The sequence below is a fragment of the Prionailurus bengalensis genome, chromosome B1 (genome assembly GCF_016509475.1).
Source record: "Prionailurus bengalensis isolate Pbe53 chromosome B1, Fcat_Pben_1.1_paternal_pri, whole genome shotgun sequence".
NCBI classification, from domain to species: domain Eukaryota; kingdom Metazoa; phylum Chordata; class Mammalia; order Carnivora; family Felidae; genus Prionailurus; species Prionailurus bengalensis.
In genome coordinates, this window is record NC_057344.1 from 75,062,147 (window position 1) to 75,133,918 (window position 71,772).

The 71,772-nt window shown below is 43.9% G+C and overlaps 1 protein-coding gene across 3 annotated transcripts; it reads left to right on the forward strand.

Annotated features, from left to right (window-relative positions):
• The first annotated feature begins 1,018 nt into the window (after positions 1-1,018).
• On the forward strand, positions 1,019-47,074 carry TMEM154 (transmembrane protein 154). Of its 3 annotated transcripts, none has more exons than XM_043567460.1 (7): positions 1,019-1,224; positions 22,308-22,568; positions 22,660-22,698; positions 28,660-28,687; positions 29,935-30,020; positions 32,577-32,634; positions 42,080-44,493. In XM_043567460.1, the coding sequence occupies exons 1-7, from the start codon at positions 1,137-1,139 to the stop codon at positions 42,093-42,095; spliced, it is 576 nt and encodes a 191-aa protein (XP_043423395.1). In that variant the 5' UTR covers positions 1,019-1,136; the 3' UTR covers positions 42,096-44,493. The 3 variants fall into 3 exon arrangements, with proteins under 3 accessions (XP_043423395.1, XP_043423404.1, XP_043423386.1); XM_043567469.1 differs by lacking the exon at positions 42,080-44,493 and adding an exon at positions 46,114-47,074 and having other exon boundaries at positions 1,039-1,224; XM_043567451.1 differs by having other exon boundaries at positions 1,039-1,224; positions 42,123-44,493.
• The last annotated feature ends 24,698 nt before the right edge of the window (positions 47,075-71,772 follow it).

A 71,772-nucleotide genomic window follows, 5' to 3' on the forward strand; every position in this document is an offset into this window, starting at 1 on the left:
GGTTGCCTGGGGTTAGGGTGGAAGGAGGGATGAGTCGGTGGAGCATGGAGAATTTTTAGGGCAGGGAAATGATTCTGGAGGATACGATCATGGTAGGTTTATGTCCTCACACGTTTGCCGAACCCATAGAATGTGCAACACATGAGAGAATGTAAACTATGGATTTGGGGCGATTACGATGTATCAGTGCAGGTTCATTCGTTGTGACAACTGTACCACTTTAGGAGGATGTTGATCATGGGGGAGGCTGGGCATGTGTGGGGGTTGGGGCTATATGGGAACTTTCTGTACCTTCCTCTTAATTATGCTGTGAACCTCAAACTGCTCTAAAAAAAATTAAGGCTTTATAAAGAAAAAAATATAAAAATAAAAACAAACAGTAAAAATCATTTCTCTCTAGGGAAGCAGAGCACATCCAGGCATGTGGATAGCATTGTCCTTTCTCTTCCTAGGAGTGAGGCGGCACTCAGGGCCCCGCAATGGTGATGTGCTTGGCTGCAGAGAGGTGGCCCGGTCATTTTCTGATGATACAGGTACGTACGTCCGCTCTCTGGGCCTGAGCTGTCCAACACAGCAGCTACACGAGTTATTTTAATGTAAATTAATAAAAAGAAAACTACAAATTCATTTTGCACTGGTCTCATCTCAAGTGCCCAATAGCCTATGTAGCCAATGGCTACTGCACTGGACAGTGCAGATTTGGGACATTTCCAGCATCTCAGAAAGTTCTACTGAATACTGCCGCTCTAAACTCTGGGCAGCCCCAGATTCTCACCTGGGGATTGAGTAAAATCACAAATGGAGAATGCTTGTGGTCCGGGACCCTCAGTCCCAGATCCCAAAAGCCATCTGAGCAATCGACACTGTTCTCTAAGAGACAATTACAAAAGATGGGGGCCCGTGGCAGGGCCGGGACTGAAAAGGGCTTGAGAGGTGTTACTGACTGAATCAGTGCTTGCAGAGCAACTTCTCTTTTGCAATCCTTGCTGGTCTGACAGGCTCCTGCAGAATTACATCACTTCCTAAAAAACAGGCAAGCACCTCTCCTTCAAGTCAGCACCAACCCAAACAAGCAGGAAACAGGAAATGTTCAGGTTTCAGGGAGGCTGAAGCCCAGCGCAGCCCAGCACAGCATCATGCCGGGGCGAGCTGACAGGAAGGCTTCCGGGGCTGCCCTCGTCTTTGCCCTGGTGATCGTGCTCCTTCCCACCAGCCAGGCTCTGGGTAAGCTACCTCCCGGCTTTCCACCCCGGGAAAGGAGGATTACGAGGCTTGTTTAGTGCCCCGGGCTACAGAACTCTGCCGCGGAGGGGGAACACCCAGAAAATCTAGTCCTTTCTGTGAAAGAAGGAGAGAAAATCAGAATTGTAGTTTGGGGGGGTGGAGTTGGGGGCGGCTTGGCTGGCTTTCCCCGCAGCTGGCCAATCCTGCCCCAGTTCACTCACGTGGGGTCCCTGTAATTTACCAGCTCTAACGGGCATATTAAGAAAACCATAAACTTTTTGGCAGTTCGTGCAAAAGAACATTTCGGTCAGCTGAAACAGAGAAATAATGAATTTACTTTTAATAAGGTGGGCTGAGAAATCTGCTAGTCCTAAAACCTCTTGTGAAAAACTTGGGTATGGAAATATACGGCTAGAAATTATACCAAAGAAAAACAGTAAGTTAAAAAAAAAAAAAAAGTAAACAAAATTATCTGAGGAGTTACCAGGCATCCATTCCAACTTATCAAGAGAAGTCTTTCATCTGTTTTTCTTTGATCTTGTTACGTTGGGGGATATTTTCTTTGCATTGATTGTTACTACTGAAACTTTGTTTTTTTTTAATTTAATCTCTTTAAATCTTTAGATTAAATCTTTTTAAAATCAGAGTGTGTGTGTGTGTGTGAGAGAGAGAGAGAGAGAGAGAGAGAGGCAGAGCATGAGGGGGGGAAGGGCAGAGAGAGAGGGAGACACAGAATCCGAAGCAGGCTCCAGGCTCTGAGCTGTCAGCACAGAGCCCCATGTGGGGCTCAAACTCATGAACCGTGAGATCACGACCTGTGCCGAAGTCGGACGCTTAACCGACTGAGCCATCCAGGCGTACCATGAAACTTTATTTTGAAAAGTGATGTGATTGTAGCCAATCAAAGGTATCGGAAAAGACAAAATGTTAAATCTCAGTATTTTGAGCTAAGAGCAGCAATTGGTTTATACCCTTGACAGTTGCTACAACAAAAGCACGATCAGCCTCAATTGCCTCTTACAGTTTTGTTGACTTGCCCTCGGGTAAATAAACTCATTGCCAATAGTTTATGTCAAGGGATACTACCTGCTTCTAGCGTATAGCAGTATTTCAAGCAAAAGGAAGTTCTCAAGCTACAATTCTTTAAATAGGATGGGGGTGGTGGTGAGCATCAGGCCCTGACCTAGCAGATGTGGCAATTTCCTGGAGATTCACAGTCAACACCCCACCACACCATCCCACCAATTTCGCTTGCCCTGGGTGCTCTCCATGTGGTCTTGCCAGGCATCCGAGGTGGCAAATGAAAAGTGAAAGGCAAACCATTCCAACCAGAAAGATGTTTGGTTAAAATGGGAGGTAGTGTTTAAGATGAGCCGGGGGAGTGTGGGGGTGGGGGAGACAATGTGTTATCTTAGGCACGGTTTGGGGGCTGGGAGCGAGCACCAAGGTGACACAGCTCAAGTTGCATTTGGTGGCACAGGGGAGGTCGGAAGGCCAAGCTCCGTTGCCCCGCAGCTCTTCTGACTGAGGCTCCCCTGTTCTCTCCTCTTCCCCGGGTGGAGAGCCCTCTGGGCCAGACTCCTGTCCCCGCGGGGCGTCCCTTCACACCCCAGGAGGCAGAGCCCAGCCATCCCACTGCCACCTGTTGTGAGTCTTAGAGGTACCACCCGTGCCTCAAAGACGCGCTGAGAGTAATATTTAAGCTTGCCTGAATATTTTCTTGACATTTCTGAGTCCAAGCGTCTGCCATGTGGGAGACGCGAAAGGATCATCTGAAGACCCAGTAAAAGTTTTCTTTCTAAAACCCACATCTGATCAGTGGCTCTTCCACATGAAGACCTTTGGTTGCTCCTCATTGATGCCCCTTAGACTCTTACTTCAACCTCCTTTCCATGGCATCTCCTCCCACGTGCCCTCCCACTGCCCAGCCACAGTCACACCGAATGGAGCATGTGCCCCAGTCCTGTGTGGCTCATGCTAAAAGTGAATGACAAGTTCTCTTTTTTCTACTTAATGAACTCCTAAAGACCCAGACTGAGAGTTAATGCTTCCTTGATGTCTCCTTTCACTGCCCCTTGCCTGGCTTTACCTGTATTATGCCCACATAAAACTAAACTTCTATAAACATAGCTAATCACATTAAATCCTAATTGTGTATATGTCCGTATCTCCCACCGGCCTGTGAGCTCCTCCAGGGAAAATCCTCTGTAGCTCATCTTTGCCTTCCTCGAACCCTGTTCCAGCGATATAATGGATCTGAGGCTGATCACTAAAAGCTGATGAGCTCCTGAAAACAAGTATCGTTAGAATGTCAGGGAAGTCAGAGGTGAAAAGCTGCATTTCAGCCAAGTGCAGGGTTTATGTGGATAATCATCCAAGACACTTACTGGGCCCTGTCTGGATTTCCAAAGTCAGAAAATGCAAAAATGCCCACCTGCAAAAAGCTGTATAATCGAAGTCAAGGGGAAGTCTCTTACAAAGACTGATTATATATTTTTAAATTAACGAATGCATATCATTGTGAGCCCATGGGGCCTAAGACTTCAGGATGTGAGTTGGTTTATAGGCGTCACACTTGTATTTCCTTGGATTCTTCAAAAAGTATCTTGGAGATGTTTGGTAGTAGAATCCAATCTACTGAACAGCCTGACTCTCTTCCTTGCAAACATATTCCAGGATACAGCTCAAATCAAGCCAACCACAAACAGGCAACATAATCTCATACCTGCAGTTACCTGGACCTGTGTCAATACCTCTGAGTCAGTGTCTTTTCTCTCTATAGAGAGAGCCTGATGCAGACTTGATTATTATCCCAAGTGAAATAATCTGCTTAGAAATCACCAGGAGAGAAATGAGAAAACAGCTTTTCTGGGATTTTGACCAAACAGATGAGCCTAGTAGAAGAAAAGTTGTGGATTTAAGTATCTTGGCCAGGGTTGGATGCTAAGAAAATGCAGACTCAATGTCAAGGCAACATTGTGTCCAATGAGTGAGGGAGTCATTTCCACCTGGTTTCTTGCCCTGTGCCCTGTCCATGTCAGCTTGACAGTATCAGAAAGCCCAAAGCAACTTCCCAGACACCAAAAACATGGGATTTATTATCTGCTTTGGGCATAATGGTTTGTAGAAAGGAGGGCTAAGGGCATGACACAGAGAACAAGGAGGCTGTAACTGTTTTACAGGGTTAAACACTGGGTTTGACATGGACGACTGGGAGATTTTCTATGCTGTTTCAGGAGAGCGTTAGCTAAACCTTGGGAAGAAAGAATTAAATAAAATACTAGTTACATAAATGGAGTTGCACTTCTCACACGGATCTGATTTCAACGAATGTGACTGGCATCTGCTATTGCCTGGGACAGTTCCACTTTCAAGTGGCAATAATGATGATAGCAAACACATATAGTATTCATTGTATGCCAGGCGCTGTTCTAAATTATTTATACTAACTCATTTGATTTTCCTAACAACCTTAAACATATGTCCCTCTTTTACGTATGAGAAAATGGAGTCACTGAGAGGGTAAGTGACTTGCCTTAGGTCACAGTTAAATAGTAAGGTAAGATTCAGTCTCAGGAATCCATGCTCTACCATATGTTGTGATACCTCTGGATTTTTAGGTTCTGCCAGGATATGTGGCTAGTTTCAGGTTTAGAAAAATATATCTCTGGTGTCCTTCTAACTGTAGATGCATTCTTAGTTGGAGTCTAACGTTACTGCATATTAATAAAGGAGCTGTATCTGGTTGGGTCGGAGACTGGTCTACAGGAAAAGGGATGGAGGGAGTTGGGTTGAACTTTGGCCTTTAGAGGGGGAAGGAAAGGCTGCAAGGTGTAGAGTGAGCAACAGAGAATCAGGGGATTAGCCTAGTTAAGACCAGAAGCCGGAAAAGTGGAATGATGAAGTCATTGGGTAAGCGGCTTCGGGGTGTGGGAACCAGGGTCAGTCGCTGTGGGAGAGCGCTACTGAGAACTGACCCCAAGGACCAAGCAGCCTTCAGGGACCAAAAAACAAAAACAAAAACAAAAACAAAAACAAAAACAAAAACAAAAACAAAAACCAGGCAGAAAGGGATTGATTGAGGCTTAAAGTCCCTTTGTGTCCAAAAGCCTGATCTAAGAAACCAGAAGAGGGCTGGATTTTGGCGGGGATGGGCCCAATTCTGCAAAGAAACAATACAACCTGCGATTTGCCTACCTGTGTATAGTTTGCACCATCCTCAAATGTTGGCAAAGATGTGGAGAAACAGGAACTCTTCACCACCGGTGGGAGGGTTAGTGCAATCACCCAGTCCATCCTGCTGCTTAACCCATTCATTGGGCTCTTAATTTCAGTTATATTTTTTATTCTAGAAAAAATTTTTTCGTGTCCAGAAAAAAATATGTCTTGCTTTTATTTTTCCTTAAAAAAATTTGTTAATGTTTATTGATTTTTGAGGGAGAGAGAGACAGAGCATGAGTGGGGGAGAGGCAGAGAGGGAGACACAGAATCTGCAGCAGGCTCCAGGCTCTGAGCTGGCAGCACAGAGCCCGACTCAGGGCTCGAACTCACAAACTGTAAGATCATGACCTGAGCTGAAGTCGGACCCTTAACTGACTGAGCCACCCAGGCGCCCCTGCTTTTATTTTTTCTTGTGTTATTTATTCCTTCTATGTCTTTGTTTTAAACATAGTATTACCTAATAGTTTTATCTGAAGTTTATACAGATCTAAGCCTGTTGCTCATCTCAGTTGATTCCCATTCATGATGGAAATCCTGGGGGCACGAGGCACCTGGGTGGCTCAGTCACTTGAGCGTCTGACTTGGGCTCAGGTCATGATCTCGCAGTTTGTGAGTTTGAGCCCCTCGTTGGGCTCTGCGCTGACAGCTCGGAGCCTGCTTCCGATTCTGTGTCTCCCTCTCTCTGTGCCCCTCCCCTGCTCATGCCCTGTCTCTCTCTCTGTGCCAAAAACAAATAAACATTAAAAAAAAAACTAAAAAAAAAAAGAGAAATCTTGGGGGCACTGAGGATACAGTCTGGCACACAGAGGAAGACTCACCCCACTTAACAGAAATCCAACTTTTTTTTTATTCCATCACCAACGTATTGTAAATACTTTACCAATACAACCTAGTCCTGTCACCACAGAATAGTGTTTGGAAGAAATGGAGGCAGGGATGTGCTAGGCTTGGAGAGTCAGAGGTTAGACCTCAGGCTTAACCCCCAGCATTGGCGTGGAGAGGGGGAGGCTGAGCAGGCCTCAGGGGTCAGACTCCAAGAGTTACAAGAGGAGGTGCCCAAACATCATTAAAGGCGCCGGCCAACAAACCAGAGTCTGCTGTGGAGGCAATTTGACGCCAGAAACAGATGACCAAAGATGCCAAAGCTATTGCCAACGAGAAAGAAGTAGACAAAATCAAATTGAAATCGGAAGAGGGGCCAGGTCCACAGTGTCAGGATGAGGGTGAGGTCAGCCTGGCTGTGGAACACTGGTCTTTGACTTAAAACTTTGTGCTAATCACTGCTCCTTCCCTTCTTTCCTTTTCCTTAAGTTTATTTAATTTTGAAAGAGATAAAGAGAGCATGAAAGTGGGGGAGGGACAGAGAGAGAGAGAGAGGAGAGAGACAGAATCCCAAGCAGGCTCCTCACTGTCAGCGCAGAGCCTGATGTGGGGCTCAAACACATGAACCATGAGATCCTGACCTGAGCCCGACTCAAGAGTCAGTCACTTAACTAACTGAGCCACCTAGGCGCCCCATCCTTTTTTTAAAACCATGGCCTGGTGTTTCAGCTTTAACTTTTTTTTTTTTTTTAAGTTTATTTATTTCGGGAGAGAGAGAGAGAGAGAGAGAGAGAGAATGTGAGAGAGGCAGAGAAGGCCAAACGGGCTCTGTGATGTCAGCATAGAGCCTGATGCAGGGCTTGATCTCACAAACTGTTAAGATTATGACCTGAGCCGAAACCAAGAGTGAGATGCTTAACCCAGGCGCCTAGGCACCCCAGCCTTAAGTTTTGAGCCAAGAGATGGACAGAAGTCCCCTGAAAGAATTATATAACCTCTCATATCCCTATGGCCCCAAACCTTTGTTCTAGGAAATCCCCATAGGTCCCCATATTCGTCTCCAAATTTAAATTTCCTATATCATCTTTTTCTTTTTCTCTTTCCTTTTCTTTTTTGTTTTTTGAAATATTTTCTGGACCCTGGGGATTTCCTTGCTTTTTTGAGGTTTCTTTATACATTTAAAAAGTTGCTTCTGATATTTCATTCAGTATTTCTAGGTGTGGCATATTGGGAAAATTTTTCAGGTTACCAACCTTACCAAAATACTGGAAAAGGAAATTTTTCTACACAACCAGTCTGGAGGACAATTTGGAAATATTTAGTCAGCTAAAAATGTTTGTAGCCTACAACCTCAACAATTTAATCTCAGGTATATATACCAGCTCAAAAACAAATGTGTGGCAAAACGTCATGGCCAAGAACGCTGACCGTAGCACTGTTTGTAAAGATGGAGAAAATAGAAACCACTGAAGCGTTCATGAACAGAAGAATATGTGAAACTTAATATAGTCCCAAAATGAGGTGCCATATAGCTGGTAACATTAATGAACTAAAGCCAAATGTATGAAAATGAATTAGTCTCAACTGTAACGTTAGCCAAAAAACCCAATTGAAGATTATTTTGCACAGAATGATTACATTGGCTTAACGTTTTAAAAACACTCCAGGGGCGCCTGGGTGGCTCAGTCAGCTGAGCATTCAGACTCCTGATTTCGGCTCAGGTCATGATCTCGCGGTCGTAGGATCAAGCCCTGCACGAGGCTTCGCGCTGGGCTTGGAGCCTGCTTAAGATTCTCTCCCTCTGCCCTTCCCCTGCACACACATGCGTGCTCATGCATGCTTTCTCCCACAAAAGTAAGTACATAAAAACACTCCGAATTATGCTTATATTGCTGAGGGACATAGGCATATTTTAAAAGTTGGGACTGGTACACGTTAACTTTAGGGAAGCAATTACCGTTGGAAAGGGAGGGAGGGGAATGAGATCAGGGAGGGGTACAGGGAGGGCTTCAACTGTATCTATGATGTTGTGTTTCTTTCAGAAAAACATGGTAGTCCTGGGGTCAGCAAATGAAAACCCACGGGCCAAACTCAGCAAGCGTCCCGTTTTTTTCTGACCCGTAAGCTAGGAATGGTTTTCATATATTTCAATGGTTAAACAAAAGCTTATACAATAGCCTGTATTTTGCTTTGTGGGCCACAAGATCTAAAGCATTCATTCTCTGCTCTTTAAGGAAAAGTCTGCCAATCGGTCCTCTAGTCGATATAGAAAATTGTGAGATAATTAGTGGTGGGCACCCAGTTATCTGTTACAGTATTCTCTATTCTTTCAGGTAGGTATACTTTTATAATGAAAAATAATGAGAGTGCCTCTGAGTTTTTCTTGAGCTTTCTGCCATCGTCCCTTTCCATAATTCCCAGTCTCTTCGAAAGAAGTCAACACACCTTCGTCTGGACCCACTGCAATCTGGCTGCTGTGTCAAAGACAGCATTCCGAATGCTCTACCTGGGTCATCAGTGTCTTCTAAGAGCTAACCCCAAGGGACCCATTTCTGTCCCTATTGCACGTTTTCCTCCGTATCACTTAACATAATTAACCAATGATTGAAATTCTCCTCTTCCTTGGGTTTTGCAATGCCTTTTTCTCCTCGATCTCCTAGCACATTGAATGCTCCTTTCCAGTTTTTGTTTAGGAGTCTTTCTCTTCCACCTGCTCATTTCATAGCATGTCTATCTTTTATTTCTTATTCCTTATATCATTCCTGGGCCATGGTATCCATGTTCATGGCTTTCGCCTTACTTCTTGGCTGATGATTCAAAACAAAACAAAACAAAACAAAACAAAACAACCTCCCACTAGGCCTATCTGCCCAGCTTTACACCTGCATTCTCGTCCTCAGTTTTTCTTGGACAGTGTCACATGGGCCTTAGGCTCAGCATGTCCAGAACGGAACTCCCTCTCAGCTCCCTGCTAGTTTAAGCCCTTGTTAGCTCTCGCCTATTCTAGTTCATTAACTTCTTAACCTGTCTCTTGTGTTTAGTCTCCTCTTCCACCCTATTTCACATGGCTTCCAGAGCAATAGCTCTATAACAAAAAGCGATCATTTCTTCCTGTATCTACCCCTTCAGTGAGGTTTCATTTCCTTTGAGTAGATTCCAAATCCCTTGCCATTATTACAAGGCCCCTTATGAGTTGTCCTGAGTTCCTTTCTTGCTTAACCCTTGACACTCCCCACCACACGCCTGATGGTGCAACTGCTTGAATGTGCCAACACTGTTGGGTCACTGAGCCTTCCCGTGTGCGTCAACTGTGATGCCTTTCCCTGACACCTTTGCCTGATAAACTCCTGAGATTCAATTTAATGACCTTCTCCTCTGTGAATATTTCCTGAGTCTTCCACCCCCAGATGAACAAATACCTTCCTCTCCCATAGTCTCATGGTATTCTGTATACAATCATGGCTTTTGTTAAACTGTATTATAGGTATTGATTTATGTGCCATTGTCCCTACTTACCAGTGTCTTCCCTGGGAAGCATAGACCTGGTCTCATTCACCTTTATATCCCAGGACCTAGAATAGTGCCTGGTACATAATAGGCACACTACTGACTGACTGACTGGGGAATGAATGACATAAAATTTATCCAAGATTTACATATATTCATGACAAAGTCATAATCATTTAAATAATAAAATGAAACTATGGTAATACCTGGATAAATATGATTTTTTACTTACCCCACTTTTTTTTTTTTATTCCAAAATGTTAACTATCCCATATCTTTTCATGTATAAGTAGTTTACTTCTGTCTTCTCAGACCAAAACAGGCAACAATTACTGCTTCCCTTCTTGGAGAGAATACTATGTAACCACATCTATTGAGTAGTATTGAGAAAGTATTCTTATCTGTCTTCCTCTCAAAATAGGGATGGGGGGGCGCCTGGGTGACTTAGTCGGTTGAGCATCCGACTTCAGCTCAGGTCATGATCTCATGGTCCGTGAGTTCCAGCCTCGCGTGGGGCTCTGTGTGAACAGTTCAGAGCCTGGAACCTGCTTCAGGTTCCGTGTCTCCCTCTCTCTACCCCTCCCCTGCTCACGCCCTGTCTCTCTCACTCTTTCTGTCTCTCTTTCAAAAAGAAATAAAAACATTTAAAAAAATAGGGATGGAGTTTAGACCCAGAAAATAGGTATCGAGCAGCCTGACGATTTGCAGAAAGACCAGGTAGTTACAAGCCTTTGGGGGAGGCTTTTGAAAGGAACACAAAAGGAATATAAGTTCCATGGATAATACATTTCAAGCCAGTAAAAGAGGATTTGAAAACTCAAAAAAGAAATAAAATTTCTGTAACATAAAATAAATAGAAACATCTGCCTCGGGGGACGAGGACAGCACAGAACATTTCCTCCTTAATTAAATATGGTGAAAGGAAAGCTCCCTATCAGGGCAGAGTCTAGTTGGTGGTGTTGGGCTCCTTTACCTTGAAATAAAACCAATAAATCTAGTCTGTTTTAGGAATTTAAATTTTTTTCTATGTTTTTTTTTGCTGTACATGAACTAAAACCATCTTTATTATTTCCTACTTCCCCACCCCGTTGTGGTTTTCAGAAATAAGAGTCCAGTAGTTAGGAGGGTTTCCTGGCATCTGGTTTTTTTTCTTCCACCGACAAAAATATTTCTTTCTTTTTTTTTTTTTAATTTTTTTTTTCAACGTTTATTTATTTTTGGGACAGAGAGAGACAGAGCATGAATGGGGGAGGGGCAGAGAGAGAGGGAGACAGAATCGGAAACAGGCTCCAGGCTCTGAGCCATCAGCCCAGAGCCTGACGCGGGGCTTGAACTCACGGACCGCGAGATCGTGACCTGAGCTGAAGTCAGACGCTTAACTGACTGTGCCACCCAGGCACCCCAAAAATATTTCTTAATTAAAAATACATTTATTCTTTTCTGAACATTATGCTTGTTTATTTATTCATGATTAAGACTACTATATTTAGCAAATAAAAATATAGGACACTCAGTTAAATGTAAATTTCAAATAAACACTTTTTTTTTTTTTTTAGTGTAAGTACATCTCATGCAATTCAGTGTAAGTATAGGCCACACAAATATTGCATGGGACACATTTGTACTAAACAAATTATTTGTTGTTTATCTGATATTCAAATTCAAGTGGGCGTCCTGTACTTTATCTAGCAACCCTATGACTATCTTTTGTCAAGCAAAGACCATCCCTACATTGGTCTGTCACTAAAACCACAGACCTTTGGTTACGTAGCCAGTTAATAAATATTAGAAAAAAATTAGGCTGAGTCCTAGATCAGTTATTCAAATAAAAGTAAAGGAACCATGCTGAAAACAAAGCAAAACACAACACCCTAATGATTACATAGAACCAGGAATCCGAGAGTGGATCACCTTTAGAGAATCTACTCATGCAACCCATCACATTAAAAACTAGAAGGAAAAAAAAAATCGTGGGATTATATTAACAAATGCAGAAGGGGCGCCTCGGTGGCTGAGTCGGTTGAACGCCAATTTTGGCTCAGGTCATGAACTCACGAACCGTGAGTTTGAGCCCCGCGACAGGCTCTGTGCTGACAGCTCAGAGTCTGGAAACTGCTTCAGATTCTGTGTCTCCCTCTCTGTCTGGCCCTCCCCCACTCACGTTCTGTCTCTCTCGAAAATAAACATTAAAAAATTTCAAAACAAAACAAAACAAATGCAGAAAAGAGGCTGGCAAGAGAGTGGAACTGAATTGCATCCCGAGCTCAAGCAGCAACACTGAATTTTCAGTGCTTGAGGCCTGTTAGGTTGTCCAGGAGGGAGGGGCAGGATAGAATCCCTTTCAAGGTAAAATAGGACCAGAAGCAGGCCGGCCTCAGACACCAGCCTCAGACACCTGGACTCAGAAAGTCCCATCCACGATTTGTTCCACTCAGACACCACTTCAGAGACCCGAGGAAATTGCCTCCTTCCTCGGCCTCCTGTAAGAATCCGTCAAACAATAGAACAATCTCTTGCTGTCTGCTCCCTCATACTGGTTATACCAGTTTCTCCCCTTTCTCAGGCTGCTCCTGGTGAAGACACATCAGCCCCTGAGATACTAGCCCACATCTCCTTTCCCTTCGCTCCTGTCCTCCTTGTCTCCTATATGTCCACAAACATACATCTACCATTTGTTTTTGGGCTTGGCCCTGTCTTTCAGGTGCTCTCTCTGGCGACACTGAGCCCATGCTGATCTGAGCAAGGGGTGCATCGCCCAGACAGCGGGCCCGTGTGCACTGTGCAGGAGCCCGCCTTGTCTCCCCTCCCTACTCGGAGGGGGCTGATAGCAGGCCAGAGAGAGCACAAGGGCATGGTCAGGAACATTTGACTCCCACTAACTCTCTCGATTGTAATTTTGAAACCGGCTATTCGAAAGAGAGATAGAAATCTAATGAGAGTAGAAGATATTCAGATTAGTAATGATAATAGCTATCATTTTAAGAAAATCCTTTTTGTTTCCATTTGTTTTTTTTTCCCATTTGTTTCTTCATTTCAGCTCAGGTTATGATCTCACGGTTTGTGAGCTCAAGCCCTGCATCAGGTTCTGTGCTGACGGCGCAGAACCTGCTTGGGACTCTCTCTCTCTTCCTCTCTCTGTTCCTCCTCCGTGGTTTTCTCTCCCTCTCTCAAAAATAAATAAACATTAAAGAAAATAACATACATTCCTTTAAACTGCCAGGTACCACAAGGCAGAACAGGTCTCCAGCGTGCAAAAAGGTAGTCAGATGGTCAGAAATGCAGCTTCCCCAGGTGAGTAACTCCCAGCTGAGACAGCCTCAGGGTCTGGGCAAGTCCGGTTAAATATGAGCAAGCTTTCTTTTGAAAAGACACCAAAATAAAAAGTTTAAAACAAACAAACAAAAAAGGCATCCGAGCATGGTGGGCCCCCTTTGTGGGCATGTTTTAATCTGATAGTAAATTACAAAAAAAGAAAAATAAAATCTGATAATAAACTGCAGCTGCAGGTGTGCTTCTGGAGGCAACGAGGTAAAAAATACAACCAAGCTTCGCGGGTAAATTCCCAGAGCAGACCACCGCGGGCAAGCATTTTACCAGATGACCCTCCTCAAAATAAGCCAAAGAAACATTTGTTAACCTTCTTTCAGCATATGGTTGTTGAGAAAGGGTGTGCAAAATGCAGGCATTGCTGTATGTGAACTGCCTTTACTTTTTTCTTTCTTTCTTTCTTTCTTTCTTTCTTTTTTTTTTTTTTTACAGTTTATTTGTTTATTTAGAGTATGCAAGCATGAGTGGGGGAGGGGCAGAGAGAGAGGGAGAGCGAAAATCCCAGGCAGGCTCTGCATTATCAGTGCAGAGCCTGATGTGGGGCTTGAACCCATGAACTGCACGATCACGATCGAGCCAAAGACAGACAGGCAACCGACTGAGCCACCCCGGTGCCTCTGAACTGCCCTTTGATAGTTAAAACCCGCCCTCACCCTTCAGCGCTATTGTCTTGCATCTGTTCAACCACAGTTAACTCTGACCATATCTTCTTCAGGTAAATATGTCAGGAAAATACATTAGGTGAGTATTTCCACTTAATCAAAATGGTCAAATAGTACAGCAGAGCTTACGGTGACAACCACAATCTCTCCATTTCCCTAGTCCTGTCCCCAGAGAGAATTAGGTCACCCAGCCTTTACATGTGGGAAACCATGGGAAACACTAGAATCCCCCCACCCAAACAAAACAAAAACTAGGAACATGAAATTTTATCATTCAGTATTTTTAACTTTGCATTCAACAGTTCCTCTCATTTTCCAGTGTTTTCTTTGAAATTTAGATAACTTTTTAAGAAGACCACCTTAGATCCGTGTTTCTCTTTGTACTAAGAATGTACAGTGTGTATTCCTGGAAGAGGGTGGATAGAGGCAGGAGGACATTATATTCTTGATAAAAAGGTAAGAGATGTCCCCGCATTTTCTCTCAGACTAACATGGCCTATTTACATTTCCTAAACAACTTTTACCTGATGGCAGACAGGGTTACAGGTGCTAGGGATACAAAAGACACCAAACTGTGGAGGCATCAGACAATAAACAAGCATGTGGGGGCGCCTGGGGGCTCACTTGGTTAAGCGTCTGGCTTTGGCTCAGGTCATGATCTCACGGTTTGTGAGTTCGAGCCCCTCATTGGGCTCTCTCTCTGCTGTCAGCACAGAGCTCTCTTCAGGTCCTCTGCCCCCCAACCCCTCTCCCTCTCCCCTGCTCGCTCTCTCTCTCTCCCTCAAAAATAAAGAACCATTAAAAAAAAAAAAGTACCTGAATGAAGTACTCTCAGATGATAAACAATAGGTTAGTACTATTTTGAATCCAAGCAAATGGGAGAAAGGCAGAACACTTCAGAAACCCACCTGTGGTCCATGCAGGCTGATATCCCAGTGGCCCAACACCAAGGAGCATCGTCCATCCACTTGGCCCTGGTGTCTCCCTGCATCCAACACAATCACCCTCCCACAGACAGGTTGCAGTCGGATGAGCCTGGTACGTCATTGGTTCCCATTTGTTCCCTGGCCCATCGCAGTCCGATTCCACAGATGCTGAACAACTGATTTGTAAACAGACAGCAGCACCGAAGAGATAGACCATCTGATGGGTGCCTATACCTATTAATTTTGCTCTCAGAGGCTTCTTTCTGTATAGGGTCTCCGCTCATCTTTTTTTTTTTTTTTTTAATATTTATTTTTGAGAGAGAGACACACAGATTGTGAGTGAGGGAGGGGCAGAGAGAAACGGAAACAGAATCCGAAGCAGGCTCCAGGCTCCGAGCTGTCAGCACAGAGCCCGACGCAGGGCTTGAACTCATGAGCCATGAGATCATGACCTGAGCTGAAGTCGGACGCTTAACCGACTGAGCCACCCAGTAACCCTCCAATCACCTTTAAAGCTTAGTAACAACAAATTAAAATAAAGTCAATTGAATTACAATTTAACTCAGTAACTCTCAGCCTGGCATACTTACTGAAATCACTCGGGGAGCTTTTAAAACATGCCAAGGCACAGCCGCTATAGATACCCTCACTGATTTGGACAGAGCTTAAAACCCACCAGCTGATGTGGGTGCATGGGAAATGTGGACAAGAGGCGTCACTAATAACTAAACACAACTTAGACCAATGGCTCTCAAAGCATGGCCTCCAGACCAGCAGCAACCGCATTTTGTTAGAAATGAAACGTTTTAGCTCCATCCCAGACCTACTAAAGCAGAAATTCTGGGAGCGGTGGTCAGCATTCTGTGTTTGAGAAACCCTCCAGGTGATTCTGAAGCTAAAGTATGAGGACCCGTGGTTTAAGGGGGCTCAAGGCTTCAGTGGTGACTGTTAAGCTATTCTGTTCTGGCGACAGAGTCGGTAGCTGCTAGACAAGACTTTGGTATCCCACTGCCTGACCTCTTTCTTCTCCAGTTCGCCAACGGGGAGCACAGAGAACAGCAGTGGGGAGTGCTGGGTGGCCCAGGGCAAGACCAGAAATGGGGAGGGTCTTCAGCAGTGGTTCTCAATCCTGGCTGCACGCTGGAGTCACCTGGAGAACTGTAAAAAAAAAAAAAAAATCCTGAGGCCTGCATTCACCCCAGATACAGTGAGGTGGAAAGGTTTGGGCATCAGGAGCGTTAGAAGGTCCACAGGTGATTCTAACGTGCAGCCAAGGCTGAGAACCCCCGGTTTGGTTTTATCTCATCCAACACTGACTGGCTCTTTGCTGTGCGCAGAGGTCCAGGTGAATGAGAAGCAGGCGGACTTCTTGAGTTTGGTGTCTTAAGTATCTTGAAATTCAGATACTCCCGTTTCTCCACAGAGCAGGGCAGAATTTGAATGCCTGACACCTGACTTGTGTTTCCGTTTGTTTCGTTATCTGAATTATGAAATCGTTGACACAATTCGTGCATGGAGTCTACATAACAAATGAAAGAATGGGGCCTCTGATTGAGGCCCAACAGACTCCGTGGTATCCTGAGTTTAATGCCATTCTCTCAACATTGTTTTATTTTACGTTGGAATATCAGTGTGGCATTCTCTCAGCTGGTATGTAATGCCTTTTTATCTTTAACTTAAAAAAAAACAAAAACAAAAAAACTGGAGCGTGGTTGCATATTTGTTCCACTTTCCAGAAAAGAGAAGTCAGCTAGTTTGCTTCACGGAGAAGCAGAGTCATTTCCACTTAGTGACGGTGTTTGGAGCAGTGATAAGGGCCGACCCGCCCACTCAGCTGCTCTTGCTTCCCGGGTTCACCTGGAGGCTTTTCTCCCAGCTTCCCACGCACAAAGATTCCCCCCAGGGTCCTTGCCAGGTTTGTGGAATTTGCGTCCCAGAGGTGTTTGCATGGCCATCGTCAGCAGTCATTTGTCAGTGACTCCGTAACTGTGCGGTTGATTATCTGGTGCTTTTAGGATTGGAGGATTAAAAGCAAAGTGAGGTGTTGCAGCGTGGCTTTTCGCTGGCTCGTGCCTCTCCCTGTTCACTGTCATGCCTGAGCCTCTCTATTTCTGTAGCATTTTCAGTTTTACCCTCAGGCCATACATCACTTACCCTGAAATACGTCCAGACTTAGGTGAGAAGACATAGCAATAAGATGAAGACGTCAGAGCAGGCAGATTAGTCCCCTGAGGGACGGCCGAGAAACCGGTAAGTCTAGAGATGGGGGAACGAGAATGGAGCACTAAGCGAGTAGCAAATCTACCAACACCGGGCGCGTGTGTGTGGTGCCCTGTGGATTACTTGGCATTTTCATGGTTGTGATTTCCTTTGCTCTTCACAGGAACACTATGCGATAAGTAGGACAGGGCCTCCTTCCCTGGCTTTTAAGAGAGGGTTGAAGCAGCCAGGGGCCTTCCCAGGCCCTGCCGTTCTGAATCCACATCCTGCCCGCCCTGATGCCATGGAGATGTCCACAAAGTCCACACACGACAGAAGACACGGCCCTGCACATTCTGCCCCACACACGTTCTGGGCTCACTTCCTGATAGAGAGTTCTGGGTTCTCCCATAGGAGCAGTAGACTCCTTAGGTTGTAAAATGTTGCTTTTACCCAAGAAGCGTAAGGTGGTTCCTACAGGAAGTTACCATTGACTATTGTGGGCCTTAGCAAGTGTTGCTCAGAAAAAGCTGGGCTTTAGGGCACATGGGTGTCTCAGTCTGTTAAGCATCTGACTTTGGCTCCGGTCATGATCTCATGGTCATGGGATTGAGTTCCGCATGGGGCTCTGCACTGACAGAGCAGAACCTGCTTGGGATTCTCTCTCTCCCTCTCTCTCTCTCTGCCCCTCCTGCCACCCTCTCTCAAAATAAATAAATAAACTTAAAAAAAAATCACTGTCTCTAAAAAAAAAAGAAAGAAGGAAAAAGAAAAGGCCGGGGTCCATAGATACGTTGGAGGCAGAGTAGCTTTAGGGGGTGCCGTGTCCACGGGGGAAAGAGTTGCTGTCACCCCACAGGCCGCAGAAGGAACCTCCGTAATGCTCTATGGAACAGTCCCCTGAGTAGCCCTCTGCACCGCCTGCTTTTGTGACCACTGGCTCCTCTGCGGTTCCCACCTTGGTTTTGTCTGCCTCTCCTTTCACCTCACTCTCACCTCTGTTCCCTTGGTGAGCCACTCTTGGTTCCTGAGTTGATTCTATGGCTCACCTTGGTTTTCCAGCTCCCCTTTTGATGGCATCTAATGCTGCTGGGGCTAATCCCCACCGTTTTTCGACTTCCCCCCTTTCCCATCAAAGACACCCTGCACGCCCCGCACTTTTCTGACTTAGTTTCTGCTGGTCCTCATGGTGTGAGGCCCGGGCTGGAGCTATCTTGGAGAAGGCCACCAAGAGCAATTTGGTGCTGTCCTCTCTCCCCCTGCACCCAACACCCTTGTTCCTGCTCTCACCACACTTAAGACAAAATACAGACCATATGTGCACGGGTATAAACCAAAGGATGCAGGGGTGTTTATTGTAACATCATTGAAAATGCAAAAGAAACAACTTAAATATCTGTCAATAGAAACAGGTTATGATACATCCAAATAATAGGGGGAAAGACAACTGTCTGTATATAGACATGAAATAATCTTGAAGGTCACATTTTTTAAGTTTATTTATTTAGTTTGAAAGAGGCAGAGAGAGAGAACCCCAAGCAGGCTCTGTGCTGTCAGTGCAGAGCCCAGTGTGGGGCTGGAACTCAAACCATGAGATCCTAACCTGAGCTGAGACCAAGAGTCAGGTGCTCAACCAACTGAGCCACCCGGATGCCCTTAAGATCAATTAAAAATTTTTTTTTATTTATTCATATTTGAGAGACACAGACACAGCACAAGTGGGGGAGAGGCAGAGAGAGGGAGAGAGAGAGAATCCCAAGCAGGCTCCGCACTGTCAGCAGGACGCCTGGCTTGAACTCATGAAACCATGGGATCATGACCTGAGCTGAAACCAAGAGTCAGATACTTAACTGACTGAGCCACCCAGGTGCCCCTTAAGATCAAATTTTAAGTGAGAAAAGCAAGGGTCAGAGCAGTATATACATTTTGCCACCCTTTGTGTTAAAAAAAAAAAAGAAAGAAAAAAGAAAACAGGAAATGATACTTACACGTGCATTGAGTTTTTCTGGAAGGCAGCAGAGTGGGTTACCGCTGGGGAGGTACCTTGAGTGAGCGGGGGAAGTGGTGGTGGAGAAACTTCCTTTCTGAGCTTAGTATCATGTGTCTAGTACCAGTTCAGAAAATTCTAATTAAAAAAACAAAGTAAATACCCCAGAAGCAACATAGCAACGTGGAAATAGATGGGGCGTTGGGGGTCCCCCCTTAGTTGTACACATTAGGACATCACGCCACAAGGGTAAATAATTTTTTCAAATTCTCACTACTATGAAGGGACCAGCTATGACTAGAAGTTTCGCTATCATTTGGCACCTACGCTGTAGGGAATGCAGCTACAAAACCCTATGTCGCAGAACGTATAAAGGACAGGGTTGTCCCCCAGGGCAAGACATTCAGGACTCAGTTTCTCCATTTGTAAAATGTGAGCAAGGAAGTTGTTGGGGGGAGGAAATTAGGTTGTGTGTTTATCCTAGATCCTAGCACATGCTAAGCATATGATAAATGCCAGCCAGTGTTCTTTATTATTTGTGGCTGTTGTGGTGTTGGATGGGGTGGGGAGGGCTGTAAGGAACGTTGTAATGGAAGTATCTGGAGATGAAGTCTTGTAGGGTAAAGAAAAATAAAACAGAGAGGGAAAGAGACCCCTTGATTCTCATTTATTTAAATAGCCGCTAGAGATTCTGAGAGAGTGATGTTTAATGTGCAAAACGTATGTTAGGGTGTATGTGAGAGAGATGTTGGGGAGAGAAACTTCACCCCCTTTCACTCCAAAATGTCACTAGGGGCCAGCTGTGACCAGCACTGTCCCTTGTGCTAAAAAATAAGTGTACATGACCCAGGACCATCTGGTGTGTTTCTTTCCATTTCTCTTTCTCATTCCTGATTATCTAAACACTCTCATTATTCCTGCCACCTTATTTCCTTTCCTATTTTCTCTTCTTCTGGGGCCACAGGTCAAATGGTGACTCAAATCCTTCCTTGGAGAGGTGTTGAACATGTCCTGCTGTGCATCTGGGCTGAATTGCTTAGAAGGAGCCCCACAAAGCCCAGGTTTCTGGGACCCATCCCTCTCTCTTCCCCTTTGTGCCAGGAAACTGCTTCCTTCCAGGCGAATCGGCGAGAACAGGGGTTCCCTCTCTGGTTCACCACCTCGTGTCTTGTAATCATTGTATTCCTGTCTTATCGTGTGAATTTCAAGGCTCAGTTTCAATGATCGGCCACCTTGGGTTCACATCCTCCTCCACGATAGCTCTGTGACCATGGGCATGCTGTGTAACCTCTTTGCCAAGTTTCTATCTGAAAAATGGTGAGGACAAAATGAGATAATCTGGGTAAAAGGCAGAGCCCAGGATTTGGCTTAGTAAATTCTCTATAAAGGTTAGCCTGAAATAGTGGTGGCAGCCTCAGCAGGCCTAGAAGTAAGCAAAAGAAATAAAAAAGAAGTCTGGGTATTTGAGGAAGTTCTGTAAGCACTGGCCTCAGAGAATAGGGGGGTCAGTATTTCTACTGCACCTGAGTGTGTGTGTGCCCCTCCCCTGCCAACCCCCCAAATATGTCTAGTCGTTACTGGCTGGATCATCAGTGAATGATGCTATTTGGTCTCAATAATTCTGCGAGCTGGATGACTTTAATGAGGAGATTGTCCTACTGGACAAATATCTTTTCCTGGATTAGGGTGATATATGATGCATCAAAGCTTTTAGCATATGTGTTAATATTATTAACTTATTACCTTATTTCAAAGACTTAACCCAGACCGAGGTCAATACATAGTAAATATTTTTTAAAACCCTCCTTTTGGGGGCTCCTGGGTGGCTCAGTTGGTTAAACATCTGACCCTTGGTTGCAGCTCAGGTCATAATCTCACAGTTTCATGGGTTCAAGCCTCACATCAGGCTCTGTGCTCATAACACAGAGCCTGCTTGGGATTCTCTCTCTCTCTCTCTCTCTCTCTCTCTCTGTCTCTCTCTCTCTACCTCTTCCTCTCTGTCTCCGTCTCCCTTTCTTTCTCTGTCTCCCCCCGACTTGTACTGTCTCTGTCCCTCTCAAAATAAGTAAAAAAACTTAAAAAAATAATAAAAAATAAATTCCTGCTTTTGGCATAAACATGTGAGGAACACCAGCTACTTATATTCTGCAGTTTGTAACTGACTCTGATGTTTTTGGGGGGGCATTTACCAATGCGATTATCAGGTGGATTCCCTGGTCTTGGGGGATACGGAAATGTCCGTGTACATAGTCCAACAAAAAATTAGACTGTGATCACACACATTTTTAAATAAAATAAATCAGAGGAATTCATGGTCATTCAGTCATGCAAATGGATAAGGTGTGGAATTGGCTCTGTTACTCAGTGCGGTGGTGGCCTAACCTACAGTAACAGAGGATGGCTTAAAGCAGCTGACTTTTCTGTTTGCATAGCACCTTTCACTTAGAATGTTCATATAAGTCATCTTACTTGATAAGTTTTCTATAGCCTAAATTCATGCTCTTACCCTCAGTGGGCCCCATTTGAATGATAGGCAACATTATGCCATAGTAACATGGAAACCTTTGGTTGCCTTACTGTGGTCACTACATAGCCGGGTGAGGAAAGATTTCTCGGATGAGCATCAGGCTAATAGTCCTTCCCTGTCCTGTGATGAGCCCCAGGATGGTTTTAAACACAATCTGAAATTCAAAGAGAATACACTTGTTTATAGCTTCTTAATAGGGGAAGCTCTTTCTATTCTAGGGGAAGATGCTTTCCATTAAATACATTTAAATATTGGTTCCCTAGTCTCTAAGGGAGCTTCCCCCTCGAGAATTTCCCTTTACAGATGAAATACATGTTGTGTTTTTATTTAGAATTCAGGAAGACTTGTGTCCGATAATCTCAGAGTCTCCATTCTCTGCAGCATGTGAGACTGAGGCTGATGTCTAATCAGTCTCCCCAGTTTCCACGAATTCTTCTGCACTGATAGGCAACCTTTTATGAAAAACTAGGACAGCATGCATTGCTTTATACCTGAGTGCTGTGTGGCAAGTAGTTAACTTCCAGGAAACACGAATTTGGATTTATCCAGAAATGTTATGGAAATAGCATGGTGTCCTCTAGAAGATGTTCTGGAATATCACCCTTGACAAGACGAAGCTTCTCAATGCCCTTTGCGTAAGTGTGTCCAAAGTATCTGGTTAAGGCCCAACTGCCTGTATCAGTGGGAGGTTTATCTCTGGGCTCCGTCCGATTCCATGTCCAATATACTCCCAGCTTGAACTCCATTTATGTTAAATCAATACTCTGTCACAATGAACCGGATGACCAAATGCAGTAGTTCAAGTTTACCACTGGATGCATGTAGGGTAAATGTAAAAATCATTGAAAACATAACATACTAGCTTTGTCTCCATGGCAATCTCAATTTTGTGTGTGTTCCCTCAGGGTATGTTGAGGAACTGGAACAGTCAGCAGATAGGCCCCTGGAAGTGGAAAGCCTCGATGGAGACTCTACCATTCAGACGACGTTGGCTGCAGTGACCACAGCAACATTAATAACAAATACAAATTTTACCTACATTGAGGAGGATGCAGATCAGCACGAGTTTGTATTAATGGTGTTGATCCCGCTGATTTTATTGGCCCTCCTATTTGTAATACTGGCAATCCTTGTAACACGCTATAAAAGGAAAAGAACTAAACAAGGTAAATATTCTGTGTGTTCCCATTTCCAGACAATTGCTTCACGTGTTAATGAACAATCAATAAGGCAAAAACACTTTCTGCTTTTACACAGAGCCTTCTAGCCAAGGATCTCAGAATGCCTTACAGACATGTGAGTATGATCCTAATTAATGCCTGTTGGGAGTTGGGGCTGGGGGAGGAAAAGGAACGGAGAGGTTTTAAAGCGAAGCAACAAGGACCACATAAAATAGTAAGTGGTGAACACTGCCTTATTTTTCAAACAGAGAGCGGCTTCAGCCTCAATTGAAATTTAAATCACACAACTGCCATCTCTGTGCTTAATCCAGACAAGGGCCCAGTCTAGATAGGTCCGTGCGACATTCCCTGAGTCGGAGGAAATAATCGAGCTGGCAAAGCAGTGGGTCAGGTTGGGGTTGAGGATGCGGAGGCTGAGACCTTGGGCTCAAGAAGAGGATTCCTTCATACAGATTTCCGCCCAAGATACTGTTTTCTCTTCCATGCCACATCCCAATTTGATTGTGTAAAGGCCTGAGTAAAGCATCATTCTTATTCTCATTAAAGCTATGACAACTTTTGTATGAAATTCCTAATTGGCTCAAGATTACCGTCATCAATCTGAAAGCGATCTGATGGAGAATTCCTTAGGTCAGAGATACACGCGAGGGGTATTCAGTGCCAATTCTCGGAGCAACACATACTAGGTGTCACGGTAGTTCTAAGTCCAAAGCAGACTTGACTACTTCTGGCTTGTGCTGGTAAAAAGGACTCCAATTAGATTTTTAAGTTGAAGCCTTTAGTTCTTCCAAAAATCACTCAAGGGATGAGACCATCCCTGATAAGCTCCATATTGATATGTGCACACAAAACTCGCTCTCTATCCCTCACACTCACTAATGGGGCACCTCTGGCTTTGAGATCAAGCTCTTGGCCTGTGGGTCTTGCTCACTGTCCTCACACCAGAAGAGGCTTTGAGATCACGGCAGGAGCTATAAATGGTCATTGTCCATTATGCCAGCAGGTATGGTAAATGTGAGCTAGGGAAGAAGCCCTGATGTGCATTACCTTTCTTGGCAAGAGCCAATGTAAGAGATTCCAAAGGAGTAGGAAATACACCTGTTTTCTCCACTGCTTGAAATTTCAGGGTGACCTAGTAACAGTGGTCACATGGGAGCTCCTTTGTAAGCTAAAGAAAAAGATAAAGCAAACAGAGATGTCTGGACCCCATTGTTTTGACCTCATGGAAAGTAAGAATTTCCTGCCTAAACCATAGTCCCTCAGCCAGTCTTACCTAATGGTGTCATAGGGTTTGGAGGGAGGATGCCGGGTGTCCAGTCAAATGTTTGTGCTCCTAGGCTCTAAATACAGGAAGGGCTTTTTTTTTTTTTTAATGTTTATTTATTTTTGACACAGAGAGAGACAGAGCATGAATGGGGGAGGGGCAGAGAGAGAGGGAGACACAGGATCGGAAGCAGGCTCCAGGCTCTGAGCCATCAGTCCAGAGCCCAACACGGGGCTCGAACTCACGAACCGTGAGATCGTGACCTGAGCTGAAGTTGGACGCTCAACCGACTGAGCCACCCAGGCGCCCAGAAAGGGCTTTTTGATTAAACTTCATTGTAAAAACCTCAAAGTTCAAAAGCCATTCATGATCAAGAACGGGCCTCGATCTCAGACATGGCTCATGTACCCCACATTGGGTACATGAACTGTTGGCTGTTCCCGGAGTGTGGCTTACACTTTTATGACATTAACGTGCCTGGTTGCCACTGTTCCTCTGTGTGAGATTTCCTTCTTGTCTGCTTGGCAAATTGCCACCCTATTCTTCAATGCCCAGTTCTTTTATGAAGCCTTGAGTAATCACTCCCCAGGCAAAATTAATCACACCTCTTCTGTGCTCTAACAGACTGTGTTCACACTTACTGTGCACAGTGTTTACACTGGCATGAGTTGCTGATTTGTCTTTTTTTTCATTAATTTTTATTTTTTGGTCTCTCTTACAAGGTTATGTTCTCTTTAAGGTCCAAGAGAATCAAGAACTTGTCTTATTTATCTTGTTTAGTAGTATGACATCAAGGTTAGAGTATGGACTCTGGAACCACGCTGCCCTGTTGGCTTTTTTCTTAGCCCTCTGACTTCTCTGATTCAGCTTCCTCATTTGTGACATGGGCAAATCCAACACCTAGCTGACAGAGACGGTATGAGAATGAAATGGGTTCATGTATGTAAATCACTTAGTAGGAAGAGTAGCTGGCATATTGTGTTAACCTATTAGTATGATTACCCCTTTTACCTAACCTAGTGCCTAGCCCAACACATATATTAGCTGCTCAATAAACGTTTGTTGAATGAATGAGTTAATAAAACAATGTTAGAACTTTTTTTTAAAGAACAGCTATTCTCAGAGATAAGAACAAATTTGCAACTTATTCTTAATACCAATTGGCACCTTCTTTTTGGTTTAAATATGCCTCACTTTAAGAGAACACAACAGAAGGGCATCTGGGTGGCTCAGTAGGTCACACATCTGACTCTTGGTTTCAGCTCAGGTTATGATCTCATGTTTTCGTGAATTTGAGCCCCACATCAGGCTCTGCACTGACAGTGGGGAGGCTGCTTGGGGTTCTCTCTCTTTTCCCTCTGCCCCTCCCTGATTCGTGCTGTCTCTGTCTTTCTCAAAATAAATAAATAAACTTAAGAGAGAGAGAGAGAGAGAGAGAGAGAGAGAGAGAGAACACAACACAGATATCTTGAAACGTCCAAACAATTGCTAATCACAAGTTCTGATAGAAATTTATTTAAATATTTTATTTTACTAGTCACTCCTTTGGTATAGATACAGACGGTTAACTGCTTAACAGATGGATGTCTCCTCAAACAAACTAAATGCTGAAAGGTTAACAACTTCCGTCCACTGAAGTCCCCCTATTCACGTAACACCACATTATAATGCAAGTCAATAAAAGGAGAATATTTAAATTAACAAAATGTTATTTAAATATTTTTTTCCAGGAAAAATAGAACTGTCATACTGGGTCAGACCAGTAGTTTGCTTGGAAAGTATCCAAAACAATGTTTTGTGGAAGGGCATGGATGATGTGCTCTCAGAAAGTTAGACACATTGGTCTTTCCCCCACCTGAATAGAGCCTGGTATGCGCTTCTGCACCAGTTTGACCACCGGGGGGCGCATTCCCAACACATTTAGAAAGAACACTTCTCGGGGCTCAATCCGTTAAGCCTCTGACTCGTGATTTCTGCTCAGGTCATGAACTCCCAGTTTGCGGATTCGAGCCCCATGTCGGGCTCTGTGCTGTCGGTTCGGAGCCTGCTTGGGATTCTCTCTCCCTTCTCTCCCTGCCCTTCCCCCACTCTCTTGCTTGCTCTCTCTCCCTCTCTCCCTCTCTCTGAATAGATAAAAATTTAAAAATATTAAAAAAAAAAAAAGAAAGAACATTTCTTCCTATTGGAAATTACTTTTTGTCTTTGGGACTGTCCATTTCGAGTCCAGGAAAAGGGAAATGCTGTGTAGTAACGTGATGCTCTATCACCATTCTTCCCAGACCTGCAGGCATTAAATTTGCAGTTGTTATTATTTAACATTTATTAAGTGTTCTGATGTGCTGTGTCTGAGAGAGCTGCAGGGAAAACAGCTGGCAGGAAACCATCACTTTAAATAGACTGTGGCTACATGACGCCTGGGTCTGCTCAGTACATCTCCAGAAAGAGTCTGTCTCTTGCTCAGTGTTCGGCATGGAAAAAAGATAAATGAGCCACTTTCCTGTGGGGCTCCTGCCCTCATCCCCTCGCCCCAGCGATGCCACCATCTGAGGTACACAGAGGAGGGTAGCTGGCGGGGGGGGGGGGGGGGCACTGGCAGGCTGAGTGGGTGTAGCTGGGAACCGCGGGGCCGAGGACGAAGTGGGTAGGAGGGTGTGAAATGAAGGACTGTAGGAGGGAAAATGGAATCGAGTGTGGGTGGGGGGCTGTGTAAGAGGTACATTTGCCCTCCGGTGGCGAAGGGAGTAGATGGCTATTAATAAAGAGATGTAGGCCAGGTGGAGTGGAGTGGGCAGGACCTGATTGCTGAGGACACGTAATTGGTCTCCCTCCTGGTTTAATGCTCTGCTCTGGTGTGCTCTCCCAGATGTTTTTCTGTTGCCATGGTGGCTGGGGCAGGGGTAATGGTCTCGGAGCAGGGGAGACGAGGCCGCAGAAGGCTCTTTGCTCTGTTTGAATGCTGATTACAGGAGCTTCCCATTTGGTGCATCTGGAGTACTTTTGTAATGGGTTTTTAAACTTTTCCATTGTCTGCAGGCAGGGTTAGCTTTTGCTCACCACAAAGCCTGCAGGCGCTCAAATTATAAAGATAAATCCATGCCCTCTACGGTGGGGCTGTGGGGCCACTAGCTCTCTGAGAAATTAGTTGGGGGTGGTTTACTAAGCAGGGAAAGAGGGGGAAGGAAAGAGAGGGAGTGAAAAAACAGGGGGATCTTTATGGGTCACCTGTAGGGAAGGCTCAGTTGTGTATGGGCTTTATTTATAGTAAAATCCTTTAAGGAAATAGCACGTCAGTTTTAGATGAAAGATATACATATATAAAATATAAACGAACATACTCCCCTTTCCCCAGTCTAAGTGCCTGAGGAGTCAGACACCTGCAGGAAGCACCAGGTTCCTAGCAGGGGGCAGAAAGATATAACCCATAGGCCCTAGAAGGTAAGCAGTGGTGGCTCGAAACTTCCATCTGTGCCCAGCTTTCCTGGATCAGCGATGCCATGAAAGCTTGCCAACCCACAGGAAATTATAGTGGCTCCCAGCTGCCAGGAGCTCAGTTCCAGGTTCTTGCTGGTTGTGTTTGCTCGATGGGGACCTACATTTCTGCAGGCCAGGCAAAAAGAGACCTCCAGTTGCCAAGGATCAGGACCACTCGACTATTTCGTGGGCCTCTACAAAGTGGTTTGCTTCTCAATGGTTTTCACATCATAAAAGGTGCTGTGGGTCTATGCTCTCCACTCACTTGACATCATCGCTTCGTTTCTCTGGATGCATCGCTTCCCCTGCCAAACAAAACAGAGCTTGAGCTGGGCCATTGGGCTCTGATTCTTGCCACACGTTCATCTGGAACCTGATGGGCATTTGACAAACTGTTACCTGGTTCTCACCTCAACCACAGCAACAAAAAGCAAGTTTGCTCAAAGCTTTGTTTTTATGGTATAGTTAAGTCCAAAACATTGGGTATGAATTTAACCCATGTTAGACCATCCAGATTAAGGCCTACTCATTTATTCAATACATATTTACTGGGTGTTTGCCAGGTACCGGGCTAGCTGGATGGGAGGTGGGGGGATAGCAGGACAACAAGGCAGGCACGATCTCTGTCCTTCTGAAACTGTGGGAGCGACCAACAAAATTAAGCAGATGGATTGACCAATGACAAACATGGCAAATTTTATGAGGAAGCAAGCAAGGTGCTGAGCTGGGGGACAACTGGAAAGGTGGACCCTACCTCAGAGATAGGAGGGAGGGAGGGTGCTCCCTGAGGAGAGAGTATAAGCTAAGACCAGAAGGGTGTGAGGCGTCCAGCCATGCAAGCAGCAGGGGTGAGAACAGAGTTCCAAGGGGAGCCCTGATGAGTACCCCACAACCTGCTCTGGGACAAAGGGACAGTCACAGTGCTGGGCTTGGTGTGTCACACAAAGATACAACAGCAGTGTGTTGAACTGGGACGTGTTGGAGTAAGGAAGGGACCAACGAACAGTCCCTCTTGTCTGACTCTCCCTTGCTTCCCATTGCCACTGTTTTCTTCTTCAGATGGATTTAAAAAAAAAAATAAAAAGGGAGAAACATCTGATTTGAGGTCAACACTCTCAGAGAACCATCATATCTTTAAAAAAAAAAAAACCAGATTTCGTGTGGTAAATTAGGACCTCATTTCAATATGGTGCGTGTTTGACTTAAGAGTTATTGCTCCCTAAAATGCAATTTACTTAAAGTTGTCTCCTGTCTTTGGAAAGGAGATTTCAGCTGTTGTTGAACTAAAAAGTTGTTCTAGACAATGAAAGCTAACATGACCTTTATATCTATTCTCTTTAGATGAACTGGGAAGTGAGAACATCAAAGTGTGAGTTCCTGCTGCCTCCCACCCAGCTCAGTGTAGACGAAGATATCCGGGAGAGGAGTAGATTAGAGAACCATCTGCCTTTTTAGGAGTTTTTATTCTGACACCCTTGAGGGTCCCCTTTCATCCTGGGCCCCAGGAGAGGGCCCTTAGCAGCCCAAGGGGGAAGGGGATGCACCTGTCTCCCAACCTCAGTTCAGTGGGAGATCTGGGTGAAGAACAGGGTCCTCTCCAGAAAAAAAAAAAAAAAGTCTTTGAATGCTACCAGTTCCAAATGCATTGTAGTTTAAATATTCTGACCCTGGGTGTATTTCAAGGACGTTGGTTCATTTATTCTGATTAAAAATTTTATCACCAGGAAAGATAACATTCCCTGGTAGGAAAGGGGAGTCCTGGTAGAGGCATAAAGTTCATGCTGCAGTATCACAGTGAGGGCGGGAGGGAGAAGGGGAATGGAAGGGGAGAGGAAGGAAGGATGGAGGGAGGAGTGGGCAGAAAGAGAACAAGATGCCACCAGAAGAGTGTTCTGGGGCGGTGTCACCACCTCCTCCAGCCTTCCCCCTAGCAACCTTGCTTGTTTAGACACTTTGCTGGTTTCCTCCATACGCCCTCCTCTCACACCCAGGCTCCTCTACGTGCCTTCCTTTCGCACCCCAGCTGTGGTTCTGAGCTGGTGGTCTCCTCCCCAACCCCATTTACGTTACCCAGGGGCTTCTTTTCCGTAACCGTGTGCTCTGAATCCTGGGAAGTGAGGGCAGTGGGTTTCTGAAAGCAACGACTCCATTTCTCTATGTCAGAAAAGCCTGGGAATTGAAAGGAGGGGTGATGAAAGCAGCCTGTCCACAGTGGCCTCTTGACCTGGGGCACAGATCAGAAACCTCAAGGAAAGGGAAGTGAAATTAAGCAAGGCTACCATGCTAAATAGGGCAACTCCCCAGAGGAGCCTCATGGTAGAAGCCTGGCAGCTCAACTTGGTACCTAATTTAGGGAAGCAGTCAGAGTCTCCTGGGCTCCCTTGCAGCCCAAGAGCTGGGCCGTGCGCCTTCCATCATTGGATCGGTGATAGACGAAGGCTTATTGTAGTTCGAGCCTTTCCACCTCTCAGAATTTGGTGAGTAGGGCAAAGCCCCAATCTGCCGTGGAGTGTCACACACCAGGTCAAGTTCACCTTTCCCGCAGTCAACATTCTGGGCTTTCCCAAAATGAGACTCGGCCCACCACACTCCTTTTTGTTTCTGTTCTCGCTCCAGCCCCATTTTTGAGGAAGACACACCCTCTGTTATGGAAATTGAAATGGAAGAGCTTGACAAGTGGATGAACAACATGAATAGAAATGGTACGTGGTAACCTAAAGTTGCTTTTCCTGTCCTCTCTGGCATGTGAAGGTTGCAACGGTTTTATAAATGTCCCGTAATTGTTGGAATGTGACAGTGTGAGCCCAATCCGCATGAGATCTGGAGCATGCGGGTAATCAACTTAGGTCTGACTATCCTTAAAGACTCAGTTTAAGGGGTGCCTGGTGGATCAGTGGGTTAAGCGTCCAACTCTTGATTTCAGCTCAGCTCATGATCTCACAGTTTATGGGATCAAGCCCTACAGCAGGCTCTGTGCTCGTAGCAGTGAGCCCGCTTGGGATTCTCTCTCTTCCTCTCTCTTTCCCTGCCCTCCCCTGCTTGTGTTCTCTCTCTCTCGCAAAATAAGTAAATAAACATTAAAAAAAAGATGGGGTGCCTGGGTGGCGCAGTCGGTTAAGCCTCCAACTTCAGCCAGGTCACGATCTCCCGGTCCGTGAGTTCGAGCCCCGCGTCAGGCTCTGGGCTGATGGCTCAGAGCCTGGAGCCTGTTTCCGATTCTGTGTCTCCCTCTCTCTCTGCCCTTCCCCCGTTCATGCTCTGTCTCTCTCTGTCCCCCAAAAAATAACGTTGAAAAAAAATTAAAAAAAATAAATAAAAAAAGAAAAAAAGAAAAGACTAAGGTTAATTACTGCATCACGTGGTGCCATTTGTTTTTATTTTTGTACAATCTTTTCAAACAGACTTTTTCAAGAAGAAGATGATTTTTTTTCAAACAAGGAGCTCTCTGGGTCCAAATTATCTGGAAAAAGCTAGCATCTGGCATTACCTTATCTACTGTAGAATTTAGAGATCTATGATTTTAATCTGTATATGGATGTAAAATTTTGCCACATATAATTTACATAGATCAGTGCTGTTCACTGCCATATGCAAGAGGCACCAGCCATATGTGGCTATTTAAATTAAAATTTAAAAAATTAAATAAAGTTAAAAATTTTCAGTCACACTAGCCACATTGTGAATGTTCAGTAGCCACTTGGGATGCATAACTACTGTATTATACACACAAATCTAGAACATTTCCATCACCAAAGAAAGTTCTATTGAACAACACTAATAAAGATAGTAATATAAACATCCTCCTGTAACTTACTTCCTAATTGATATCTGGAAGTAATCACTGTATGTGTTCCTTACTTTTCATTAAATCAATATGTGGGTTTAAAAAAGGTGGTGGCCCGGCACCTGGGTAGCTCAGTTGGTTGAGCGTCTGACTTCACTCGGATCGTGATCTCACAGTTTGTGAGTTCAAGCCCCGAGTTGGGCTCTGTGCTGACAGCTCAGAGCCTGGAACCTGTTTCAGATTCCGTGTCTCCTTCCCCTTGCCCCTCCCCCTGCTCGCACTCTGTCTCTCTCAAATATAAATAAACATTAAAAAAATTGTGTGTCAATAAATGAATAAATAAAAAGTAAAAAAGATGGTTAGTTGTTTTTTCCCTTTTAAAATTCCTATAAAAAATCAATAACTGATTTTTAATGCTCAGATTATCTTCATAACATCCACTATTTATATTATCATATCATTTGTATTTTTAACATTCAACTTTAAAAAATACCCCGGGGTCTGTCAGATTCAACAATAGTGAAGCCCCAAATCCAGAGACCTGTTATTAGAATTATTAGACCAGAGGCTTATCAACATAAGCTGTCCCAAAGATTAGAACCATTCAGTGAACTTGTACAATTTTGAACGGAACAGTTTTTCGTAGCCCAAGATTGAGGCAAGGAAGGCTCTGTAAAGCATTTGGGGACAGGGGCAGGTCACTATAATAATCGTTAAGGCAGTTTCATTTTGTTGTTTTTAGTTTATAAAATACACATACATAATAATTTGGCACATGCAAAAATAAAAGTAGAAAGAAGAAAAAAATTATACCACCCAAAGACAACGTCTCTTAATAATCTGACATCTTTCCTTTTGTGCCTGAGATAGCAGTCATACATCAGGATCCCATTACACTCACAAAACCAGAAACCCAGAAAAAGGCATATCTATTTCGTAACTACAGCAGAGAGTTATTTTGACACATAGCCGATGGAGTCGATGGATTTTGTTTTTCCTTACAAATAACTGTGACATGATAGGAGAGAACTCTGACGACTTTAAGAAGGTTAGTCATTCCTCAATTCACTGGCTGCCTTTTGATCATGCATCCTGACTGAAATCATTCTACAGGCTCATCAGGACCTCCGGTAAAGTTTTTTTATTCCAGTGTCTAACCTGAAACATGCAGATTCTAGCTTTTGGAGCAACAGTGAGGTTCTTTGGGGACTGAATAACCAAGCGGTGATGAATTGTGCCCTTTCCAACAGGGCCAGAGGCATGTTGAAGTCTTGTATCTGTGCTACTAATGCTTTTTTCCATTTCAAGAGCCTTGCCATCATTAATCTTTTAACCTCTGGAACTCCCTAGTGAGGCCATTTCTGTACAAGCAACCACACAGAGCTGGGAAATGTGGCGCTCAAATGCATGAGTTTTGTGGGTAGAAAATAGAATTTTGGTGATTAACAACGAGTTTGCTTTTATTCTGTCCTAGCTGATTGTGAATGTTTACCTACTTTAAAGGAAGAAAAGGAATCAAACCACAACCCAAGGTACTTCTAATTTCTACCATTGATTATATGTGTGGGGGGGAGGGTATTGGAGACCAGGGTAGAGCATTTTCATTTACCTTCTCTGCGCTTGTAAATTTTATGTGACAATTTACATGGGTATATAGGTGTGTAGTGTGGAGAAAAGAAAGGTACAAAGGTACAAAGTAAATAGGAAGATACAAATAGAAAGGTACAAAGTAAATATCCTAGTGACTCTATCTTTTGAAGTAAATGAATACTGGCATTTTCTTTGTCCTTCTGAAGAGGTACTGTTGAGTCGGCTTCTGTTTTAGCCACAGAACTTTCCAACTATAACAAACTATAGGTTTGTTTACCTTGGATAAATAGATGTTTGATAAGGAAAACAGATGGAAGTGACAGCCTTACTGGATAACTGTAAATATGAGTGAGCAAAATGAACATATAAAGAACAAAACAGAACAAAACAAAACCCCACCTGGATTGGATTGTCATAGGAGAAAAATTAAATGAGAAATTTAAAAACATATTCCATTCTACCACTAGGTGGCTCTGCTTGATAGAAAATTTTAGTGGTCAGCACACCAGAGTCTTGTTTAAATTTTGCTACCTATTGTGAGGCTAGAAATGACCACGCCTGGGGTGTTTTTGATCAGAGGACTGTTTGGTCAGGACGTGGGAAGTGTCGCAGGAGAAAGGATTGATGATTCAGCAACGTGGGGACTTGTTCCACACAGCAGCGCTGTGATTTGGGGGCACCAAATTGTTGGTAGGGGTGACTCAGAGGTGATCAGCGAGTAGAGAACTTGACTGAGCCTGTGACTGAGACTTTACGCTTCTGTTGGAGTAGATAGAATAATCTTTCAGAGCAGGGTAAATACCACCCGTCTTCTCTCCCTCCATGTTAACCAGAGGTCTTGTGCCTGTCATCTTAAATGCTTCCAGAGTGCAGACATTTGTCACTGGCAGTCCCTGAGGCTGGAGCCTTGCAGGAAAAGACTGATAGTAGATGGTGATCGGGGCAGTCAGATGTTTGTCTTCTAGCCCCTTTTTCTGCTCCTTCCCTTAAACCTTATCTGAAAGGTCGTCACCCTACATCTCACACATCACACCTCTGCAGTCTTAGTGAGGTAAACCTCGGCTCTGATCCGGAAGTCTGTTTCTTATTGAAGATTTCAGTCAGCGTTACCAGTCCAAGTTTTTGCATGTTAAAAATTCATCACTGGTTCAGAAAAAATTCTATCCCGTGTAAATGAGGTACCAGATATTAACAAGTAGATGAAAGGGAAAAAAATGCTAGCGGGAGCATCACAAAGGCAATTACAAAAGAATATTTTCTCTGCATTTTAATCTTACCTAAAAATGAGTCATGTGTATGTTCAGCACATGGCTCAGATCACCACCAAAACCCTATAAATATCTCATGACTGTATTTCTGATGGGCACCCACAAGTGGCATGGAACACCGGTGGTTTTTATACATCTGCCTCTTGGCTTTTGGAATTATTGGCAACATAGAAGAAACTTAATGTTGAGAACTATATGGTTGGGAAAGCATCTTAGAAATCACATTTTTGAAATATTGAAAGGCTGGTCTTTGAAATAAGCTCTAGGTCATTTCTGCCTGTAAGACAAAAAGCCTTAACCCATTTGGAGAGCTGCTTTATGCTAAACTATTGTTGTTGTTGTTTTTTTTAATTTTTTTTCAACGTTTTTATTTATTTTTGGGACAGAGAGAAACAGAGCAGGAACGGGGGAGGGGCAGAGAGAGAGGGAGACACAGACTCGGAAACAGGCTCCAGGCTCCGAGCCATCAGCCCAGAGCCCGACGCGGGGCTCGAACTCACAGACCGCGACATCATGACCTGGCTGAAGTCGGACGCTTAACCGACTGCGCCACCCAGGCGCCCCTAAACTATTGTTTTTAAGGGGAATGTCTACATTCCTCTGTTGGTCCAGAACTGTTCGGCTTTAATTCACAGGACAGCCGTCAGGCCTTACGTCATTCCCTCTCAGTGAAGCCAGCACCAGCATTAAGAACCAGCAATGGCAAGTCCCAAGGCTTTGGTGCCACAGATACTTTCTGACTGCTGCAAAGAGCAGTAAAATATTGTAAAGCAAATCTAATTTTTAGTCACTGAAAAGTCAGAAAGGTACGAAGCATTCAGAACAAAGTCTGTCACAAAATAAGCTCTCAATAAGTATTGGTATTCTTCTTACTAACTTAACATTGATATACATAAATTGACTGCCTTTTGGGCTAGTGAGCTTGTGTCCAAAGGCCCAGGCCCACCCACAGTACTGGTTGGGGCTTTTTTTTTTTTTTTAAGGCTGTATATTTTAGAGCAGTTTTAGGTTTACAGCAAAACTGAGCAGAAAGTACAGAGAGTTCTAATACCCCCACACATGCACAGCCTCCCCGGCTGTTGGCATCCCACACCACAATGGTACATTTGTCACAATCAGTTAACCTACTTTGATACATCATTACCCCCAAAGTTCCCCATTGGCTTTTAGCTCTGTGACTCATCCTTCCTCTACCATTTAAGCAGTGTACAAGTGGCTGCAATGCTTCAGAAAGTATGTAACAGTCACTGAAGATTGAACTTAGTAGAAAACACACTTCTCCATCCTCTTGCTAAACTAAGACTTCTGGACTCTATTTAAAGGGCTCAATCCCTGTTGATGCTGGAAAGACACCCTGACGCAAAACCTCTTAGGCATAAAGTCCATGTCCTTCTGGAAAAAGGAGTCGATCTGGTCACCATCCTACACTTAATGCACCACATTGGATACAAAGACTTTTCTTGTTAGGGCCCATAATCTCCGGCCTTTCAGAACTTTCCCCATGTATCCCATTGGCAAGCCATTGTTCATTACTTTGCCCTGTCCTCGTTGAATGGACACTTTCTTTTATGTTGTGGAACCTAAAATCTAGCACAGATTTTAATAAATGCCAGAGACATACCGAGCACTATGGGAAGTTTATACTATGGTTTTTGTGTCTTTAAAAAATCCATAAGAAAAGACAACAAAGGAATTGTGGAGGAGGGAGAGTTTTATATTCTTATTTCCTTATTGTTATTTCCTTAGCATTTTCCTCCTAATTCGTATTGGTTCTGTGCTAGGCAGTGTAAGAGGTAGTGGGAAGAGTGTTAGTGGAAGTCGTGTCCAAGGGGTGTGGCAAGGCTGTGGGAGAGGTCTGCCCTAGAGTTGAAGAGAATTTCATCACTGACACGGTTCATCTTTGCCAGCACATGGTGACAACAAAAAGCAGATCCATTGAGTTGGTTTCATTATTGTTTAAATTCTCTGTAAAGAACGCACTCCCTTATTGTCTACCCCCACCCTCACAGAACCTTCCTGAATGGAGCTAGATAGTGGGAACGAGAAGGGGAGAATCCCTTTCGTCATAGTGCTTAAGGTGTAGCCAGCCTGTCCCTTCTTCCTGAGGCCTTTATACTTAGACAATTTCCTGCAAGCACGGTGTTCTGTCTCTGTAAGCTTAGGTGAATAACCACAGAAAAGGAACTGCAAATAATAGCCAAGTGTCCATCTTCTTTCCTTTATGCCAGTTAGCCACAGTGATGAGTTTATATTGAGTGGGGAACGACTAGGGAAAAAATCGATTTGGTTTCATTCAAGTAGATTTATAATTGTGAAAGCTCATGAATAACAAAAACAATAAGACATTTGTATAGCATTTTATATATGCCGGATGCCTAGGTACTATCACCTAGGAAATTAACTAGTTAGAGGGTGAATAACAGCATCCCTGTTCTGGTTTTGTAATAATTCTATTGTTTATCTTATGATTCATGTCTGAGCTCAATGACATAAAAATGGATCACTTCAATATGTCTCAGGAAAATCCAGTTTAGTTTAATAAAGAGTTTTGTGAATTTCTTCCTGTGTCCTCTCTTCTCTTCACCTTTCTCTCTTTTTTTTTCTTAGAAAAGTATGATTGTTGATATAATTTTACAAAATATATTTACTGAACACTTAATATGAATGCCAGACAGGGCCTGGCATTGTCGATATCATGCCAGTTCGACCAGTTAAAAATGAAATAATCTGTACGAGTAAGCCTGGAACTCAGAGATGTTAAGTGATTTGTCCAATTTACACAGCAAGTTTATGAAATGCAATATTTCTTTTAAAACTACATTTTGGGGCGCCTGGGTGGCACAGTCGGTTAAGCGTCCGACTTCAACCAGGTCACGATCTCGCGGTCCGTGAGTTCGAGCCCCGCATCAGGCTCTGGGCTGATGGCTCGGAGCCTGGAGGCTGTTTCCGATTCTGTGTCTCCCTCTCTCACTGCCCCTCCCCCGTTCATGCTCTGTCTCTCTCTGTCCCAAAAATAAATAAACGTTGAAAGAAAAATTTAAAAAAACTACATTTTAATTCTCTTTTATTAATTAGTTAAAATGAGAGATATTCCACAAACTAAAAGATAAATTAGAGATTAAAAAAAAGAAGAAGGAACACACAGCAGCAAGAAAGGCAGCCACCATGAGGCTGATACATGAAAGTATTTGGTAGATGATGCATCCGTCGTCCCATATATTCATTGAAAAGATCATTAACTGCAAGAAAACAGTGGTTTTAGAGAACTCTTTTGGCCTCTTTGCTCAAGTAAATCTCTGGCTACCTCCTGTTATTTTCTTTGTGAGTTTCTTTCCTCTTTTCCTTTTTTAGTCTCTCAAAAGTCTTTTAAAACTCAACAAGTATTTAGGAAGTATATTAAGTGCCAACTGGTTTCCCTCAAATCTGAGCTCTGTATTATGAGGGATACAAAGTAACATATGAGGAGTACAAAGTAACCATTTATAATCCTGCAGGATGATAATCTCAAATAACATTGTTAAAATGCAGGTGTGTGTGTGTGTGTGTGCATGCATGCTCATGTGGTGAGTGAGAGATGTACTAAATTTAATAAAACACAGCCTGCTTGAATAGTGGCCCAGATTATGTCTACTGTGGGCATGATCTATGTGTCTTGGATGAATTTTAGGCCTGCCTGTGATGTTAGCCAGATGTGTGACCTCTATAATTCCCCCCAGGGCCAGGCCTCTTTCGAGAAGGAGAAGGGACGTTATACTGATGAAAAGGAAGGGAGCACGATCTAATTGTTATGTGACTTTGTGCTATCCTGACCTCTGCACTTCCCCAAAACCAGGTTAGGGAGCATCATCATGTGCGAAAGGTTTAATGTACGTTTATTACCATCTTCAGAGCTAAGCAACATTAGCTGTGGTCATAAAGAGGGATTGTTAGGAGATAAACCGGTCAGGAGAATAAAGATGGCTTATCTGATCCTACCTGCAACCAAGGGGGCAGTTAGGAAACAAGGTGTTAAGAGCTGTATCTGTCCTCATTTAACTGCTAGCATTCCAATTAAATGCTTTCTTAAAAATAACAAATCGATGCTTTTTCATCAATTCAATTTGTTTTTATGGTTTGTAGGCCTGTTACTATAAAGCCCTTTAGGAAAGCTGTCCCACGTTCTGAAAATATCTGTATAACACTCTGAGAAAAATTCCTCACTAATGCCACTGTCATAGACAAGACACTAAAACTGTAGGAATTAACACCGAGGCAGGCAACAGAGGTTGGAAGCAGGATTACTTACTTTATTTGTTGCAGTCGTGTGGCAGTTTGCCAAGGCATTTTTAACAGAACTCTAGGATTTGCCAGAGTTACCAACGTCTGGGCTCATTTGATCATTTCACAGAGATGATAAATAGCCCCAAAGACAGCAGGGAACGCGTCTAACTAAATAGAGGGAAGAACGTGAGCGAGAGAATGGCTCTGGGCTCAGGTAGCGGGCCAGATCCCAGGCTGCTGACTTGCCCACAGGCCTGATGGCCACCCCACCACGGCCAGTAAAAACTCGCACGTGGGATTTGCAACACTAGGAATGACCTGAGGTCCCATAGCTGAGGCAACTTGTATCCACGTTGGGACCGTCTTGTGTGGCAGACCCTGTCACGCTGCTCACTGTCCACAGAGCTGAGCGCCGAGTGCCACGTGTGAGCTTCTGTGCTCTTCGGTGCTTGAAGCTGAAGCAGGAGGTGGACAGCGTCACACGTGAAGCCTTCAGAATGCTTGTAGAGTGTTCTAAACAAACCGCATTTAAGGGCGTTCTCAGAAATGGAAAGTTTGTTTGGGACGATGGTTTCTGAAAGCCTTTGGATATTGGAAGCCATGTTCAAGCTTGTAGTTCACTGACGGACATTCGCTAGCTTAGAATCTGCAAAATAAGGATAACATACGTTCATGGGTTTGCACGTCTGGCCTGCAGCATAGGGCCTTGTATTTGCTCACCTATCCTTTACAACAACCCTAGAAAGTACATGGTATTATTATGCATGTTTTGCGGATGAGAATAGGAAACTTCGGCTAAGAAAGGTCAACTTACCCAAGGTCACATAGCAAGGAAGTGGCTGAGCCCTGGTTCAAGCTCTGGCCATCTGACCCTGTGCTCTTATCTATTGTGCTAAAAGAGCCACCGTTAGCGCACATGAGCATTAGTACTACCATAAAAGAGCAACACGAGGTGTGAAATACCAAGGCATAAACGTAACCGAAAAATGAATGGCGTAATATGAAAAGAAATTGTTCAAAAATGTTTTGAGGGACATAAAAGATTTTTAAAAATAGAGATGTACTGTGTTCCTGAATGAAAGACTCAACAATGTAAAAATTTAAATTTACGGGTGCCTGGGTGGCTCAACTGGTTAAGCATCTGACTTTGGCTCAGGTCATGATCTCCCAGTTTGTGGGTTCGAGCCCCTCGTTGGGCTCTGTGCTGACAGCTTAGAGCCTGGAGCCTGCTTGGGATTCTGTGTCTCCCTCTCTCTCTGCCCCTCTCCCACTCATGCTCTCTCTCTCTCTCTCTCTCTTTCTCTCAAAAATAAACATTAAATTTTTTTTTTAATTAAAATTTAGAACTCTGCCTTACACTTTAGATTAAAATAGACTCCAAATAAGTTTAAATGTTAAAAAAAGAAAAAAGTCCAGGGAAAATATAGAGGAATTTTATTATAACTCTGAGTTGGGAACTAGTTTGAAAGCATGACACACAAGTCAGAAACCATATCAGAAAAGCATAGTTTTAACTCTAAATTAAAACATTAAAAACTCTAAAACATTAAAAACTCTAAATTTCTGTACTTTGAAAAACACAATAAATAGAATGAGAAGGAAAATAAAAACTGGGGTAAGGTATTTCCAATACACGTATAATAAATAAAAATTATGATTCTTAAAACACACACCAATAAAAAGATAACAGTCCCATTTTAAATATGAGTAAAAATTATCAATAAGCAATTTTGCAAAAGAAGGAATGGAAATTACCAAGAGAGCTTTAAAAAATGTTTGTTTTTCTCAGAAATTATAAAAAAGTAAATATACTATTTTCACCTATTGGATCAATAAAAAAATGAAAATAATAATATCCAGTATGGGGAAGGATGTGGGGGAAAAGATATTTCCCTAAAGAAAGTGTGGGGAGAAGGTAAATTGTACAAAATATCTAGGGAAGGGGGTAATTTGAAAATGGGCTCTTCACGCTTTAAAAGAGCACACATTTTAACCTGATAATTCCCCTTCTAGCCATTTACCCGAAGGTAACAAATGGAAGTATGCAAAGATGTAGCATTTTTTAGGCTAAATAAAGACTATTGGAAAGGCTCTACATGTTTAACAATAAGGGTGTGTAGTTTAAAAATGCTTTTTCATCTCATGAGGCAATGAGATCCTCTATAGCCACTAAAAAGATATTGTGTATTTATTAGCAAGGACTGAGGTCTCCAGGCGAATGAGAGTGAGCAAAGCGGTCGATAGCACAATATACGTAATAGGATCCTACTTTTGTACAAAAAGAACGTATGTCATCAAGGGAAGAAAGTTTGGAAGAGTGAACACCAAAATGTTGACTGTAGTAAGATTGTTAGTATTTTTGCTTTGCTTATTTGTATTTAGTTTTCCAACAGAGGCTACGGAATGGTTTTATAAAAATTCAAAAAAATCACATCTGTTGTAACAGCTGGACGCAGATCAGCGTTGTGGACAAAAGAGGGCTCGTGCCCACTACGAGTGAGGCTTTGTGTTATACCGTGCTTGGGGGAGCTGACGTTTCCAGATAAGGCCACAGAAGGAAACCCCGCAATTCAGAGACTTATGTTCTATAGAGATGAACTTCTGGATCTTAGAAATAATATTCTGCTACCACCCAGTTTCCAAGAAATGGAACCTCCTTGCCCAGTTTAAGAGTGGTACAGGGTAACTTAAATGAAGGGGTTGTTAAATCTGCTCTTCAGCTGAAAACTTTCTTAATTTTCCATCAGCTTCCCATTGTAAATAAATTTTGCTACAGAAGTTGTCCTTTTGTTCACAATTGCCCTCCTCCTCCTTTCGTATTGGTTGTCTGCCCTTATCACAGCATCTTCCCCCGGTCTTCACAACACAAATACAAACACATAACCGTACACACTACGTTTCCCCTCCCCTTTCGTGGATAGATCTATTTATCTGGCTACCTATCCGTCTACCAAACTGCTTCAAAGTCTTTTTGGAAACACATGCTGTTTCCCTGAGCAGGAGAGCCCTGAAGTAGGAGTAAGAAGAATACAGTCTGTTGCAGACTACCCATGTCTGTGAGCTAAGGAGATACGTACGGTGTTCTGTTGATTATTATCATTCGGGCACTTCCTTGGACACAAAGTAGGGATGTTCTGGAATGAGTGATGGGACAGAAAACTGAAAAAAGAAGCAGGAGGAGAGGGAGAGTGGCCTGCTCTCCAGGAGACGTGGGTGGAGGTATGGTCTCACTGGGGGAAAGCTGCAGAGCCAGCTATGTGGCCCAGATAGCCAAGTTAGAGACAAAAGCACAAATTAGCCAGCCAGCACAGTCATGTCCGAATACCATGTCCGTAATTTTTGTCTATTCACACCCCAAGATGCCTAATGGTTGAATTCTAAATGACACGGAGAAAGCACCCCCGGATCCTTTGTGGATACGAACAAAATGGGCTTTTGAAAACACGCCAGGACCACCAACTCCTGAAAAAAACAATGCATGGAAATTTTTTTTAAAAAGGAAGAAAAAAAAAAGGCAATTTGGCATCTATTCATAGAGAATGGGATTCGTTTTAATTAAAGGTGGGGGAGGGACCCCCAACTCCATCTGGTTCTCTCCACATCAGCACAAGGGAGGGATATTGGAGCAAGAGCTAGGGATTATTTCTTGGCTTTCATGGATTTCCTCCTCAGGGATCAAGTATAAAATCCAAACCAACCTTTGTTTCAGAAACTGTAAGCTGGACACTGTTGGCTTCCTGACTGTTTATGTTCTCTTGAGTCACCTCCACAGTGGAGTGACCAGCTCTTGGTAGCTTCTTGGAAATACACTATTGTTCTCTCTCTCTCTCTCTCTCTTTTTTTTTTTTTTTTTTTACAGTGACAATGAATCCTGAAACTGAATGGTGCTAATGTTTTCCAAGGAGCAGCCCTGGAGGGAGCCTGCTGAGCCTGCCAACGGAGGATGAAGAGGATGCAAATTTAATTAATTTCAAATCAACATAGACATAAGAACCTTTTGCTGTGCCTCCCAACGCCCACTCTCCCTAACGATGGCATCACCTGTACTTGGAAGAATGCACGATTGAGAAGCGCCGGGCAGAGGCTTGGCTGCCATCCACCGTGGCTTCTGAGGGTGGAGTAGCCACGGGACGCGTTCACCTCTCCTCAGCGCCTGTTCCCTCCTCTCCACCAACCTCTAGCTGCCTGTACTCACTGCGGCCACACTCTCCAGGTCCTTGTTCCCTTTCTGCTTCTTCATTCCTTGGAGTTTAAATCAGGAAGCTGTTTTACATACGGCCTCCTTCTGGGTCACCTTGTTACCTAATTAGCTTTGGATAATTTCCTCTGATTAGTCAAGTCCTCTGATAGGTCCTCTGCCTTCAGCAGGAACTTTCCTCAAGGCCAGTTACGTCATGGAAAAGACAGCGAACAAAGCGCGTGCTTCACTCTATACATCATCCCCGGGGGTTGGGAAGCGCGTCTACCTGCCAAGAAGACAGAGTGAGAGTCCACCGTCCTGAGGAGATGTTGTCTGGTGACCTGCGGACTCTGAGTTGGCCAGACAGGCCCCTTGGGCACTTCTCGGAGGAACAGGAATCTGCAGTGAAGGAGCGAGATGATCTCCCTCTCGGCTAAGATCACCAGCGTGGTCACATTTCTCCAAAGCTCCTTCTTGCTCTCACCACACCTCTTTGCCTTTGTGTGAAGAGAACATGGGCACAGGGGGTCGTCTGCCAACGCTTTATATTTTTGAGATCTTTGAGGTCGTTTGCAACAAACAGAATAGGAACAGGCAGATACCTGTGCCCGTGGCAGGCATCACCCACTGTACCTTCCTGTCAGGCTGGCACAAGCCTCGTGTCTCCCTGGACACAGCTTTCCAGGAGGCCGCTATCAGTCCAGCAGAGGTGACATTCTACACGGGGTTTGTTGACATTCTTGTACAAGAAGCAACGGCGCCAGATGCAGAAGGGCCTGCTTATCATTCCCATTCACGGAAAATCAATCCTCACTGCATCCTTGATTGTCTAATTGTGACCTTTAAAGCAATCTAGCAAACTGGGAGTCCCCGGGTCTTCCGCAATACCTGATATCGTATTCCAGGAAAGAAATAAAGAGTGAACACTTTATTTATTTTACTTTCCACATGTAAACTGAGGGGAGACGAGGTTCACCACACATTTGCTGCTGAATTTGGGGTCTTGGGTTCGAAAGGCTGCCTTAATACATAACAAAACTACCCCTCTCCCCCTTCTCGGAATCCCTCTGACTGGTACTCACCTTCTGAACTATGCCCATCATTTTAAAGGCAGAGCTCCAAGCCAGGGAAATCTTTCCGTACAACGAAAGAGAACTATCTGGTTGTGTTTAACCACTGCTATTGTGTTATCCTGGAACTTCATGGAACTGTGGCAAAAGACAGTCTTTGTGGTATATAATGTCAACAGATTCATCTGTCATATCCTCGTTAGCACATCCTAATAAGGCATTTTTGTTTTCACGTCTGCTTTGCATATTCATATTCAATTTGTGGTCGACAGTGACTCTCAGATATTTATGCCAAAATTGCCATTTTCTGAATTATTGTTTCTGCCTATTTTGTTACTTTGTTTCTTCTCCACGTTTTGACTCTTTGAAGAGTCTTAGATTGCTTCTTTCTCTCTCTACGTATCTAAGATTTTTGCTGAATACTTACGCCTATAAACTCTATCCAAGTCTATCAACCAATGCACTTAGAAGTTCAGAGAATGATAAGGGGTCTTGAAATCTCATTTTGATTAAGCAATATTTTATGAATATTTTAATACAGTTAAAATATTCTCATTCAGCATTTAAAATAACTTTAAATTTCAGAAGAAGCAAGCTTCAGTAACGTGTCATTGAATTTATGTCTGCAAAATGTCCTAACCTCTATAATTGCACAGTCTACAAGGATTTTTTTTTTAGAAGGTAGTTTATTCTAGCAAGGTCTATGAACCAAAGCAGTGAAGGGTCAATCCTAGCATCCTGTATCTTTTTATTACGGTTCAATCAATAGATATCATATATTTATGATAATTTCAATAACTGCTTTTAAACCCAAACTTAATTTTTATGTTTCAGACTATTGTTGGTAAAAATCACGTTAATTTGCCTTAATTGGGTAGCCAATCAGAACAAAATCTGACTTTAGAATATTTTAAAGATATATAACTTTCACTGCATATTTTTGTACACTTTAAGCAAACTAGGTTAACAATATTGCCTAGTTAAACTCCTCAGGGAACTTGTTTTAATAAACATACAAGATTATCGATGTGTTACTCTTCTTTTTTAAGCTTATTTATTTTGAGAGAGAGAGAAAGAGAGAGAGCGTGTGCATGCGAATGGGGGAGGAGCAGAGACACGGAGAGAGAGGATCCGCAGGCCGATTCTGGGTGGGAAACCTGATGCGGGGTTCCATCTCAGGAACCATGAGATCATGACCTAAGCTGAGATCAAGAGTCAGGCACTTAATAGACACTTAACTGACTGAGCCACTCAGGTGCCTCTATCAATCTGTTACACACTCTCTCTTTTTTTTTTTTTTAAAGTTTGTTTTATTTTGAGAGAGAAAGAGACAGTGTGAGTGAGTGAATGGTAGAGAGAAGAGAGAGACAATCTCAAGCAGGCTCCACACAGTCAGCACAGAGCCCGATGCTGGGCTCGAACCCACAAACCCGTGAGATCATGACTTGAGCCGAAGAGTCGGACACTCAACCAACTGAGCCACCCAGGCGCCCCTCTGTCTGTTACTCTTAACTCAGTGATATGACTCCTCTTTCTGGGAAGCTCACTGTTATCTAAAAACAGGCATACAGCATGGATCAAAAGTCATATCCAGGGAGTGACAAATGCCTCTCGCAATGTAAAATGTTTTAAAAAATGCTTTTGTCTATTTTTAAATTCTGACTGTTTAAACTATCAATTTGCACCATCTCTGGAAGAAGTCCCCTATGATAAGTAAACATAAAATATAGGCTTTAGTTTCAGTTTCTGTCAGAATTAATACAAATTCTGAAGGTAGTAGAGTGCTAAGACACAGTTTCATACTGGGAAGACACTGCTGAAATTCTCATTGTAGGGAAAACATTGAGTTTTATGCTGGATTAAATTTACACATGCTACTTTTTCACCGTCAGAAGATACTCAGGATGAATCCTGGGGTTCCACTCAGTATACACAGCAGGCAGGCCAGAGTAGCTCTACCCATAGGTTACATTTCTTCAGTCTTACAATAATAAGAAAAGTCACTGTATACTAGTGTGGAATGGAATTAGTCAAATTTTTTTTTTTTTTTTTATTTTTAAATTTTTTTTTTTTTCAACGTTTATTTATTTTTGGGACAGAGAGAGACAGAGCATGAACGGGGGAGGGGCAGAGAGAGAGGGAGACACAGAGTCGGAAACAGGCTCCAGGCTCTGAGCCATCAGCCCAGAGCCCGACGCGGGGCTCGAACTCACAGACCGCGAGATCGTGACCTGGCTGAAGTCGGACGCTTAACCGACTGCGCCACCCAGGCGCCCCTCAAATTTTTTATTAATAATTGCATAATCCAAACAATGAATTGCCTAAATTACTTTGCTCGTTTGAGCAGCTCTTTGACATTGCCTTGGTATTGTCCTGTTTGGCACCAAAATTTTATTTTCCTCTTAGTCCTTTTGGGAGTAGCTATTTGTAGATACTCGGTGGGGTTTCTTGGTTTGTTTTGTTTTTTTGTCCCAATACTAAATAGCATGTCATATTCGTGAGATAGCAATCCATACAATTATATAAAATAAAACCTTTAAAAATCAATTCAGTAGATGCTCTATGCTCTTTTTGAAATTGGTATCTTAAGAAGTTAAATTTCTAAGCCAAAGTACATCCAATAACATTGAGACTTTCTTTCAGTGCTGTACAAGTTTAGAAATACAACACTGAACCATTGAAAACAACCAAAGGTGAATAGATGTTTTCCAGTTGGACTTCAGGTGTAGAGGGCTCGGGAAGTCATATTCCTCACATCCCATCACATTATCATCACTGGCTTTTGGTACTTTATACGTGAGTAATTGGGCCTTTTACATGAAAGATAGTCTTCACATTTTCACTTCTTTGGTCTGCATGGAAAGAACAAAATGAATGATACATAGAAACTACAAATTGTAAGCAACACTTTCTCCGGTATAAAGATCAGTAGAGAGTAATCACTATATTACTCTGACTTTGGTGAAACCCTGACGTTATAATTAACATCAAGAACATGGGAAAACTCTGCATGTTTAATAAATGCTGGCCTTCAGGAAGAGCAGAGGTTATAGTTTTCCAATGAGTGAAAAAATAATCTGGTAGATCATTAATAATTTCACTTGTATGCATCTTGTTTTTAAAGTTAAGTGAAAATAATGTAAAAAATGCTGTATTAGACTCTCATTTTTCAAGTAATATAAAGTCTTTCCTCAGAAGGTCAGTAAGATCATCAGATGTTTATTTATCACTTGGCTTCAATGTATAATTTCTATCTTATAAGTCTCATGTCAGAAACGGTCCCATCACTATTGATTAGAACTGATTTGCAAAACTACTAAAGTTTTAAGACTGATTACAGGTTTTAGGTTCTTTTCTCCTGCCTTGTATGCTGAGAATAATATATGTAATAATATTTTTCCTTTATAGCTTATGGCTTTAGAAATGTCAGATATCCATTACATATGTATAAATTATGCTCAGCTGTATGATTTTTATAAAAAATAAATAAGTACATACACGCTGGTAAGCTAAAGTGCTCATTCAGCAGTGTTAGATGGAAAAGCATTTTTGAAGTTAACTGAAAAATAAAGCACTATAAGAGAGGAGTAAAGAGTCTCTTTGACATTAGTTTCTATGTGATTAATGTATATAAACACTTAAGATAAATGCTTATTTGAAAGTAAGGTGTTTGTTTACTAAAATGTTGTTGACTAAGAGTAAAGGAGTGAATTATACATCTGTTTAAAGGGAAATTCTTTTAATTTTACCTGTGACTATGAAAAAGAAGGATTGTTACCTTTTATAATTATCTCTTTTGATCCGTATACCTTTTTTTTTTTTTTTAGTTTTTTTAATGTTTTTTTATTTTTGAGAGAGAGAAAGAGAGAGACAGAGTGTTAGCAGGGGAGGGGCAGAGAGAGAGAGGGAGACGCAGAATCTGAAGCAGGTTCTAGGCTCTGAGCTGTCAGCACAGAGCCTGACGTGGGGCTTGAACTCAGGAACTGTGAGACCATGACCCGAGCCAAAGTCGGAGGCTTAACCAACTGAGTCGCCCAGGTGCTCTGATCCACACACCTCTTTAAATAAATGATGCAATACCAATTTTAAAGTTCTTATAGAATTCAACCTGCTTTATACAAAATTGTCTACCCTAAAAATTAACTGAGTTTTCTGCATACCTAAAAGACGTTGTAACACATTCTTGTCTTTTTTCTTTACAAAATATTTTTAAATTGAGAAACGCAATTTCAATTGTCTATGGAATGTAATTTTTAAAAGTATTTCTAGTAAAAATAGAAAAATCATAGGGGCGCTTGAGTGTCTCAGTTGGTTAAGCATCCAGCTCTTGGTTTCAGTTTAGTTTATGATGTCACTGTTCATAAGTTCGAGCCCCAGGTCAGGCTCTAAACTGACAGTGCAGGGCCTGCTTGATATTCTCTCTCTCTCTCTCTCTCTCTCTCTCTCTCTCTCCCTCTGCCCTCTCCCTTACTCTCTCTCTCTCTCAAATAAAATAATAATTAAGAAATTAAGAAAAATCTTAGAGCTAAAGCCTTCTCTTTTTCCTAATTACTCGCTTTTGTTCATGTCTTTAATTCTAATTTCATTTTCTATACCTTGACATTATAATAGTTGGAACAAGGCTGACAGACAAGTTCATAACACATAAATAATATGAAGACATCCGTGAAAAAGGATGCATTCCTGCACACAAACCAGTCGGTACATTGACAAACAACGAGCAGAAAGATTCCCCTTCAAGGCCCCAACTAACGTAAAACCTGGTCAATTACGGCATCGATACACCCCTAGAGTCTGCTGCAGGGTATACATCCTGCCTATGTTAACCAGAGTGACTACGTGACTGACGTGATGGGGCAGATCGGCCTCGAGATGGCTTGGACCCAAAGAGCAGACAGCCCCACGGTCTCAGGGAAGGGATATGAAGAGAGAACAATAATACTAACTGGAACTTACTGTGTGTATCAGTTGGGAATTAAGTTCAGCTTCTAATACTAGACACACAAAATGAAATTATTTCAAGCAAGATCTTTTTTGGTCACGCATGAAAGAATACAGAGGTAAGCTGGTATGGTAACTCCATGGGCATCTGGGCCCTGGATTCCTTCTAACCCTCCCCCCCTCCATTAGTGCAAAGCTCCCATCCTCAGGGGTGCCGTTCGGTACACATGCCCCAGCGTGGTGTCCACAATAAGGACAGAAAGGGAACCAGCACAGGGCGAGCCCCTCTAAAGAGCTTTCTTGCCAGCCCGTTGAAACAACTCGGCCTATATCTCATTAGCCAACCTATCTGCAAGGCAGCAGGAAACTGTAGGGTTGGTACAGGTAGGGTCTCAGGGTTGGTACATCATCGTTCCCAACAATGAGGGTCTGCTTCTCAAAGCAGTGAAAGAATATTGGGTATCTGATGAGGTAGCAACACTGGCCATAAGGTGCTAAGTACCTACCATATATCATCTTGTTTTAATCCTCGCCATATACTTAAAAAAAACGTTTACTGATTCTGAGAGGGAGAGAGAGAGCGCCCATGTGCACGTGCACACACACACACGTGCACGCGAGTTGAGGAGGTGCAGAGAGAGAGGATGAGAGAATCCCAAGCAGGTTCCACACTGTCAGCACAGAGCCCAATGTGGGGTTCCATCTCACGAACTGTTAAGATCATGATCTGGCCGAAATCAACAGTTGGATGCTTAACCTACTGAGCCACCCAGGCGCCCCTCACAATATACTTTTACGATAAGATTAGGGAACTTATGAATTTGTCTCATGTCTTCCTAACTCCAAAGCACATGATCTAAACGGCTACACTAAACTGCCTTCCCAGTAATAAGCAATAGGAGGGTGTTTAAGAAGGTGTCAGTCATTGTCAAGGAGGCCTGAAGGTGGGCAGATTCAGATCAGAAGTAACAGAAGCTTCAGGAGGGCAGTGAAGGAAGGACCCCAGGACCAGTAGAAATGGTATATCATGCTGAGAAAAAAAGTCAGGGTTTGGAATAGGGGTGATAAGGTAAAAAAAACTTAGTTTCTGGACCTAGGTTCTGGTAAGGATTTGGTCACTGAATAAAGAAATAACGGATGAAACTTAGTGGCTTAAAAGCAGCAACAATCACTTATTTTGCTCGTGAATCTGCATTTTGGGTGGGGTTCATGGGCAACAGCCTATCTCTGCCCAGCATCATCTGGGCAACTGAATTGGGGCTGGGGGATCTGCTTTAAAACGGCTCACTCACATGGCTGGCAAGTTGGTACCCAGCTGTTTGATTCGGAACCCAGCCAGGCGTGTGGGCCAGGGGCCTTGGTTCCTACTACATGGGCTTCTCCATGGCTGCCACACAGCGTGGTAGCTGGATTTCAAGAGCAATATCCCAAGAGAACAAAGTGGAAGTACGTGGCATTTTTAGAAGCTAGACTTAGAAGTCACATATCATCACTTCTGCCATACTCTGTCACTTGAAGCAGTCGCAAAGTTCAAGGGGGGAGAGAACATATACTCCCCCATTCAATGGGAGAAGTGTCAAGAGCGAGTGGGATAGGAGATATGTTACAGGCATTTTGGAAAATGCGATCTGCCAAAATTTGCATGGCCTCGTGTAATACAGAAGAAATATAACAGTCAATCTCACACCAAGTGTCCCTAGGAATATTTGATTTCCCTTGAGTTCAGTGCCTGATGGCCATCTTTGGCTTGGACGTACATCCCTGGTCCAATAATTTTGGGCAGGTTTCATCAACTACATGAGGCATGACACATAACATAGAAGAGCCTAGAAGAGTGGGTGGATCAGACACAGAGAAACTTATGAGTGTTTTCAGTACGTACAGTTATAACGGGACCAGATTAGATTGTGAGCACCTTGAGGATGGGGATTAAAAAATGTTGGGCATCTCTGTATCCTGAACAGTGCGTGGCACTAGTAAATGCTCAATAATCATGGAAAAACCAATCAGCCACTGAGCTAAGAGTCCCTGCACTACCCTTACTCGTACCAAATCAGTATTTATCACCAGTGAAAACAGGACCCAAATAGAGGTTTGCTTATTGCCCGTTACCATTTTCTACCCAAGTTTCCAGTCTCTACCCAAGTTCACCTTCCAACTGATAGATTCTGTTATCATTTTTTATCTTTATTTGAAATTGTCCTATTATATGTGCTTTTTATTTCCAGCTATCTTGAATCCAATTTGGAAGGTGGCAGAGAACAATCATAATTGAGCCAACAAGCAAGTGGAAGCAGAGGAGAAAAGGTGGACCCCATTTGGAGGGGAAGGAACACAAGGAGGGGCCAGCAGGTCACTGAAACCCTCTCAAGATGCTCTTTTGGCTCAGCGCTGGGCTCTTCTTCTTTGCTCTCTAGAATGTCCATGGGGAAAAGAAACACAAGTTGTATTAATAAAAAGGTTAAATGATCTATTCTAGGTAATGACACAAGAAAGATGTGGATTGTTTCTTCCCTGGATAGGGAGACAGATGAACAAAATAAGAGGTGCTGTAAATCCTCCTTGAAACGGTTCCCAACCAGCACTCAGTGTAGATAAAGCCAACCAAGTCACCTAATGGGGCAAGAGAGTAAACTATGGGACCCATTTATTTCTCAGCTCCATGAATCTGTAAAGAAACTCCCCCATCTTGTTACATGTGGTGACTAATGCCTTTTTACCTCATGTGAATGTGCCTTCCTGTTTGTAACCCAGAAGGACCTTTCTGTTCCGTTCCAGACGGACCTCCATCCTTCCTCTTTGCTTATACTCCCCAACCCTCTGCCTTCAGGGACCTGGGAGGGAGAGATATATCTGGGGAGGCAGCCAAGTGAATTAATGTTAAGATTTGTGTTCTGAGTGGGGCTGGAGCAGAAACAAGGGGAACAAAGTGGGCTGAAGGAGGGGGTAGGGAAAATGGGAGGAAAAGTTCTTGGGGAGTTCTCTGGCTCAACAGGTGAAACCAAGACTAGCTGTGAAAAACAAAGGGGCAGGATAGGAGTCAAAATCTGGGGCACAAATCTGAAGCGGGAGTTAGAAGCAGACTAGAAAGGGTTGGGAGTGAGGTGAGGTGGGGTCTGGGTGGTTTCGACAATGGAGCTGAGCTATCCAGAGTCTTCCTTCAGTGGCCACTGGATGCACAGGGAATGGTGGCCCGCCTGGCTTAATGATAGAAGGGCAGGAGGGACACTAGACAATAATACCTTGTCTACGGTAGAGTCGGCTCACCTGCCTGTTAAGTTGAGAAACCCGGTTCCAGAGAAACAGCGTGAATTAGAAGGCTCGGCTAGGATTCATGCTCCCACAGTATTGGGACACATCCCCTAACCCCTATGAGAGCTCTGAGAGTGGTGACAGCTAGCTGGATTGTCTGAGAAGGGCTATGCCACCTTCATCTCTGGTCAGATCCAGAGCAGGCCACACGAGGCGCGGCAGGGCAAGGCCCGACACTTCCTTCTGCATAGATTTTTAAAATTTATCCTAAATGAATGCACCTCCCTAATTTTTTCTCCTTACGTGCAACGTAGGTGTGTTTGTTTAAACAAGACTCTTGATTCCGTGCGGAATTTTCCAACTCAAAATACCTCAGACCAAAAGAAACGTGCAGGCTCCGGTAACCAAATTGGGCAAAGCAGGAAGTTGCTGCTCTCAGAGAGAACCTGACGCAGGTTCGGCTACAGCGAGGAACAGCCACACCAGGGACTCGAACGCGATGGAAGGTTCTTCAGTATTCTTGTCTTCCGTTCATTGTCTGAAACAACCTTCTCCACGGGGCTACAGCTATTGTAGCTAGTGGCTCCAGGGAGCTCGTCTTTCCGTCTTTACCCCCAGAGCAGAAGGGGATCTCTTTCTCTCCCCCAGTTAGGAAACGTCCCCCGGAAGGAATTAGATTAGACTGGCTGGGTTTTATGCCTAACCCTGTGAAAATGGTATTGGGACTGACTGGGGTTGACATGTCCTTGTACTACCACAGTATTCATATGTGTGTGTGAGTGTGTGTGTGTGTGTGTGTGGTACACATTGGTTGGTTGGTTGGTTGGTTGGTTGGTTGTGGGGAAGAGAGTTTATGAGGAAGCAGTTTCTAAAGGGGATCGGAATGCCATGACCACACGCAGGGCATTTGGGACCAGCCAAGGACACAGATCTCCCCCTACACGTGTTCTTCTCTCCCGTTCCACTTACCTATCCACGTTCAGAGCCACAACTCCAGAGTGGGCCAGGTTCTCAGGAAGGTGGATCTACCGATGCTCTTCGTTTCCTTCTTTGCACATTTTTTGGTATTTTCTAAATGTTCTACATTTAGATACATACATTTGTATCACCTTTGTAACTTATGTTACAAAAATGAGAGTGGGTAAGTTCTCGTTAGTGGAGGCAGAAATATTAAGAACTCATAGAAAAATCCAATATTCTCCCAGCAAAGGAATGTCTTTCGAAACTCAGTTGCAAAGCTGCATGAATATATTTAGGTGTGTATGACCAGGACCACTTTTTGTAGAAAAGAAGAAAAGGTTCTGCGGGAGGGTTGGTAAGAAGCCCTCAAAGCCTTGCCAGGGTGGAATGTATAGTTTCTCTTCTGCGTGCCTTCCTGTATCCTGGGCTGAACGTGGACACACTTTGCCATTTCTCTTCAGGGACTATGGGAGAATCAGGGCAGTTTTTGAAACTCTGCCTTTACCTTATGGATCACGTCACCATTTTAGGACAGGAGCAGAAGGTATTAAAGCAGTTGTCAAGGTCTTGAGAGGCTGAATGAGAACAAGTCAGAATTAGAAAGGTTTTCTCTCTCCCTGACGCATAATGTCTAATCACTTGGGTTCTTTTCATTTTTATTTTTTTACTGTAAGGATCTTTAAATATTAAAGAATATTTTGAATAAAGAGCAAAAATATCCTCCATTTAAAATTCTCTCCCTTGTTTACTTCTGTAGTTGCCACAGTTTCTCCAGTTAATACATACACTTTGTATGGAGTTTAAAAAAAGTAGTGAGAATAAAGTCCAGTTAAAATCCACCCCCACCCCGAGAAAATCATTCTTAATTCCCCCAGCCTAGCATGAAAATTTCTATTCTTAGGAGTGATGTGGAGTCTCCAGCAACTCTTTCTAAGAAAGGGAATGAGAGCAGAAGGCTGAGAGGGAACCCTGGTGGGGGTCACGCAAGGCCACTGCCTCAAGCCCAAGAGGGCATGCTTTCCTGAGGAGAGCAGGACTCCTTAGCAGCTGCTGTGGGTGGGTTTAGAGGGGTCCATGGGAGAGGGACCCAGCCAGAAATCCTGGAGAGAGAAAAAACACTAGAAGGCTTCCCTGAAGATGCCACTGGGATCCATTCGTTCAGCAAAAATTTCTTGAGAGCCTCCTCTGCGCCCGGTAATAAAGATGTAGAGGAGAGGTGAGATAGCGTGGGGAAGCCCAGAGCCTCTGGAGCCAGACTGGCTGGGTTTAAATGCCGGCTCCACGCTTCTGGACAGGTTACCGAACCTCTCTGCGCCCTACTTGCCTCGTAAGACTTTTTTGAAAAAACGCATGAGAGGATCCATGTGAACACTCTGAACAGAGAGTGCCCGGTGCGTGGTACGGATGGTGGAGTGCTGGCTCTTACTATTGTCGTCTCTGCCCTTAAGGAGATCACAGCCCAGAGGCCGAAACGGCATAAACTGAAAGTCTGTGGAACAAGATGAAGGACCTGCCAGGCTCATTTTGTTAAGATGCAGAGCTGTTGGGAGGCTCTCCTGGGGAACAGCTTGTGGGAAATCACGCTGCCCAGGAGTCTGGCCCCAGGCACCATTTTGTAGGTCATTGGATCACAGAAGGCACTGTCACCTAGTGAGAGTCATTCCAACTGGGAATGACAGCATGATGGCGAAGGCTTTTAGTGAGTACTCACTCTGCGACAGATACTTTTAGACATGCGCCATGTGAATGAACCCACTTAATGCCCCCAAGTAAGTACACTAGTACCCCCACTTTACAGAGATGAGGTAACTTGCTCATGGCACACAGGTAGTATGTGGTAGAAGTGGGATTTGAACCCAGCTGGTCTGTTTTTATTTTATTTTTTAATTTTTTTTAACGTTTATTTATTTTTTTGGGACAGAGAGACAGAGCATGAACGGGGGAGGGGCAGAGAGAGAGGGAGACACAGAATCGGAAACAGGCTCCAGGCTCCGAGCCGTCAGCCCAGAGCCCGACGCGGGGCTCGAACTCACGGACCGCGAGATCGTGACCTGAGCTGAAGTCGGAGGCCTAACAGACTGAGCCACCCAGGCGCCCCCAGCTGGTCTGTTTTTAAAAGCAGTCTGCAGAGCCTGGAGCCTGTTTCGGATTCTGTGTCTCCCTCTCTCTGACCCTCCCCTGTTCATGCTCTGTCTCTCCCTGTCTCAAAAATAAATAAAACGTTAAAAAAAAAAATTAAAAAAAAAAAAAGCGGTCTGCATGTTCCCAGGCTCACCGTGCAGACACGACATTTTCATTGACTACAAAGGGATTGTGTGAGGGGTGACCCTGAATGACATTTTGCCCACATATTTGAGTATCATTCATTCGTTCCTTCAGTCGACATTTGCTGAGCCCCTTGCTCTAAGTGAGGCACGGTGGGACCTCCTGGGTACAGAAAAGAAGCAGCCAGTATCCTCCCATCAACCTGTTTTGGGAGATAAGGCTTGTGCCCAGATGCAGAGTGACAAGTTCCCGGGGAGGAGCAGATACAGGGCTCAGAGACACAGAGGAGGAAAGATGACTGGGTTGGGGACAGCAGGCAAAATCCTGAGGGAGAAAGTTGAGCTGGAGCAAAGTCTTAAAGGGCAGAGGGTTGTGACAAATGGTCATTGGAGAAAATGGCATTTCAGTTCCTAGAGAAGAGCATGAGGAAAGGCACAGAGTCGGGGAGTGCATGACAATACAGTGTGGCTGCAGCACGCAGGGCGTGTGAGGGAGAGCGAGCTGCACGCGAGGAAGCAGGCAGCGGGAAGCTGGGGCCTTGAACTCTGCCTTGGGATTTGGAAGAATGATCCTCACATGTGGAGGGTGAGTTTCAGGGAGAGAAACAAGTAACGGGAAATGAGTGGAGGACACAGGGAGGCCAGGTCACTGCCCACCCTCCCTCAGCCACTTAAAAGCCTTCAAATGCCTCCCCTTTGTTTTTCAAATGAAGCCCAAAGTCCTTAATATTTGTCTGAAAGCCACCTTTGCCTCCTCGATCCCTCATGGCTCCTAGTGCTTTAGCCAACAGCCTCCTTTCAACCCCCGGAGAGTACCCTGCCCCTTCCTTCCTCAGACTTTCTCACGCGCTCTTTCCTCTGTCACCTCATGCCCCTCCCTGCTCAAATCAGGCCCACCCATCCTTCAGTCTTCAGCCAAGCCGGAGCCTTCCCTGGCCCCCCATTGTGTGTTCTCAGTACCTTTTCTTCGTAGCCCGTGCTGCCATTGCAGTTTCACAGTTGTTTGCGTGATGGTACAACTAATCCCTGTCTTGGCTATAAGCTTCACGAGAACAGATAATCCCCTGCCCTCGAGAGCAAGCATCATGAGAACCGATAAACGTCTGTTTGCCTTATTCTTGTACCCCCAGCGCCAATCGTCTCTTGCGCTAGGGTGCCCTTAGAACGTTAAATCAACGAAGGGAGCAGACACGGGATTCCGGCAACTGACTGAATAAGAGAAATGAAAATGAACACCGGGCCTTGAGCCCTAGTGGCAGGAAGCGTGGTGTGGCCATTTGCTGCAGCAGGGAACACAAGAGAAACCGGTTTTTTTTTTTTTAAGGTTACGGTTTTCAGGTTAGGAATCTAGCGTTGTGCAAATGGATTTGGAGGTGCCAGCAGGTCATTAGTTTGTCCAGCAGGCCGCAGCGACTTTAACACTACAATTTACGGGGAATATTACAGCTAGAGAAAGGAAGAGTGACGAGTTTGAGGGTATATTAGTGAGAATTAGTTGCCTGCATGTAGCAGAATATCCAAGAGTATTTATCGTTGTCTCACCTAGAAGAAATTTGGAGGTAGGACACCCAAGGCTGGTATGGTGGCTCCATGGTCATCCGAGACCATGGTCTCTATCTTTCTGTGCCACTCTTCTTAGCATGTGGGTTCTATCCTCAAAGCTGCCTTTGGCCCCAGATGACTGCTGGAGCTCTGGTCATCAAGCCCATCCTTCTGGCAGGAAGGAAAAAGACGGAAGGTGAGAGGCACTCCCCTGAAAGCCTGATCCACTTACATCTCATTGGCCAAAAACACTAGAAATGCGGTGCATCCAGCTTTAAGCAAAGCTGGAAAATGTAGTCCTTTAGATGGGTGCATTGCTACCTTGAAGAAAGTCAAGGGTTCTATTAAGTATAATGTCTATCGGATGGGCAGCGGCTGATTCCACCACAAGAAGCGACAGCCTAGATGAGATACTCGAGGTCATGAGAGAAATGGGCAGTTTCACAAATGCTCCCCCACCTGAGAGGAATGAGCGTCCAGTCACAGGTACACGGAATTTTAGAGGTGCGAGGAATTTCAGTGATCACTTAACACAATCCCTGCATTTTGCTGATGAAGAGACGTGACCCGTAGAAACAAAGAGGTTTGGCCGATGTCACACCGCAAGTGGGGGGCGGAGCTGAGGCGAGAACCAGATTCCCTGGATGCAGTGGTGGAACAGAATGTGGGGAGGGTTTGGAGCAGCTCCAGAGGAACACACATGCCTGCAGAAAGGCTCGCTTCGTGCAACACTGCGGTGATTCAAAGGCGAGGCTGGCATGGAACAGTCTTGGGTTTGAATCTTAGCTGTGTGACCTTGGGCAAGTTACCCAGCTTCTCTGAGCCTCACCTCCTCATCTATGTAATGGGGTGATGGCCCAGAGCCAGCACTTTATTACCGCTAGTCATTTTCGTTATTATTAGAAAGAAATGTTTTTAGAATAACAATCAGTGAACAAACAAAACAGGAATGAATGACAGTGCAACAGACAGCTAGCCACCTAAGATGCTTTTACTCTTTGTTTGCTGAGCGATTTAAAGCTGGATAGGTGGTATCTTACACGCCCTAGCATTAAATTCTATCACGTGAGCTTTCCGCACGTGCCCTCCTGAGAACCTGTGCTTCCTTGGACTCCTCGTGGCCTGCCTGCCGACCACGCCATTCTCCTCTGTGACCCCTGTGCCCTTGATAAACACACCAATTCTGTAACAGGGTAACCAGACACAGACTTCCTCCGCGTCTTGATTTCAGTTTCCCTTTCCCACCCTCACATACCCCTCTCACTCTTTCACCTTCTCCCCTCCTTCCTCTCCCATTCATCAGGCAGCGTATTTTGAGTGTTCACCTAAGACTGAGCTTAGTGTCGTGGGACACTCCAAAGAAGACAATAGTCATAGACTCTGGCCTTGAATTATTTTCAATATGGTGACAAATGCGTGAGCCGTAATGACATTTTCTTAGGCACTGTGACTTGGAGGTAAGGTACATATATTGTTCCCCCTTTGCTGTCATTTCCCCAACTCTGTCATCACCTACTCTTTGCAACTTTACATAGTTTTGTGTCATTAATTCTTGTGGAATTTTAAAGGCTGGGAAATAGTTATATTTATGGCTTCTTCTGTCCTATCTTTAAAAAAAAAAAACTTCATCAATTCCATATCAATGCTCAAGGTAAAATAGCATTAAATTACCAAATGAAACATGCAAAATCTGTAAACACTACGTGAGATCCTCATTAAAATTAATTTATTTTCTTTGGGCAAATACCAGGTTCCAGTTTTATTTGGAAATGCGGAATTTATGTCTGTTGTAAAATATAGTAATAAGTCCCATATTGCTGTGGCCAGAACTATATGCCAGCTGGAGAGGAAATAGAACTCAGTATTTGCCTGTCTGGGAAGGTTTCACATCCAGAGAGCCTGAAGACCTCTCTGTAGTCAGAATGCTCTTGAATTTCCCCTCCTACAGGGTTCTGCTTCTGCCACTAGCTAGCTGAGCGACTTTGGGAAAGATGCTTCACTTCCCTGGGCCTCAGTTTCCCCATCTGCAAAACAAAGCAGCTAGATTAAATCATCTCCAAGTCAACAGCTGTCACACCAAGTATGCACAAAAAGCATCTCTCTGGGCAGCTTCTTAAAAATTTGAAGTCTCGGGGCGCCTGGGTGGCGCAGTCGGTTAAGCGTCCGACTTCAGCCAGGTCACGATCTCGCGGTCCGTGAGTTCGAGCCCCGCGTCGGGCTCTGGGCTGATGGCTCAGAGCCTGGAGCCTGTTTCCGATTCTGTGTCTCCCTCTCTCTCTGCCCCTCCCCCGTTCATGCTCTGTCTCTCTCTGTCCCAAAAAATAAATAAACGTTGAAAAAAAAAATTAAAAAAAAAAATTTGAAGTCTCGAGTCACCACGCCAAAGGGGGTTTGGCCCAAGAACCAGTTGTCTTAATGAGCATGTCAGATCATTCCGAAGCAGGGGATCTGCAGACCACACAGAAATCTGCCAAGAGCTCTTATTCAGCCTCAGTGGGCTGCATCTTCCTCTGAAACATATTGCAAATATAAACTCTCAAAGAAGAAGGAGATGGAGAAGGAGGAAGAGAAAGAAAAAGAATAAGCAAGAACCCTATTCCCCCTAAGAGCAGAAGTTTGAAGGACAGGCACCGTGGTTCCCAGGGCTGACTGTTGGCACTGACCTCTCTCTGCCCTGAGTTGCTGAGCACTTGCATCTCGACACACACTGGGGAAGCTTGATCGGAGGCTGCCTTTTCCATTAGCTTACTGTTCCCTATGAATGAATGTCTTATCTGTTTCAAAGTATAAGACCGCTGGCAGTGAGGTCTGCTTTGACTTCCTGGGCATTTTTAGCAGCCTCTGCACAGTGCTACATGAGACCCGCAAGACTCGCTCAGATACTGATACAAGTGAGGCATGAGTAACTCTGAGTCCTGTAAGAGGAGGTCTTCTCAGTTTTCCACCCATGGGAAACCTCACCTGTGGCTCCGTCAGCACCCACGTACAATACTTTCACAGGCCAGCTCCCTTCATTATAGATCTGAGAGGGAGAGGCTTAACTTCCCCTGATGAGCTCTTCCTTTTGCTAGTTTAGGGTGATGGGTACAACTGGGCACCCTTTGGCGTTTAAATTAGGGACTGCTTAGTACAGGAAGTTGAAATACCTACAACAGTGGCTAAAACTTCCTTTGTGCTGGGCAACATTCTAAGTACTTTACTCGTACTATCTCATGTAAACCTCTCGACATACCTACGAGAGAGGTATTATGATTGCATTCAGTTTCCAGAAATGGAAGCCCAAAGAGGTTAAGTAACTTGCTGAGGGTCACCATCTCGTAAGCAGGAGACCCAGGATCCCAGACCAGGGCAGTCTGACTCTGCAGCGGAAGTTCCAGACCACTTGGCTCTACTGCCTCTCTTGTGTTTTGGGGAGTCTCAGCTCTCCCTCAGCTGTGACCCCAAAGGTCTCCTTAGCCATTCCTTTCCCACGTTTCCCGTTTGGAAGGGCTGTGTGGAGAGAGGGCCAAGCAAAGAGGGATATTGCTCTTGGGGATAATGGAGGACAGCCTGGAGGACTTCCTTCCCAGTAAACATTCAGAAATCTGGGGAAAGCAGATAGCTTCGTAGGCAGAGAAAATACTGGAGCTGCTCGGCAGTGATGATCAGACCCTTTGGGGCCCTGCTGTAAACATACCTGCAATTGCAAGAGAGAAGCTGGAGTAGCTTATAAGCCCCTCTCTGCCACGCTCCAATGACTTCCAAGGCAAAGGTCTAGTGCATTTTCCTTTGAGGGCTGTACTCCGCCCCCGTCCCCCCACCCCCCCCCCAAATAAGTATGCTCCTCTTGTTCTTCAGGTGATTAGATAAAAAGATAAAATGCCTTGCACATCTACAGTTTCCTCCTGCAGGAAGTGAGCGGATGGGAGAGATTCACCGTAATGATGAGTCACCACCTGGATTTGAAACAAACACACCTACAAAGAGAGCAGGGTGTAGACTCAGTAAATAATCAGCCGACTGGCACTTCTGAAACCAATTGCTGCCACGGATTTGCTTCCTGATTTTTTTCCTCTTCATTTTTTACTGCTTTGGAGCCGTCCTAAGCAGCAGCCTGTTCCTTCTCTCCATTAAGATTCAGAGCGATCCCTCCCCCTCTACCTTCAGAGTCCTGGGAGCCAGGCTCAGCAACAGAGGGGAGAAATGAGGGCAGGGCTAAAGAGGAACATATAAAAAATAAATGAGCCATTCATAAAAATGAATATTATTACCAAAAGGAGCCGTCTGCCAACATCTCCATGTATATATTAACTCAGCTGCTGGGCTTTGTAACAACGCAGAATTAAGCCAATGCATCATCTTTTTAGTAGTTGCTCAGTTGATCTACTATTAACTTTAAACAACCAATTGTGAACTGAGCACTTCACCGTGCCGTAATGATGATGAGCCTTCGCCCAGTACTATTTTTTTATAGCGTAAGCTAGAAAATTGGTAAAATAAATTCAGCTGTGCTTAGTACGCTCCCGTAGCCCTTCAAAACCAGACATTCAGGTGTAGGAGGGAAACTGCTCAACTCAACCAGCTTTGTGAAGTCATTTGCACAAATTCTAAAAACCGCCTTTATTTTTCTCCAGTTTAGCATTTCTTTCCCTGAAAACCCGAAATGCCAAGATGTTGGACTTTTTGCCGTCTACGTGAGAGATTGCAGATGGCTTCTTTTTCTTCACACTGAAAGACATGCATATTGGATGCCTGTCTTTTCCTCCGAGGCCTGCATGTCGGTCTAGGTGACAGTATGAAAGGAGCCAGCAGAGAGCCTGTGTTGACAGCAGGGTCCTGGAGACACCGAGCACCTGTTTCTCGAGTCTTGCTTGGCATTTTACTGGGTCGCCCCAGGCTTTTTGTTCTTTGCTTCTCAAGGCTGGTGTTGTGATCTGGCCCCCCGGTCGTAGGTTGTGACTCTGAAGAAGAGTGACTGATTTCCACATGTGGCTTGTGGAATCCATGCTGTTCCTTTGCAGCCACACCTTGTAAATCTCTCCAGGCTACAAGCTGGTGTCTGTCCCCTGTGGTTCCGAGAACAATTCGCAGCAAACACTGACTGGAAGGGCCATTATGGTCGTTGATGTTCTCACCATCTGGAATGGTTACAGTTGTCAGGATCCGAGATGACTCAGTGTGCTGAGGAATCATTTCTCTAATGGCAGCACTAATCAGGAGGGACGAAGCCGTTGCTAAGTGCCGCTGCATGGAGAAAATACCATGCCAGATGAAAAGGAAGGGCCGTTGATTTGCTTTCGCTCATTTGAAAATAAAGTGGCTTGGAATGTCATTCTTGTTTCTGTCTAGTGACAGGCCATCTTCCGTGTCAGGCGCTGGCACCTCAGGCCAGCCTTCAGGAGCATTGGCTGTTTCCACGGGCAAAAGACCTGTGCTGTGCTCTCTGTCCTTTCTGTGTGCCCTGAGATCGGGCAACTCTCTGATGGAGGCTTAGCAGTTCGGTGTAGAAAGGGTAGCACAAACAGATGTGGATGGTCTTTTAATGCAGCGCTAGCCCTCGAACTATTCCTTGCAAACCCTAACCCTGCCATGGACACCCTACTGCTCTCCCAGTTGGACCCTGTGGAAATTCCCATCCACACTGGAGACGGGGGGGGGGGGGGGTCATCATGCTCATTCTGGACCTTAACTGTTGCCTTCAGAAGGAATCAACCCTGACGACTCCTTGATTTTGGACTTCCAGACTCCAGAACTGTGAGATAATACATTTTTTTGTTTTGTTTTATGCCACTCGATTGGTGGTAATTTGTCATGGCAGCCTTAGGAAACTAATTCAGCGGGGGACCAGCAGACCTTAGATGTCACGAGAAGACATCAGACGAGAGCCACACAGTCTCCCCGTATGACTAAGGGTTTTCATCAGCTCCTTTCTGAGTTGCTGCACCAAATATCCTTAGAGTTTGTGCTTGAGGTCACTGTGTTGTAAAACATAGGAAGTTTTCGTTTCATGGTGGGGGCGGGAGTTGATTTATCTGAATCCACTCCTTTTGTTACCATCAAAGGAGTCCTAAATCCAGGCTGAAAAGCTCACCCCCTAACCTTTTCCCCATAGGGCGGAAACAAGCATACCATGACAATTTCCCCTGGAGGTGACAGTTCAGGGTATCCTTTGTAACTATGTCACAGTCTTTGCCATGTGGGGGCCACACCATCCTTTAATCTTCTTCCCATCCCTCCTGTTACCTCGGCCTTCTTTGCCTCGTGCAGGTACATGTCCATTTCACCCATGATCTTAAGAATCCTGATATAAGGAAATCTAACAGCATCCTTAATCTTAAAATGAAAGCGAGCACTTATGTAGCATTTGCGTATTACTAAAAGAACTCCATTTAATTCTCCAACCAACTTGTGACTATCCCTCTTTGGCAGACAATAAAATTGAGGCCCGGAGAGGCTAGCTCGCCTAAAGTCAACAACCGGTTAAGTGATAGGACTGAGACATTAACCCACAAAGTCTGGCTCGAGAGTCCGATGTGGATTCGCTGTGCTAACTGCCCTAAGGTTAGCAAGCGAGGAAACGGCACAGCGGGGGGGCTGGCCCGCCACATGCTACCTTCTGCTTCCCAATGTTCACCTGCCATTTGGGACTATCCCACTTGAGACTGAAGATCCCCCGTGTAACACGCTGATCCAGGCAAAGACTCACAGCTCCACCTGTAATTCCTCACAGCAATACCACGACTGAGCTGGGATGGTTAAAGCGAGCCTCTACAGCAATGTGGACGGCAGCGTGCTGTACCAATGGTACTCAGGATGTGCCCTGCCGCCTTGCTCCCGGGCTTCCTCTACCATGGAGCCCATCTTATTCCCTTCCCCAGAGGTGAGGTTGGAAAATTATGTCTAAATCCAGCCCAAGGGCAGGGGGAGGCTATGAGGAGAAGAGGTGGCCCTTCTGGTCTGCCTGCCTTGCTCCCTCCCACTTCTGGCTCCCTGCTGAGATCCAGCCTCCTTCTCTGGGAATGACCACACCCACATCCCATGGGGAAAATCCTGCCCACCTCTTTACCCATGTGACTGTGGTCTTATCCTCTAATCTCAGCAGGACCTCCACATCCTGATATCACACACCCTGAGGTCTGCAGGTTGAGGAGCAAAAGGAGGGACCGTCCATTATATCCTCTCTGTAATGGAGGAGGGCAGTTTCTGCTCATGACAATAGTCATTTCATCCTCCTGTATGTAACTTGTCAACGGAGATGCATTCTTAGCTCTGTTGGCTATTTCCTCCTTGCTACAATCAAAAAGACATTCCATTAAAGCAGTGAATAAGAAAAAAGGAACTGAATTTACTGAGGAGCATGAGAAACATTTGTTTTTTGTTTCACACATTCATTGCAAATGAAGGTGATGAGACCACAGCTGACTCACAGTGTTAATCAATTAGCCCGCAACACTTAGAAAATGAACTTGACAGTGACACAGCAGTAGAAGCTAACACCTGGCTTCCAGGAAGCTGTCCCGAGCCTACATGCTTTATACTCTCTGGTCCCTACTGCCCAAAACATTACGGTTTTGCAGGCACCAGCTTCTGATTCTGCCTGTGTCAATGACTCTGGCAGTTAGCTCAAAGCTAGGGCGTGGTGTGTTAGAACATGATTTCAAATTTAGTGACATTTCAGTGCTGGTCAGAGGCCTCATACACTGCAGAAATGGAAGGATGGTTTTTGCTTTGGAGACAATCTGCAGGATGCCTTCTTAAACCACTGCCTGATGAAAAAGAGAATCCCCCTTCCCCTAACCATCCCCCACACCCCACCCCACCAGCAGAACCCTATTTCTGATTTTGAAGTAAACACAAGTTGTATGTTATGTGCTGAAAATGAAGTTATCTATTTTTTTTTAAAGCCATTTCTGATTCAAAGCAGCAACTTGCTATAGTGATTATGATAGTGGTTTAGGATCAAGTTCTTCAAAAGAGAAATAAGATCATCCCAAATGTAATTATGTTGAAATATGAAACATTAAAAGCTCAGCTTACCAACAGTTCATAGTCTGGGCTATTATGAAAGCAATTGAGTCAACTACAGAAAAGCTTCCAGCAGAATCCACCAAGACACTTAGAAAATAAAGATTATTGGGGTTCCTGGGTGGCTCAGTCGGTTGAGCATCCGACTTGGGCTCAGGTCATCATCTCGTGGTTTGTGAGTTCGGGCTCGCGTTGGGCTCTGTGCTGACAGCTTGGAGCCTGCAGCCTGCTTCGAATTCTGTGTCTCCCTCTCTCTCTGCCCCTCCCCTGCTCATACTCTGCCTCTCTGTGTCTCTCAAAAATAAACAAATGTTAAAAAAAAGAAAGAAAAAGAAAATAAAGATTATTGATTTTTGTTGTTGTTGTTAAGGAGCAAGAAGAAAACTTAGTGATACAACTTCTAATCTTAAAGACGAGAGGGGAAAAAGAGGTTTGTAGATAAGTTTGAACAAATTTCTCAGCCCCAGAGGGATGTTTTTTAGTCTTGTGAAGTGTCCCCATCTGGCCTCTGAGCGGCCCGTGTTAAAACACACAGCCGCAGGTTGTTCCTAGCGGCTGACCTGAACTGAATGCCACAGTGAACTGGACAAAGGCCTCTTCGTCATTTTTAACACCGCCCTTGTGCTTAGCTCCTGTCCAGCTCACTAAAGGTTAGAGATATTTCACATTTTTTGCAATTTTTTTTTTAAGCACCAAGGCTGACTGGTTGCATTGACTGTGGTTACCACACTCCTGCTCAGTCTTGCTAGTGATGGGGAAGTCTCGTGTTTGTGGCATCATCTCTTGTCCGCGTGCTTTCTCTCTCTCTCTCTTTTTTGTTTTTGTTTGTTTCATTGCAGTGAAATTTCTCCTAACCTTCTGACTGGCTTTGTTTTGGCCTATCGACTGAGCTAGGAACCAGGAGGCCTGGATTTTGAAGCTTAATCTCACTATCATGTAGTAGGTTGGACTTCGAGTTGTTCCCTAATGTCCTCTATAACTCATTTCCTTATCTATAATGTGGAATTTATGAACCAAAGGATCTTTAATTTGATGTGACTTTCGATGCTTTTTAGTATGGTGAAAATATTTTTTCTCTCTTTTTTTTTTCGATGAAGAAATTGAAGATTAGGGAAGTTAAATGAATTGCTTCAAACTACCACCTTCCAGGATTGAGAATAAAAATGAGGTAATAAGGAAAAGCTATTAGAGTAACTTATTTAATACTCCAAATTCATAGTAGTCTTTGGCAAAATATTGAGGTAGATAAAGACTGTTTTCTTGCCTTTCAGCTCCCCACTTATCTCTGAGCACCAATATCTGGAACCACTGTTTGCCAAGAGGGACTGGTAATGCAATCATAGCCGGTCCAATGCGGCTTTTGATATTACACTGAAGGACAGCTGTATATAGCTTGTATACCTCAGAAAAGATACTACTACAAAAAGTATTGGTAATTAAGCAACTTTTAGAAACATGAATGTAGCATTCTAGTAGCTTCTCGGTGTTAGCCTTTTGCTACTACTATAGAATCTTGAACATAAGGAGATGAGTGCACAATGAGACAGCACCTGGAGGAAAACGGACAAGATGTTGGCAGTTTAGAAGACAATCTCTGGGGTGAACATCATTCTCTGTTCTTCCTTCCTAAAAACTTGACAATTTAGAAGGCAACACAATATGAAACAAAGTTACCTCAGAGAGTGAATAAAACATGATTAATTTTCTGATACCTTCATTTCAGTATATTTTGCCTATTTTAATTAGCTAAAAAATGTTGACCTGAATTCTTTTTTTTCATTTTTCTTTTTTTTCTTTTCTTTTCTTTTTTCTTTTTTCTTTCTTTTTTTTTTTTTTTTTTTTTTTTAACATAGGGAATACCTTTATTTATTTTTTTAAAGTAATCCCTATAGGGATGCCTGGGTAGCTCAGTTGGTTAAGCAGCCAACTCTTGATTTCAGCTCAGGTCATGATCTCAGGGTTGTGAGATCGAGCCTGGCATCAGGCTCCACACAGGTGTGGAGCCTACTGTCTCTCTCCCCCTCTGCCCCTCCCCCCGCTTGTGTCCTCTATAAACAAATAAATAAATAGGGGCACCTGCATGGCTCAGTCAGTTAAGTATCTGACTTCCACTCAGGTCATGATCTCACCGTTCCTGAGTTTGAACCCCGCGTCGGGCTCTGTGCTGACAGCTCAGAGCCTGGAGCCTGTTTCAGATTCTGTGTCTCCCTTTCTGTCTCTGCCCCTGCCCTGCTTGTCCTCTGTCTCTCTCTCAAAAATAAACACTAAATTTTTTTTTTAAATAAATAAATAAATAAATACGTTTAAAGTAATCTCTATGTCCAATGTGGGGCCTCAAATTCATGACCTGAAGATTGAGAGTCATGTGCTCCACTGACTGAGCCAGCCAGGTGCCCCCCAAAATATCAATCTAAATTCTTTTTTTTAAATTTAATTTAATTTTTTTATTTTTACATTTATTTATTTTTGAGAGACAGAGAGAGACAGAGCATGAGTAGAGGAGGGGCAGAGAGAGAGAGAGAGAGAGAGACAGACACAGAATCTGAAGCAGGTTCCGGGCTCCAAGCTGTCAGCAGCACAGAGCCCAACTTGGGGCTCGAACCCATGAACCGTGAGATCATGACCTGAGCCGAAGTCAGACGCTCAACCAACTGAGCCACCCAGGTGCCCCTCAACCTAAATTCTTAAAGCAAATCTAGAACAATATCTTGGTTCAGGACTATAAACAAGAGCCCAGTGCCAGGGGTTCATGTTAGGCTTGGACCAACAGCCTTAGAGTCATGGGGAAACTTTTTTAAGATGAAGATTTTCCAGGTCCTAGCACTAGATGTTTTGAATCAGTTGAAGTGGAATGGGTCCTGGGCATGTGTATTATTTTACATTTCCAGATGTTTGTCAATATCTACTGGTGTGATGCATCGGCCATATGCCCAGGTCCTCTTTGAGAGGTACTCCATTGTTTCAGACCAATAGTGGAGACAGTATATAGCAAAATTTCAGAGCAAGTCAGAATCAAGTCACAATCTAGGGAATAGATGGCACGCTCATACTGGGTACTGGAAGAAAGATTAATAAAGAAGAGAATTACAAAAACATGGGTAGGGTGTAGGGAAATCCACAAGGAGACTAGCAACACTATGGAGTCACTACAACCCGAAGCCTAAAGAGTCAAGGAAAGGGAGTGGTTATTGGAACAAACAGAGGCCATATGGACAGGACCACCTGACAGGATTTGTGGTCTTGAAAAAGGATGTAGCCATTGTATGTCAATGTTCAGGGCAGCATTATTTACAATAGCTAAAAAGTGGAAACAATCCAAAGGTCCATCAACAGATGAATGGATAAACAAAACACAATAGGTTTATGCAATGAAATATTATTCAGTCTTAAAAAAATAAAATTCTGGGGGCGCCTGGGTGGCGCAGTTGGTTAAGCGTCCGACTTCAGCCAGGTCATGATCTCGCGGTCTGTGAGTTCGAGCCCCGCGTCGGGCTCTGGGCTGATGGCTCAGAGCCTGGAGCCTGTTTCCGATTCTGTGTCTCCCTCTCTCTCTGCCCCTCCCCCGTTCATGCTCTGTCTCTCTGTCCCAAAAATAAACAAACGTTGAAAAAAAAAAATAAAAAAAAAAAAATAAAATTCTGACACATGCTACAATGTGAATGAATCTTGGACACATTTTGCTAAGTGATACAAGCCAGACACAAAAGGACAAATATTGTACGATTCCCCTTCTAAGGGGTGCCTAGAATAGGCAAATTGATAGACACAGAAAGTAGAATAGAGGTTGCTAAGGGCTAAGGGGAAAGGGCAATAGTTACTGTTGAATGGGTATGGAATTTCTGTCTGGGATGATGAGAAAGTTCTTGAAATGGATTAGTAGGGATGGTTGTACAACATTTTAAGTGTGCTTAACACCCCTGATTTGTATACCTAAAAATGGTTAAAATGGTAAATGTTATGTGTATTTTACCACAATTTTAAAAATGCAGATAGAAAAAAAGAAGAAAAAACCAGGGTGCGGCCAACTCACAGCAATTCCTCAAGGAGAAGGTCATCTTCTTTGTTCTTCTCCTGCCCAGTCTTCAGCCAGAGTCTCTTACCAGTTGAATCCAACTGGAATGCACAGAGCAAGGGAGCCCATTGATGTAGTTCATGAAGATCAGCCATGCAGGGGACAGAACAGGGTGGAGATGAGATCTGAAGAGACAAAAGGCAGCTGGATAGCATGGGGCTCCCGTCATTCAATCATCTACTCTGTAGAGGGAGCATCAATCCTACCACCAGAACAACATCAAAAAAGCATTGGAATGAGAAAAGCTGGTGGCAGGTGTTTTCCCCTTACCCAGAAACAACCTTACACAACCAGTGAACACAGTGATGTGTTTTCAGATTAACCCAGAAAAATCTTTGTTTAACTGCCACAATAGTCATTCACATCTTTTGATCTAGAAATCCCATTTCTAGGAAACTACCTTAAGGAAATAATCAGAGAGTAGACTCAAAATTACACACAAAGAGATTCACTGAAACATTATTTATGATCACAAAAAAAGAAACATGAAATGTCTGGCGTGCACCATATCTTAAGTGGGAAGGCAGGCAACAGGCTGAATATACCTGTAATGTCAATTGCGCAAGAGACTACAAACTATACTAATACATTAGAGAGGTCATCTTCAAATGATTGGATTAAGAATGATTTCTTTTCTTTTTCAAGCTTTCTTATTTTTCCACATTTCTGTGTTGAACATGATTTACTTTGATAAGAAAAAGCAACACATGTTACTTTTTAGAACCTCGTGTCTGCCTCGCAGATAAACACTCTCAATACAGTGACCTATGGAGTTTTCCCTGCCATCCTCTGTAAAAGGCATTGATTACCTGCTGGCTGCCTATTAATTTGAAGGGAAGCAGGCGGGGGAGGGGGGTGGGGGGGCGGGGGTGGGGGGTGGGGGGGAAGGGCAGCCACCTCCTCCCAAACAGACAGCGTGTGGGGCTGAGGGTGCAACTTCCTTTGATGAAATATTGCTAAACGATGAAATTCTATCTCCTGCAAGAAATTATTTCTGCTGGCTGTGCAAACGTCAGGCTGGAGCCTGCCCTTGGAGAGGCGGCTGCATTACTATGTATTTGTAAAATCAGCAGAGCCTATGCATGAATGGTCACAGCGGTTGATTTTACAAGCTACTCACGACGGGCATCTGCGCATAGAAAACCATAGCTCAGAGAAGATTTAACCTATTGTGATTCCTTCTGATTTCATGCTTTGCCATCTTGAAAGGGTGTCATTTTCCCCAAGAGAAAATGCTCTTGGGTAAAATGACTATAGAGACATAGGAAACTACAATATATTAGCCTATATATAAAGGGACACTTACACAGACCAGAGGTCCTGCTGGGTCTGCCAGGTGCTGGGCCTCTACACTTCAGACTCCATATTAGTGATATTCCACATCAGTATTTGGTGGCACCAAGGCACCTATCTGCTTCTGACTTCACACTAAGTCATTGCTTCAAGCCAGCAAATGATAAGAGTTTTTAACTCACACAGACTGTGCTTTCTTCAGACTGCATCTTAGTGAAGTCCCCAAACTTCATCGTGTCTGCCTTCCCCAAAGTATCATTTAAAAAAAAATATTTGTCTAGTTTTGAGAGAGAGAGAGAGAGAGAGAGAGAGAGCGAATGGGGGAGGTGCAGAGAGAGAGGGGGACAGAGGATCCGAAGCGGGCTCTGCACTGACAGCAGAGGGTCCGATGTGGGACTCGAACTCATGAACCATGAGGTCATGACCTGAGCTAAAGTTGGAAGCTCAACTGACTGAGCCACCCCCGGCGCCCCTGAATTTTACCCTTCAAGTCATCTTCTGGGGGTTGTGATGTTTTAACTAGGGAAATTAATTTTGCCATCTGTGAAATCAATAAAACATTACAAAAAATTACAAGAGTGCTTCCAATTAAAAAAATTAGAATACAAAAATCAACCATTGAGAGAAGTCATTCTTGTGGCTAAGAATGATTAGAGTAGACCCAACAAAAAACTTGTGAAGTCTTTTCAACAAGCTGCTTGCATCACATCCCCAGAGACACTGACCTACTAGGTTTTGGGTGGAGAATGCACACTGAAAATGCTTTACTTAAGAGAGATCACATTAGAATTACTGGAAGAAATGAGGCAATTCTAATAGCCCTTATTGTTAGTAGAATATTTTCTGAACGACAATATATCATTTTCCTTTATGCTTGGTTGCATCCAGACAAGATGTTTACCCACTGCTTATTCTTGCCCCAGACTACTGACTTAAGATTCTAGTAAGATCCAAGGAGACAGCCATCTTAACCTAAAGCAGAAGGATTCTCCTCCTCTATTAATAACGTCTTTCCTAACTGAGCAGCTCATTTTTCCCATAATTTTCCAAGTTATGGCTGAGAGTTCCTGATCTCAGGCCAGAGCGAGAAGGAATTCGTATTTCTTAATGACTCATGTGGTATTATTTCTAGAGAGAAATTAAGTGTGAGCATAAATAACTTGGCCAAGGGTACAAAGGATGAAGATAGACATATCTGAAGATGCCTGCAGATGCAGAACTTAACAGTGTGGATGCATTTGACTCTAATTATGCATCGATTCCCATGGAGGAAGGTGGAAATCTTTTTGGTCAGTATTGGACAAGAACATAATTCTTTCTTTCCCTTCCTTCTATCCTACATAAATGTATCACACTGTCGAAGTTATCAAAACAGTATCAGACAAGGCCAGAAAAGGGGGCAAGGCTGCCTTGGTTTTTTGTACATGTGATCAGAGTTCTGAAAAAGTTGTCAAACTACCATGTCAGGTAGTAAACGTTCAGTTAACACAAAGGAAAGTGTTTCAATCAGAGGATCATTTCTTCATTAATTTAGAAATACAGAGTGGTAATTGTATGTTACTATTACTTCATAGCCAATTATTCCATCTATCTGGGTTGAGCCCTCAGAAAAGGTCTTGATAGCACCTGCTGGGAAGGAAAGGACACAGATTCACTTTCAAGCGGCAATGCTTTCAAAAACAATGACTCTTTGTGGGCTCTCAGCAGATACAAAGTGATCCATACAGACAAAGTTGGTGACTTACACTGCCAGAAAGAGATATTACCAACTTGAGTGACTGCTTCAAAATTTCTCAGGTGGTTTAGGATTTCTGTCCCCTATCTTATTAGGGATAGGTTAGAAGGACAGAGTTCCAAACCATATCTGGGATGAAATAATAGTAATTGCTGGGCAAAAAACTCCCTTGAGGATGAGACTAACTGAGAGTAATTCACAAACAGAACTACTCTGCATCTCTGCTTCTCAGGACTTCC

Excerpts from the sequence above, each read along its gene's own strand:
- TMEM154 (XM_043567451.1), top strand. The coding sequence starts at position 1,137 with ATGCCGGGGCGAGCTGACAGGAAGGCTTCCGGGGCTGCCCTCGTCTTT. Across the intron at positions 1,225-22,307 it reads TCCCACCAGCCAGGCTCTGG|GGTATGTTGAGGAACTGGAA; the intron begins GTAAGCTACCTC and ends GTGTTCCCTCAG. Across the intron at positions 30,021-32,576 it reads GAACAACATGAATAGAAATG|CTGATTGTGAATGTTTACCT; the intron begins GTACGTGGTAAC and ends ATTCTGTCCTAG.